At 34.6% G+C, this 72089-nt stretch overlaps 2 protein-coding genes across 4 annotated transcripts in view; both read left to right on the top strand.

Moving 5' to 3' along the window:
- LOC134853024 (WD repeat-containing protein 26-like) overlaps positions 1 to 7270 on the top strand; it is a 14958-nt gene extending 7688 nt beyond the window's left edge. The window contains exons 5-8 of the mRNA XM_063868939.1: positions 1285 to 1472; positions 1992 to 2212; positions 3236 to 3430; positions 5900 to 7270. Of these exons, the coding sequence (XP_063725009.1) occupies positions 1285 to 1472; positions 1992 to 2212; positions 3236 to 3430; positions 5900 to 6562 (1267 nt within the window). The 3' untranslated portion in view covers positions 6563 to 7270. The remainder of the gene's footprint in view (positions 1 to 1284; positions 1473 to 1991; positions 2213 to 3235; positions 3431 to 5899) is intronic.
- Positions 7271 to 13983: 6713 nt separating this feature from the next.
- Positions 13984 to 54007, top strand: LOC134853379 (serine-rich adhesin for platelets-like). Of its 3 annotated transcripts, none has more exons than XM_063869366.1 (10): positions 13984 to 15394; positions 45786 to 46046; positions 46487 to 46619; positions 46924 to 47069; positions 47376 to 47493; positions 47805 to 47955; positions 50344 to 50838; positions 51109 to 51467; positions 52229 to 52503; positions 52588 to 54007. In XM_063869366.1, exons 1-10 carry the CDS (start codon positions 15183 to 15185, stop codon positions 53468 to 53470), a joined length of 3033 nt encoding a protein of 1010 aa, XP_063725436.1. In that variant the 5' UTR covers positions 13984 to 15182; the 3' UTR covers positions 53471 to 54007. The 3 variants fall into 3 exon arrangements, with proteins under 3 accessions (XP_063725436.1, XP_063725437.1, XP_063725438.1); XM_063869367.1 differs by lacking the exon at positions 13984 to 15394 and adding an exon at positions 23612 to 23799; XM_063869368.1 differs by lacking the exon at positions 13984 to 15394 and adding an exon at positions 40624 to 41556.
- Positions 54008 to 72089: the final 18082 nt, after the last annotated feature.

Below are 72089 nucleotides of genomic sequence, written 5' to 3'. Positions count from 1 at the left end.
GATGGTCAGTGGTTGCCTATTGTCAAGCAGGTGTGAGACTTCCATTTAACATGTCGGGCGATTCGAGTTCGGTTCATTGCAAAAGTTTCAATTTCCAAAGATTTTTTAAAAAGATTTCATTGGTGGTTGGTGTTGTCTGTTGTAAAGCGACCTGGGCGCAGATACGAGTAAGTGAAACTCCTTGTCTTCTAGGCACAAAGCAAAAAATTTTCAAGGGTTAAATTTTTTCCTTATTTCAATTTTTACATTTCTTGAGCGACTTCTTGCTTTTTTCTCGCTTGGCTTGTGTGTAAAAAGTGCTGACATTTCGTTACATTTTTGCGACTTAGGTCGCTATCTTTTGTGTTTAATAATATATATATTTTTTGCAGTATATGGTTATAAACCAGCGCTAATGTACAATCGATGCTCAGAGTATCAATTGTTTTTGCTCCAAATTTGGAACAGAGATAATTTTGTTCGATTTGGCTAGTCATCTGCAATTGTTTAACTAACCCTTTTTACTGGGTTTGGTAGAGTGTTGAAATACGCTGTTGATGGTTTTTACGCAAGCGAGCTAGCTAGCATAGCGTTATTTTTTGAATCGACATTTCTCAACCCACCTCGGAAATAAAAAGAGCTGATTAAAGGGCTTTTTTGCTATATAGCATTGACAATTTGATAACATCTGTTCTAGTTTATTGGGAGTGTTTGCCTATTGTCAGGCAGCTATGAGTCTTCCTTTTTACCCATCGGCATTTTCGGTACCGCTACTGTGCAAAAGTGTAACTCTCTCAAGGCTTTATTGGTGCATTCAAATTTATTTGGGGCAGTTTTTTTTAGTTATCAAAAAGATACCCGAGGAGGAAAATGTCTTTTAGCAATTAACGTAAATTTCAATATTGCAAAAAAATCAATATATCAAAAATTACTTAGTTGTCAAATTATAAAGTGATTTGTTCAACGACACAAAGACTCAATTTACTCTAGAATCATCTGTGATAATACTTCTAGCGAAGCGATGTTTTGCTGTTTTGAAATCTTTTTAGAATCCAAATCATGATAGGGGGGTTTAATAGGAGGTAGCTAAAACCATGCGGAAAAAGTTACCTACGCTATCGGGGTTTTCCAATTGTCGGTAGTGGTCGTGGCAGTATGAGACAATAGTAGGGCCATGGGACCCCCCTCTCTCCCAATTGATTGTGAGGTTGAGAAAATTCACTGGGTTTTTATATTATTGCTTGATAATAAATAATTCACTTGGTCGATAGCATTTTGTTCACTAAATCATGCTCTCACTTTAAGGTATCTACTGAGTTGTGGTGCTCGCTCCCCCTCCAAAGCCATCCTGTGGAACATGGTGACCCTGGATCGCATGGTGCGGGTGTCCAACTCCCCGGAGGATTGTCTGACTACCTGTTGCTGGCTACCTGACTCCTCCCACTTTGCAGTGGCTGGCATCCAGGGACACTTCTACCTCTGCGATCTATCCGGTAAACGCAACGGGAGGATTTACATTCTGAATTTAACATGGATTAATTTCCGTTATACCCACGCAAATGATATTATTTAGAGTCCGCAAGCTACGGCAAATAATTAAATTGACAAAGCAAGCACAGGTATACAAGCATGTTTAGGAAAATTCTCTGTAAAAGTATCATTTTATTTTTTTTCTGAATCTAAAGGTTTTGAAAGCTGTCGAGAAGCATTGTTTTTTTTTGTACAAGAAAGCTTGTATAAATATCCATTGGAAATTTTGGGTGTATTTTGAAATTTTTTAACAAATAAGGTAAGACACGCCACTATTAAATACCTTTTTTAAGGCGAAAACGCTTGAGCTGTCTTTTCTTTGAAATCTTAAGCACAATAATGTGATGGTCTTCGAATCAAACAGGGACAAAATCAAGTTTTTTGTCGAATTTAAACTCACGTTTTGGTTAACTGAAAGTTAATCTCAGTTTGAGAGAACAGAGTGAATTAAAGCAGCTCGAGAGAAAAAATCATCGTTTCAGGAAACATCGAGAGTTCTTGGGAGGGCATTCGAGTGATAGCACTGGCCTCATACAAGCGGGAGAACACAGTGCTAGCTGCAGACAACCACAACAGAGTGAGGTCTTACTGTGTGGATAGAGATGCGACCATAATCCAGACAGACAAGGCCATCATGGCCCTCGAAGTGTCCAAGTGCGATCAGTTCTTAGTGTGTACTATGGAGAAGGGAGGAGGAATACAGGTTGGTTCCCTTTTATGTTTAGATTCGAGTTCGGAAGTAGATTGAAAGGCACGATTGCATTTCACAAATTCGATTGATTTTGAATTTGTAGTATTGGAACAGTGTTTTTTTTATCTTGATGTGACTAAATCTCAATATCATGGTAACTCAAGGTAATTTAAGGTTAAGTTGATTTAAGATTAAGTTGAGTTAAAATGGAGAAAAATAGTTTGCGGCGGTCTTTTCAGTTCATTCCTGCTAGGTGCTAAAAAATATTAACCTGTTCCTTTTTTTGCTTGATGACATTATCATCGCTATTTATTCACCAATTTCCGAAAGGTCTATATTTTGAGTTTCTGGTTACTAAAGGTGAACGCTTCATTTGTTCTCTAGTTCTTCCACCTTATTTTCTTGTTGATTAACGCTTTTTCAACTCCTGTTGGTAGCTTATTCCTTCAAAGCTTGTTTTCCTAATTATTTTCTGCCTTCTAAGGCTCCATATTGACGTTTTTTTTTTGCTGTCTGAAATATAACAATACGTGATTCTGTTCCATTTATTTATTGCAGTGTTTTGTACACGTTATACGATATGGGACAACATACAAAAAAAACCCTAATACGGTATTAGATTATGCGATTAACCAGAGATCAGATTTATACACTAAATTGTACGATTATACGAAACCGATAATTGGCCCCTTTTTTGTGAGACGACGATTTTTCATTGAGTACTGCAAGATCGATTAATATTAGGGGCAGCTCAATTCCAACACAAAAAGTTTTCTGAGTGCAATCAGAGATTTTCCGGCAAAAATATAATCAAGCAGCAAAAACAAACTAAAAACCCTTTAGCGGTTGCTAAAATTGAATTAGAATTTTTATCTGAAGTTATACGATTATACGGTTTTTATACGAAAGTCAAGATATGGGATTATACGTTATACGATAGTCGGATTATACGATTATAATTTATACGACTTTTTCATTATGCGTCAATACACTGTTTCACCCCTTCTGTTCAATTTGTATGAATTTGTTGTTTAGATCTTCCACCTGGACAGTGGTACTCTGCTGACCAGACTAGCTGGCCTGAAGGTGGAGCGGGACCTGATCTACTCGAGTGTGGGCGGGAGTGAGGAGGGCTCTCTAGTGGCCAGTGGCAGTGAAGACAAGTGTGTCTACATCTGGCACAGACACAGACACCTCCCCATCGCAGTCCTATCCGGACACACCAAACAGGTCAGTATACTTGAGTTTTAAAGAATAATGATAACTAAAAAGTAGATGATTTCAAGTTGGAGTCTTTTTTTACTTATTCCGCTCAAATCATGAGACCCCGAATGAAAATAGAGCAAAATGCTTGAATCTGGTTGGTTGAGTACGTAGCCGAAACATAGTTTGAAGAAAGTGTTCACTTAGAAAGTATTTAGTCCAAAAGTATGCTCTGAGCGGAAAAATTGAAAGGCCTTCAATTTTGTACTTTTTCAGCAAATCAACTGTGATGTTGCTATATAGGATTCAAATTTATGGAACTTAAGACCAGGTTGCTGCGAAACATTCCTTTGAATAATTTGTCTCAACGTCTTCTCTTTGTTTCGTTACAATTCTCGGTATGCATCATTGTAAGGTCACTCTTAATTTGAGTAACTCAATTTGAGATTTCTGAGAAAAGCGAAAAGATAGCCATAAATTTTTACTTTGTAATGATATGTACGGGGAGATATTCTAAGTGTCAATGAGCACCCTGAAGACACTTAAATAGGTCGTTTTTTTTTTCGTTTTTCTTTCAGGACTTACATTGCTTTGCATTAAAAATTTGTTCAAGCTCAGCTCTAATTTGTTGAGGTTTTTGATTCATTTTTTTAAGAAAAACGGCAAAGTTCGCTCTTTATTTACGAAACTGCGAAACTGAAAATTGCCCAAAAAACTCGAATGACTTCTAGTTGGCGAGTGGATTTTAATTTAGTAGTACAGACTGTTCCGACCATAGTCTTTGACAGCAAACTTAACCTGAAAAAACTCGATACACACTGTCACAATTGCGATCCGGATATTCAACTCACCTCGCCAGCTACCACCACAGGCTAAACAACAATACATCCGACGACTGTCCAAGTTGCTACATAGGACCACACACCACCGACCATCTGTTTAACTGCCGGGTACACCTAACCTCACTTACCATCGAGAGCTTAAGGGAGAATCTCGAAGAAGCTGACAAACATCTGCAGCTTATCACACAACCCCACGTAACCGGAGTTTTTCTCGGCTTTCCTCACTAACAAAAACTGCCCGCTTGAACCGGCAATGGAGTTTCACGCGGTTCCCCGCACCCCGATAAACTTGGCACATAAAACAGGTTTATTAACACATCAAAACCTTCCTCGTGTGTGTGCTATACAGAGGGAAGGTGCCGACACCGCAGCGCAAAGACGCTATCACTAGAAAAGGTGGTTCCCCTTCTACGCCGGTTTTGCCCTTTGAGACCCCGGGGGAACTGCAGTGATAGATTGAACGAGACGAAATCAACATGACCAGACAGGAAAAATATTTCGCTAGCACTCTCTCCCTTGATCTTTCAAACATAAAATACCTCTCTAGTTCAATCAGAAGCTCAAAGCAGAGATCGATGTAGCTACAACAACAACAACCATAGTCTTTAAACAAACTAGAATTTTTTTAATTAGTGTTTCTTCTGCGTGCTGTGATAAAAGGATCTGATGTAAAACTATATTGTAGGCATATTCGATAGCCATAGCAGTATCGGCAAATTGGACAAAAGATTTTGGAGAAAAATAAGACGAACAAAAAAACGATCAAAAACTAATTTTCTTTGCTTAAAGTTAAGTGTTCAGGGCTTAAATTAAGCATAATCAGGCTATTGTAAGTCTGCTCCCTCGCTTTTTTCTTCAATATTGAAATAAAATCATAAATTTTAAACCAGTTTTTGTCGATACTGAGAAAACTTTTTGGAAAAAATTTAATGTCGTTCCAATCACGACTGAAAGGGCTTCAATTTGGTATATCACTCGACCCATTCCAATGATTATATGTAGTACCTGGTTTTGTGCGGAACAATAAAGAACCTTAAAATTGAATGAGACACTGTTAACGGACCTGTTAGTCCAATGGTGCTCTCGCAGTCATTGAAATTGTTGGCGTGGTTTGTTAATTTATTTTGGTAAATTTGGTTTGGTAAATTTGTTAATTTACCTACACGCAAAGTAGCTGCCCGAAAAGAAGTTTTTAATTATCATTTTTATTTTTGTATATATACTCGAAGTTATGTTTTTATTCGGTATCGTTGAGTTCTGTGGCATTTATCCGCCTGTCTTAGGGTACACTGTTTTCGTTTAGTTTCAACGAAGCAGGTAGGCAAGGTTGAGACAGCGTAGAATTGAATAATTTAAATAGAGGTGTCGTAATTGTTTTCCTCAAGATTCTTAATTAAGAATGATCTTTCTTAGTGACCGTACTAGGTTGTATAAAAAGCTTTTGGTCAGAAGCTAGAAGAAAATTAGAGCCTGATTAAATAATTGAACAGGAAATGCTTACAAATTTAGACTTTTGTACTGAACGGAGTTGTAAAGTTGACTATCGAGATACAGTACCAGGAACATCGAAAGTGTTAGCCGTCATTTTGTTAGAATTCATTAGTGTATAATATTCTGATCGTCCGGGTAAGAATGCTTTTTTTTGTAATTTTAGGTGAACGGAGTTGACTGGAATCCAACTATCCACTCCATGTTAGTCTCAGTGTCAGACGACTGCACAATTAAAGTGTGGGGTCCAGCGCCCCCCTCCGAATTCAGTGAACTCACAGGTGCTACTTTAACCAGAGGGGCTCAACACAGACACAACCCTCGAAATAATCCCAGAGGGGGTTCAGGTCCAGGTGGGGACGACCATCGTAATCTGTTTTTTGGAGGAGCCGGCGGCGCTTCAGATGATAACGATGACTCAGATAATGATGACGACGATGAAGGCATGTCGATAGAGGGCGAGAGTTCACAGCAATCAGGCGACAGAGGTAGTGGGCATGTAACAAGTAGGAGCGTGAACTTATTTTCGGCATCGACAGAAGACTCGATATCGTCGCCATCGCGAGGAGCTGAAGACGTTCTTAACCTGGATCCGGTGTCAATGAGTGTCAGCGGGATCCTACGCAGCGCGGGGATTGATATTTCACAACATCATGGTGCTTCTTCTTTGGGTTTGGCCGCAGTAAGCGCGGGTTCGAATCCAGGCGCAGAATTGGGTGCTTTTAATGTACAACAGCAGAATATTTCTTCTTCGTCGCAATTACCCGATGACCGTCAGATGTCGCCGTCTTTAAGCTCGTCGGCTTATTCGTCATTCGGCTGGTTGTAATTACGGTTTCGAAGCATAACAGCAGTTATGAGAATGAAATATAAAACGTATTAGTTGTAGAAATTGCAAATGAAATGATTACGAGAGTTTTAGTCTGTTTCATAAACAGTTATAGCAATAAAAACAAAGGAGAAAGTCTATCTAAAGAAACCGCTAATTACTCGAATGGTGAAATTTTGGTCCAGATTTGAATTTAATTGAATAATGTTCTGCTTTCAAAAAGAGCTTCTATCGAAAAACATTGGAATGGTTTGCGAATTCTGCTAGAAAGTCAGCGAAAAAATTCGTTACCTCACAATTATCGGCCTAAATTTAAATGTGTTTGATAATATTCCTAATTATGTTAATACGATATACATAGCTTTTATATGATTTAGATTCGTTACTTACTTAGTACTTTACCTTACATACGACCACCCTATTACAGCTGTTTTATTAACACTTGTTTCATAATCGTTTGCATAACTGCTTCGGCGAGATGGGGTATTCGGAGAAATGTTACGTAACTTCACAGATGGTATTACGTCACCGGAAACGGAAGTTTTGATCACGTGGCCAGGAAGAGTAACAACTTGTGAAAAAAACGAAGGCATTTTCCTTCAAATGACCTTTTACTAAAGTGCATTCTACTCCAGATTCTATTTGATAAAAATTCTTTTATTTGGTTCATTAGTATTAAATAATACACAGTGCGTAGTTAACATACATAAGTTGAAAATTTAAACTTTTCAAAAGAAAAACTAGTTTTGACAACGATCCGACCTGAATCAAGTTAGAAGTTAATTAAGAATGGTTAGAAATTCTGACGTTATTGTACTGGTCTAGATACGTCATTGTTAGCTTACTTCTTAAAACATAGTCAGATTGTTCATTTTAGCAAATACATGCATGAGTGTGCTAGCTGGAGTTATAACATGCTTTCGCGGTCAATGCTAAGATTTATGATGCTCCAATTGTTAAATCTGAAAAAACGTCATAATGTCAATATTTGACAATATATTTGCCTGTAATTGGTAGGAAAGTAGCAAAATAGACGTTACCATAGTTGCTGCGATTCAACACTTCTCAGACAAGCACTACTACTGAAATGTTTTTTTTACGAGCTTCGTATCGAAAATTTTTTGCCTCATCAATGCCTGACAGAAATTAGTTACATATCGTTAAAAATTTTCCGTAGGCAAGTTAATTGAAATTAGGTTTCCGCAGTATATTTACCAAATATGTATTTTACATTACAAAATTTGTAGTGTTCATGTTGATTTTTTCCAACCGTAGAATACTTCGAAACTATCATTGTTTGAATGTAAAGTTTGTCAGGCCGACAATTCTTTTAAATTGGCTTTTTTAGCGGTTTGTAAAAAGACCAGAGTAGCTCCCTCCTACCACATGTTTGCAAAGAACACAAGTAAAGACAGTTGCTGTGCCCAGAAAGTTGCACCCAGTTAATATAAAATTTTATTTTGCAAAGTTGATGTCGCGCGTAGCACAAAATAGTGCGCTGTGGGATGAGAAGATCGAGACGGGCGCTTATAACATAGATAAGGCATAATCGAGTACCTTAATAACGAAAAAAATTAGTTCTACATTTTCTCCTTTTTTTTACTTGCGAGAGTAGTGAATTAGTATGACTTTATTTTTTTTTCCAAGCTTGCTCGCAAATATAGTGCTCATTTGGTGGCAGTTGTGCTCTAATCACGATTTGTATCTTTGGAATAATAATAGCATCTGTTTTCTGTTTTGTTTGTGATAGTGTTTGTCGATAGTTAAGCTAGTGTTTATCGATTGTTAACCTAGTGTTGTTCGATAGTTAAGCGTCCGTGGCTGAGAGGTAAGGGCGTTCGACTTGTAATCTCGCAGGTAAGAATCCGTAGCATAATTTTTCTAATTCGAGGCTTATTTTTACTTTTTATTTCACTTTATAGAGCCTCATTTTGTGTTCTCGCTACTGTTTTTGAAGACCAGCTTCGCCTCCGAGCAGCATCATAAAAATCTCCTCAGAATTTTTATTGCCGAGGAAGCGCTGTATGGAACTTTTTTAAACTCTTCACTAACTTGAAATTAAGCAAAAATTTTAAACCGGTTTTTCCTCAAAAACTTTTCGGGAAAACTGATGTTTTATGAATCACAACTGAAAATGTTTTAGTATGACATCACTCACTATTTTTGTAATTTATGATTTTGCGTAAAAAAAGTTAAAATAGTTTAAAACACGAAAAAAATCCAAAATTCCGGGAAAATTAATCGTCGGATTTTCGCCTGTCTGTAACATCACGCATTTTCTTGAGCTGTATGAACTTTTCATTATAAATGCAAGTGTTGTTGTTTTACTGCTTCAATGTGTAATTTTATTAGCTCTGAATATGTTTATTTGTACTTGCGAAGCAAAGTGTATTAATTTGAACTTTCTTTTTTTCAACCTAAGTCGCAAATATTGTTGCGATGCATTTGCGACAGAATGTGTTCATTTTCAGAGTGTTCATCTTGATCCAGCTATTAAGTGCAGACATTACCAAGGATTTTAACACAGCTACTTATATTACAAACTGCACGTTAGCCTCAAGGCATCATGGCTCTGTAGCGTAGAGGTAGGGAAGGAGACCAGCAGCAAAATAAGGGGGTTTGAACCTGGGCAGGGGCGGATGTTTTTAATGAAATTTATCATATATATCAATTGAGGCATGTTAGTTTGTATTTTTTTTTTCAAATTGACTGGTACTTCTTATGCATCATAATTGGCTTGCGTCACTTTGCAATTATGTAGGCTCATAATTGGCGTGCGTCACTTAAGAAACTTTGTAGACTCAAAGTTTTACTCATTCAGTTTTCCCAGTAGCGTTGTCGGTCATATTTTTGCTTGTGTATCCCAAGTGCAACTTTGACTCTGTATGAATCATCAAATGAACCGAAAAAAACTATGCAGCGAAACGATTATAAAATGCTCGATTTCAGAAGTTTTCCAAATAAGCTGCGTAATTTTTTTGAAATGCACAATTTATGCATAATTTGGCTTAATAGTTTCCATTTTATTGCACGCAAAATTTGTATTTGGTGCTACTTTTCGTATTTGGTGCTACTTTTGCTGCATTGGATTTGAATTTTTTTTAGCATATGTAGCTTCATTATTGGTGGCTAGTTTTTTTGGGACTCTAAGCATCCGTGGCTGAGTGGTTAGTGCGTAAGACTCAAATTTGCTCAAAGGGTTTAAAGTTTTCAAACTTAATCGCTCTTTTTTCATGACAACATTTTTTGTTTTTTTTTGGCTTAAGGGGATCCAAACAACATTTTGCTGGCCTAGTGGCTGCTCGGTAATGCTTAAAAAGCTTTATTACGGCAGTAGATATCTTTTCCCACAGTTTTTCTGAAACTGAAATTTTTCTTTCCTTTTTTCAATTATTTTGTTCGTTGCTATTTCGGTCTCATTTTCTAATCGCTAGCTTACAACGCTACGCATTCTAAGGTGGAATCCCTCATGCGCGAAGGGCTAAATGCGAGAAAATACAAATCAGCCAATCAGATCTCAGTAATATGAAATTTGGAAAGAAAGTAAACATTTCCAGGGACTTATTGATATTGGCCGATTATAAAAACGGCAGAAATTTGCTAAAATTTCCAAATTGTCCTTGACCGCCGCAAAATTGGGACAAATTTTATATTTCAAGGGTTTTGTAATGAAAGAAGCAAAAAATTGCTTCAATATATTCTTAGAGTAATTTGCAACCTCATCTTTCATTTGATTGCTTTTTACTCCAGCTTTTGTTGGTTTAGCGATTGAGTCTTAAACTGCAGTTTTTGTGGTTTTAGCGATTGATTCATAAACATGGCTGGGGTAATATTACAGGTATCTGCGCGTCATTTTTGACTTAAAAGGTTTTGTTTAGTTTTTGAAGTTATTCTTGAAGTAATTTGCAACCTCATCTTCCATTTGGTTGATTTTCACTCATGTGCGCGAAGTGGAAAATTCAGCTTGAGAATCTAGAGTTTCTGCTGATAAGTATGGCTCCACAAATTGCTGCATTGAGTTGTTAAGGTACCATTAATACTTAAGATTCAAATACAGTTATTCATATGGTAGCATTTAAAAAATTTGTGAAATATTTTCAAGGGCTATTTTGTTCAAATAAGTGTTTTTTTTGTTCTACATGTTTGTGTGAGCTTAGTGACGAAATCATTGATTAATACGCTTCTTGAATTTAAGATTTTTAGTTTTTGCATCGCGAGCTGGCGAAAGTAGTGTTCTATTATGAGTTCACTTTCTAATCCAACTCGCAAATCCAGTTGCTCATTTATGGAACATATGCTGTATTACATAGCATTTATATAGCATCTGCTTTATTGGTAGAGGCCGTGGGTCCAGAGGCTCCTAATAGCAGGTCAGATGTTCAATTTCTGTACATAGCAGAAGTCTTTTCAAGGCCTATTTTTACTTTCTCGTTCTTTATCTTTTTCTTACTGTTCAAAGCTATTTCAACCTTCTCGCTTGTGTTTCCGTAGTGCAGTTTTGCATGTGAGAAGACTTGCGCTCGAAGTCATTACTCATCTAGTAAAGTTTGTGATTTTGTTTTTAGGAGTCGATGAACGTAGTTCAGACTCGAATATAGGTCGTGATTATTTTTTCTTATCTTTCATTTGGTTTCGCTTTACTCATGTGCGGGCAGTGAAAATTTCAGCTGGAGATCTAGAGTTTCTGCTGATTAGTATGGCTCCACTAATTGCTGCTATGAGTTGCTAAGGTACCATTAATGCTTCAAAAACAGTTTTTCATATGGTAGCATTTGGAAAAATTTTGCAAAATATTTTCAAGCGCTATTTTCTGGAAATAACTGTTTTGCTCTTTTTTATTTTTTATGTTGTTCGTGTAAGATTAGTGACAAAACCATTGATTGGTACGTTTCTTGAATTTAAGACCTGAAGTTTTGGCATCGCGAGCTAGCGAAAGTAGTGTTCTATTACGAGTTCGCTTTTTCTAATCCAGTTCGCAAGTCCAGTTGCTCATTTAGTGAAAATTTTGCTGCATAACGTTGGCATTTATATAGCATCTGCTTTATTACTAGAGGTCGTGTGTCGTGAGACTCCTAATTCCAGGTCAAAGGTTCATTTCCTGTACATAACAGAAGTGTTTTCAAGGCTTATTTTAACTTCCGTTATTTATCTCTTTTTTTTCCCCGTTTACAGCTATATCAATCTTCATCATAGATGACAATCTATACACTCAGCTTAAAAATTGTTGAGGTGACACAAAAATAGATATCAACTTGTTGTTTGAGCTAACTGTTATTTTTCAGAACTCTCGGCGTAATCTGGTTAAGTATCATTTAACGTAGTAGAGACACTTATAAAGGTGGTATCGATGTAATTGTTTTTTTTTTCAGAAAAACTCGCCGTTAAATTTGTTCTTGCCGAAACTTTGATTTCTTGCAGTTTGAGCTTCGATTTCTTGTTAAGCTCGGTTCAATTTGATTCGCTAAAAAGAAGGCAAATTTCTCCCAAAAGGAAGGCCAAAAAAGCGTGAGTGACTTTTAGTTTCAAAATTAGATATTACCTTTTAGATTAAATATCCCTGCGGAATAAGATAATGATATTTTGATCCAGTTTTCTCTAATTGGGTTGTGATTATTATTTATTTCGCATGAAGTGAATTTTACGTGCATTTGCAATAGGAAGAAACGGTATGAAAAAACTTAAGTTGAAGAATTTGGTATAAATCAGTAAAGACAAATAACTGAGCGTTTTTAAAACACTGAAGTAAAGACAGTAAAGGAAATTATAGACAGGCAGTTTCAGTTGCGCCAGTGTCGGACCAGCAACAGCTAGTTTTACCGCATTGAATTACTACGGAGAGCTACTGGAGGAGGTAAGACGCAGTCGGCCGAGGGTCCGGGAACGAAGAGCGTGCAGCGGCCATGGAGGCGACCCGCACTGGTTTGTAGCGATCGAGGACCATCCACCGAGAGCTCCGACTAAAAGCGGGATGAAAGAAATGCCGGCTTCACAGAAAGGTCTGTGTTAGGACATTTTCCGGTTGTCGGAGATCTAAAGGGGCTAAACAGCAAAAGTTCCAGCTCGAGAGAATAAAAATGGATGTAGATGTTTTGCTTGCCGTTTTTTTTTTCAATTGCCTAAATAGCGCATTATAGTGCTTACTTCATGTGCGAGTTTTGAGATATCATTCTTCCGGCCCTACTTCCTCCTTACAACCTTTGAGGTGGCTTCCCTGAGGAAGATAGATGTCATCATTTTTGACGTAGCATGTCCCACCTCGGCAAGGCGGATGGCACTGGGACACGTCGGATCTTGACCTTAGTCTGAACCGAACCCGCAACTTTTGTGTTAAAGGCCGTGTGTCTCACGCAAGCTCATGAAATGTCAATAGAATTAATTTAGAAAATTTGGGGGAAATGAATGTAGGCATATCTTCGTTTTAGATGTTTTTCCCATGTATGCGTGTGAAGGGAATTATTTTAAGCGATCTAATTGTATGCGGATTCCCAATTTATCATAAAACCTTCGTTGCGAATCTTTTTGCAAAGGTAGGGCGACATTTCGTTGCAGCGACAACTCATAATAAGCTGTATTTCTAAACAAGGTATTGGCATATAGAATACGCTTGCTCCGCTGGTCTTACATCCGACACGAGAGGAATACTGGGCGTGAATCAGTGTTTTCCGCTTAATCAACTGTCGCCTGTTAAGATTTCTTGTAAAATGAAATTGTCGCCTGTTACGAGTTGTCGCCTCACAGTTTGCTAAGTGAGTGCTTGTAACTTCCATTTTTTGTGAAGGTTAAATGGTTAGCTAGGATTCCGCGAGGCCCCAGGCTTGCTACTATTAAAGAAAGTGAATTTTTGGGAGTGGATTTGACAATGTAATGTACGTTGAATTACTATAAGCTCCTGGGCAGCTATTCAAATTATAGGAAATATTGTTATAGATAGAGTTTTTCACTCTGCCAGAGATAGATTGCAGTCGAATTGAAAAGTTCGATTATAAAAATATTTTATGCTATTTTGAGATGCATTTTGGAGTAATTGCTTTAGGATGTAAATTGATATTGGAATTCTTATAGAGTCAAATTTTGAAAAGGTTCCAACTTTAAAAAAAACTTTTCTTAGGACTTAATTTCCCCATAGTTTGCCTTCCTTTCTATTTTTGAAGGCTGCCTAGACCAGAGAAAAGAGGAAAGTAAGTAGTAAAATGCTGGGAATGATTAGAAGGGACCTTATCATCTTCAATGGTGAAATTTCACTCCCCTTTCATGCTAGGAAACCATAATACATGAAATCTCTATCCAATTTTCTTTTTCTTTTGAAAATACTTCTTTCGTTGGATACATTTAAATAAAGTAGAGCGTCAAATTTTCAGTATACATTTTTTTTTGAAGGAAAACCCGCGTAAGTCTTTATCGCTGGTTTATAATACTAGTCTGTTTTTTTTTGTCAACGAAAAAAGGTAGATTGTATACCGTGGAAGTACAGTTAATACAGCCAGATAACTGGACACTATAGCCTTCGTCCGGAAATCGACAAGAAACTGGGCTAAATTTAAAGGTGTGAGGTCTTAAATGTTGGCCACAACATGAGTTGAGCTGATACACTTGTTCTTTACTTTCTAAATTACATTTGCTTTATGAAATGTTTCCTTTCGCAAGTGAATGGTTACGTGTAATTGCAATTTTGATTGCATTTTGCAACGAAGCTACTTGATTTTACTCAGTTGGTCGCAATAACCTTTTGTTTTTCTTGCTTTAACTTACCCTTCGTGTTCAAATAACTTGAAGATAAAAATCGCTTCGAGTAACAATAGTGATTACTTATGAATATTTCTGTCATTTTGAATTTAAAACAATTGGTTGCATTTTGCATTGTGAATTTGCACTTCAACCTTGGGTTATTTAGAAAAGTGGCACTTAGTTGATTTAATAAGTGTTAGGGTTTTTAGTTCCTAGCTTGCAGATTGTCTCGTGGTGAAATTTACGCCAATGGGTTTTCAGATTTCTTATTTGGATAAAGTTGGCTGTTTAAAAGTCTGCTTCGCAGTTGTATTAAAAGTACAACAAACTGTGAAACTATTTTTTTTCTAATTTTTGGGTGTTTTTTTACGTAACAGTTTATCAAAGAAGGTTGTGACTGAATTTTTTAACATCTTCTGGCAACTGTTGTATTCTTTTTTTTAACTGTGCGAGGCGACAATTCATTCGTTGTTCAAGTTTCGGCTCCATAATTGGAGCTAGATTACCAAACCCTCTAACGCAGCTGTTGAATTAATCCCTCTGCTGTATTGTGAGTCACAACACAATAAGATCCTCGATTGGAAGATTATCCAAAACATCTGCATTTTGAACACGTTTTGTTAACTTGTAAGTAAAAGTACGAATAAATTCAGGAGTGGGGTTTTAATCAGAATGTTCCGGGCTGGTTAATATAAATAGCTGAATCAGTTACTCATTCCGAGAATCAATAAAATTTGTATTTACCTAACTGGATACTCTTTTTATCAATTCATGCTGACAACTCTTCATTTTTATTGACACTTTGTTCTCATTTTAACAATTTTAGTTAACGCTGGGGTTTTAACGCCTCCTTAGTGGTTAAAAAAGCTCGTTATTAACCAAAAAAGAACGAAAAATGGCCTCAAATAAAACATACGTTACTTACGACTCGATTCCACCCGAAGCTATTTCCACAGCCACCAAATCGCGACTCTTGAGGAGCTCAACTATGAGTCACAATCGACCAATAGGAATCGAGCAGCACACAATGCAGAGACCTCTGAGTCTATCGCAGAGCAACTCTCCTCTTAATACGCATAAGTTTGTGAGAGTTCAGTCTCTTGACAGGTAAGGAAGGAATTTCCTATGAAAAAGTATGGAATGTGATATTTAATAAACCTAATATTCCTGAAGGATTTCAAAGAAATCAGTTAGTTTTTTGAATCTTTTTAATTAGTTTATTAACTGGTAAAATCGGAAGCCAGAAGTATCAGTTTGTGGTTTTGTGATTAATTGATCGGGTAACGTAACCTTGGACCTTTTATCCTCGTGGGATGAGCGGATTTGCAAGAGTTTTTGGCTCCTTACTTAAAATGCAAGATGAATTATTGACGCTAATTGAACCTCTTATCTGCCCTATTGAGCACTTTTACTTGCAAACTCAAAGAACTCCCGTTTTTTCCTTGATTTTTTTCTCAATTTTAGAGGTGCCCTTTTTTATGCGACAATCAGTGCGCGCATTGTATGAAACCGCTCAGACGCTAAATTAAATCTGCCACAAGATAATTACCATGAACCTCGATTGAGCTTAGAACAGCGACCTGATTTGGTAGTTCTAATCTACTTCTATCGCAATGATTACCATAATTCAATTATGTTGCTCGTGGTTTTCGACATTTTTTGCGCCATCTGGTGCAGTCGAGCGTTACAGTCTTTGGATGTGCAAAGCATAATTTTTTGGCGTAACATGATAGGATTTCTTTCTTTTTCGCTAAAAAATTTAGACTAATTTTGTCTCCAGCTCGAGATAAAATGAAGTTTTGCTCATTTGATGTGAACGTGTTCGAGCTAAATATTATCGTGAATTTTCAGAAAATGTTACTAATTGTGCTAGTTCATTTTACGTCTAACGTTCATTTTTCCCGCAAAATCTTTTCGCTGTAGGAAAACCAATCTACTTTCCACAAAATTTTTTATGTGAAGTTAAAAAAACATTGTTTTGATTGTTTTTCGAAAAATGGTTTTTTGTATAAGGTTTACTTGGTCGTTTCCATTTTTTGATTCTCTCTGATTTTTTCACGGCATTTTTTGAAATTATGAAAAACTGCTATTCAGATTTTGGATGCTGAATTCTGTTTAAAATTAAAAAATTCGATTTGTTTAACTAAAGGATCCGTTTTTTTGTTTCTTTTCAGGTTTTTGCTGGAACGTTTTCGCTTTCTTAACTTAGCAAACTGCACTTGTTGCAACATTTTTTGTCACATTTTTCTTCATTTAAATTTTTTTCTGGTTTAGCTAAGATATATGTCTTTTTCGAAGTCAGACTAAGCGTGCTGCAAGACTAATTGTTTTCGAATTTTTGTGCTGATATGTAAATAAATGATTTTACTAGTTGTACTCATTGTACAAATAACTGTATGACCAGTGGTGCGAATCTCTGCCCCACCTCTGTGTCACCGTTTTCTTTACTTTTCCTTTTTTCGCTGAAAAGTTCATTAGACTTAAAATGTATCATTTAATCAGAACTTTTCATTCGTGAGATCTCGAAAAAGGATAGTTCAAAAAGGTTGTCACAGTGCAAAATTTTTGCTTTTCGGTTTCAAATCTAGTGTAGAGTGTTGATTTCAATGATTTTCTTTCACATATGATTTTTTGCATGATTTTATGAAGGACGGAATATTATACTATCAGCACCCTAAGGTCTGGTTCGAGTCTTGGACATAATTTTTTTTTCAGTATGTATGCAATTGGAAAAATATATTGCTTAAAGTTGAATCGTCGCACTTTCGTTTGTCTGCTCAAGCTTTGTCGGCTATGTTGCCACATCACGGATTTTGCTTTTGCTGTAAGCAGCTTTCATTGCAGTCACAAGTGTTGTTCATTCTAATTTCATGGCAGACTTGAAAGATTGTGAACACTTTTTTATAATTTTTTTTTCGGCTCCGCTGGTGTCGGCTCAAAGATTGTCGGTTTAGTTGCCACGTTACTGATTTTTCTTCTGATTTAAGCAATTTTCATTGTAGTTGTAAGTGCTAGTGGTGTTCATTGTACTATGAGCTGGGCTTTGAATCGTGAAAGTTTTTTTTGATAAAGTTTGTCAAAGTTTGTCGGCTTTATTTTATCTTCGTAAGTTTTGTTCTGTTGCTAATTTGATATTCAAATGCCAGGCTTGTTTGCCGAGAAAGAACTTCTATAGAGACATTTTGAATTTTGGTAGACCTTTTTTCAACTTTTATGTTTTCGAGGTGTGTTTTGATGTTTGTGATGTATCGCAATGTTTTAATTTTTCTCGTTTTTTGTTTGCTGTGATAACTGGTCGAATCATTATTCTGAACTATTTGCACAGCAGTCGGCTATTTGTGTTTTACGTTGTTAGGCGTTTTTGTTTTTCTCACTAAGCTATATTCCGGAAATTGTTTGAGCAGAGACTACTAGCGTGAAGCCGCAAGTTCCCGAAAATATCGTGTTTACCCTTGCGATCAGCAAGGGTGCTGCAATCGGGTACTAGACTTGTTTTCCAGTATCTAAATTTGGTCACAGAATGATCAATTCAGTAGGAAAGGTAAACATGCTTAATTTCTTGAAAATTTGAATAAAACTACAATAATTAAGATTAGGTAGTCAGTAGGTCGAGTTTGTTTCAAGCAGTAATTATGTTTCAATTAAATTCTGTTGATTCTTTTTCGGATTCGTTCTTTTCGTCGTTGTTCCCTTCGGTTCATATACGTTTTTCTGGGTTGGCTTTCCAGAGCATGAAACTGTGTTTTTTATGTACACAGTTTCAACTATAATTGAAAGTTTATCATTTGTAAATTTACCAAATTTGATTTTGAATAATTTGTTTTACTGTTAAACGGTTTTTGTTCATGTTATGTCGACTTAGTCAACTTATATGACGTAATTTTGAGAAAAAACTATGTTCGTATGCTTTTATGTGTTTCAGTACGGTTGGGCCGTAAAGACGTTCAAATCTGTATAGCTCAAATGTTTTTATGACAACAGTTTTGTCTTCGACTCAATAGGGGTCGACCCAATTTTTGTCGCCTTTGGAGCCGCTCAGTAATTGGTTCGCTATGCTTTCAAGGCTGCTTTTGAAATTCATGTAATACAAAATCTAATTTTTGTCGATATAGTTTTTTTAAGTAATTTTTCAATTCATTGTCTATTTTTCTACTCACTATCTTATAACGCATTATTTTTTGTTGTATCGCAACGGCGGCGAAATTTCTTTTCGCTGCTGTGTAAGTTTTACCCTTCGAAGAATAGACAGATGAACTTAAAATTTGACCAGGAAGGAAACGGTGAGGAAAGCTAAAGAAAAGTACTTGAGTTTTATTTTTTGACACGGAAAAATGGGTTACTTTTGTCGATATATATTGTGCTCTAAACATGTTGTTATTTTGGTTTAAAGTTTCTAACGCTCTGCGTGAAACCATGTCGCCTCCGTTTTCTTGCTCTGAAGTGTTAATTATGCACATTTCGTTCTTATTTGGTTTTCATGCTCATAGAGCTGTCTCAGTCTGTTTTCCTAAGTTATTATCTATTATCTAATTGTATTCCTGGAAATCAAGCTTCGATTGCAAGTTTATGAAGTCAAAATGCAAGCTATATTTGAATTCCCCTTCCAATACCAATGTTGAGTGGATACGAATTTGAAATTATAAAAAATAATGCCCTGTGAAAACAGGTAACCTGTAGTTGTACCCTCGGTACCCTCCATGCATTGTCTATTATGACCACCTACCCAAGTCCAATAATCTGATTTAACTGTTTTGTAACGTTGGTCAATCCTTGGTCAAAAATTGGCTTTGTTCAGATTGAAGTATAGTTCAACGAGTCGACATTGAAAGGACTTTTAATACTTTTAAATTCAGTAATTTCTTTTTCAGTCACTATATGTAAAAAAAATATTGTGATTTCAGTGTAATTTTTCTTTTGTTCAGATTTTGAAATGATTATTTAGTTTGAACATATATATATTTTTTAAATTTTGCCGTTTGATTGTTTTTTTTCAGATGGCCGGAGAACTTCAAAGTCACGTCAACTTCCTCGAAATGTTTCTGTTCTTTGATCTTGTACATTTTGTTTTTCTCAGATCTCTTTAGTAATTTTGATGCATTATTTGTCTGTATTGATTCCGGTTGCGTTACATTCGTTCAAATGAATAGTTGGTCAAGAACTAGTACCAACAGGATAGTATTAATGTAACTCAGGGATGCATTTCTGAACCAAATCCGAAATGAAGCTACTTTTCGAACCAGGTGCGCCTTTACTTTGAAATCACTAAGCTATATTCCGGAAATTGTTTGAGCAGAGACTACTAGCGTGAAGCCGCAAGTTCCCGAAAATATCGTGTTTACCCTTGCGATCAGCAAGGGTGCTGCAATCGGGTACTAGACTTGTTTTCCAGTATCTAAATTTGGTCACAGAATGATCAATTCAGTAGGAAAGGTAAACATGCTTAATTTCTTGAAAATTTGAATAAAACTACAATAATTAAGATTAGGTAGTCAGTAGGTCGAGTTTGTTTCAAGCAGTAATTATGTTTCAATTAAATTCTGTTGATTCTTTTTCGGATTCGTTCTTTTCGTCGTTGTTCCCTTCGGTTCATATACGTTTTTCTGGGTTGGCTTTCCAGAGCATGAAACTGTGTTTTTTATGTACACAGTTTCAACTATAATTGAAAGTTTATCATTTGTAAATTTACCAAATTTGATTTTGAATAATTTGTTTTACTGTTAAACGGTTTTTGTTCATGTTATGTCGACTTAGTCAACTTATATGACGTAATTTTGAGAAAAAACTATGTTCGTATGCTTTTATGTGTTTCAGTACGGTTGGGCCGTAAAGACGTTCAAATCTGTATAGCTCAAATGTTTTTATGACAACAGTTTTGTCTTCGACTCAATAGGGGTCGACCCAATTTTTGTCGCCTTTGGAGCCGCTCAGTAATTGGTTCGCTATGCTTTCAAGGCTGCTTTTGAAATTCATGTAATACAAAATCTAATTTTTGTCGATATAGTTTTTTTAAGTAATTTTTCAATTCATTGTCTATTTTTCTACTCACTATCTTATAACGCATTATTTTTTGTTGTATCGCAACGGCGGCGAAATTTCTTTTCGCTGCTGTGTAAGTTTTACCCTTCGAAGAATAGACAGATGAACTTAAAATTTGACCAGGAAGGAAACGGTGAGGAAAGCTAAAGAAAAGTACTTGAGTTTTATTTTTTGACACGGAAAAATGGGTTACTTTTGTCGATATATATTGTGCTCTAAACATGTTGTTATTTTGGTTTAAAGTTTCTAACGCTCTGCGTGAAACCATGTCGCCTCCGTTTTCTTGCTCTGAAGTGTTAATTATGCACATTTCGTTCTTATTTGGTTTTCATGCTCATAGAGCTGTCTCAGTCTGTTTTCCTAAGTTATTATCTATTATCTAATTGTATTCCTGGAAATCAAGCTTCGATTGCAAGTTTATGAAGTCAAAATGCAAGCTATATTTGAATTCCCCTTCCAATACCAATGTTGAGTGGATACGAATTTGAAATTATAAAAAATAATGCCCTGTGAAAACAGGTAACCTGTAGTTGTACCCTCGGTACCCTCCATGCATTGTCTATTATGACCACCTACCCAAGTCCAATAATCTGATTTAACTGTTTTGTAACGTTGGTCAATCCTTGGTCAAAAATTGGCTTTGTTCAGATTGAAGTATAGTTCAACGAGTCGACATTGAAAGGACTTTTAATACTTTTAAATTCAGTAATTTCTTTTTCAGTCACTATATGTAAAAAAAATATTGTGATTTCAGTGTAATTTTTCTTTTGTTCAGATTTTGAAATGATTATTTAGTTTGAACATATATATATTTTTTAAATTTTGCCGTTTGATTGTTTTTTTTCAGATGGCCGGAGAACTTCAAAGTCACGTCAACTTCCTCGAAATGTTTCTGTTCTTTGATCTTGTACATTTTGTTTTTCTCAGATCTCTTTAGTAATTTTGATGCATTATTTGTCTGTATTGATTCCGGTTGCGTTACATTCGTTCAAATGAATAGTTGGTCAAGAACTAGTACCAACAGGATAGTATTAATGTAACTCAGGGATGCATTTCTGAACCAAATCCGAAATGAAGCTACTTTTCGAACCAGGTGCGCCTTTACTTTGAAATCACTGCTCAGTCATTTAGCAGACAAACCGAGGAGCAGAAAACTCAATTTGTTGAGTAGTAACTGAGTTTTTTTTTAACTGGGAGTAAAATGAAATAGTGATAAAAAAAGTTTAAATGAGCAAAATTTCTTTTGAAAAGGGGCGTTTTTGTAAAGAAGCTACCTTAAATTAAACCTTAATTTACCAAATTCAAAATTTTTCCGTTAAATTTGCAGAAAAGGGTCTAGATTTGATTTTGGAGTTTTGGTTATGAGCGGACCAAAACTTACGACGTTCGGTGTAAGTTTGGTAGAAATATTCCGGTGGAAATGGAAAAAGTTTACTTTTAACTTAGTCTGTTTTGATTCTGATTTTGAACACTTCCAAGTTTTGATTCAAATTTAGTTCACCATTTATTGTGTACAGTCCGCTTTGAAACAATATTTTGAATATTTTATACGGTTTAAAAGTAGTACTTGTTCCGTAAGACTATTGCAGTCATACATATTTGGAGTATTAAACATGAATATCCTGTGTGTAGCATACCAGGCAAATGATTTATCTTCGATTATCTTCAAATCTTTTTTTGGTAGAAAGAATTATACCTGATCGCCGGAAATTATTTTGTATAATTACTGCAACTTAATGGTGAGGCCAATTCGTACAATATTTAAGCACACTTTAGGAACTCGTTTTTTATTTTAAAGAAAACGTATTCGTTTTTTTCTCCATTTGTACAAGTGAATCGACATAAAATCAAAAAGTAGTTATTGGTCAAAATCAAAATATAAATTTGTGAGTCAACTTATGCAGATATAAACGAGGATATCTGTAGCTCAGAAGGTTCCGACCACAGTAATAAAACCTATTTTTCAAAGCAAAAATCCTTTCTTAGCTCAAAATAAGCTTAATGATCTCTAATTTCTCAGTTCGAAATTTGACTAAAATGCTAAAAAAATAAAAACCAATTTTTCTTATTTTCGAAATTAAAAGGCCTTGATAATGATATATTTCTTGATTTGTTCTGATTGTTATTTGTGGTACAAATGTTTTAATTTTAAAGTTTTGTTTTTCGCGTCTAGTACGCAAAAAGTTATGGCCCAGGAATAGTTACATATTTGATATTTTGACCGTTATTAAAATCTTTTGTCTTTTTTTGAAAACAGCTATCCCAAGTCTGAAATAGTGTATGGAAAGGAAATCACACATTTTGTGAAGCTCTCTTGAATAATCAACTAAGCCCCCTTTTTTACACAAGAAAAGTTATGACCCTCGAAAAGTCAATACTTTGATTTTTGACCGTTTTTTGAAATTTTGACCTTTTTGAGAACTATCTTCCCAAATCTGAGACTTTGGGTTCAATCGAAGTAGCTGGTTGTTTGAAGCTCCCCTGCGTAATCAATTAGGCACATCTTAAAAGTTATGACCCTCGGAAAAAGCAATATTTTAAAAATCGTTTTATGCAACTAATTGACTTTTCTCAAAAACTACCTTCCCAAATCTGCATCAGCGGCTACGCCCAAACTGTTTTACACAAAAGTATTAATTCTCGAAAAAATCAAATTTTTGATTTGTTGACCATTTTTGAGTGTTCCCGATAACTATCTTATCACATCTGATTTCAATGTTTCAATCGGAACAACAGGTAGTTGAAAGCCTACTGCAATAATTGTATGCGCTCAGTTTATTTAAGAAAGAAGTCATGACCTTCAAAAAGTTTTTGAAACTTCGACAGTTTCAAAGTTTTGAACTTGAGACCGTTTTTTTTCAGAAAATTTTGAACTTTTCTGAAAAACTACCCTTTTAAATCAAAGCCATATATGAAGATAAAACTGGCAGCCTGTGCAAAGTTTTCTTGGAACAAATTTAGATTCCTTGCTATTTAAAATGTACTTGTCTTGTTCGATTAGTTGCTACTTTATGTTATAGTTTGTTTACTAATTTATTGTTTTGATGATCTAATTTACATACATACACCTCATTGTATATCTGATTTGTTACGAATCTAATTTTTCTTTTTTGTTAAAGTTTAAAAGTCATCATTTTTGAACGTGGTGTGCTATCAAGATTAATTTCAAATCATGTAGGTTTTTTTTCGTCTACTTGAATTTCAAAAAATGAACTGACAGTACTTGCCAGAATTGTCTTTTTGACCGGCAATTTTTCAACGGAAGAGACTAAAGAAGGATTTAAAGTATAGATTAAACTCGGGATGTATTTAGCAAAATGGGAGGTAAATTTTAATTGTGTCTTCTCTCAAGTTCACTGGAAACGCCACCCACTTTTTGTTGAATCTTTTAAGCCTCTTAGCTTACTCCTTTCGACTCTCTTTGACGCTCTTTTCCGTACACAAAAATATTCCCTTAAATCGATTTCAAATGAAAGGTAAGTTGGATTTATGTTCTAAAAGCAAGTCTAAACGCAAATAAAAATAGCGGGATTTTGCCTCTAAGATATTCGGGTGGTAATTTGAAGGTCGAAATACAAACACCCAAATGGTAAAATATAACCTTTTGATAGAAACAATCTTTTGAAAGCAATTTTTTTGTTTCATAATGTTCTGATTATCGTCATTGTCTTCTTAGCACGTGAATCTTTTAAGATATAGAACAACAACCGAATATAATCGACATTCTATCGCAATTTTTCCAGATGGATTTTGTAGCATTTATTTTAAACCTCTTTTTAATTTATTCCTAATCTTTTCTCTTCCTGGATTTTTAATAAACCTGTCAGCTGTGCTGCCAATTTTTTCTTTCCCTACAATGTACTCCACTTATGTAATGTACTAATTTTTTTACTTCCGTCCTGGCATATATTACCCTAGTTAAATAATTTAAGCATCATTCAAAGTATTGTTCTAAAATTACGTAGATTTTGTCTAGTTACCTGGAATTTAAGAAAAAATGTACACTTATTCAGACATTAGATTGAGAATTTTTTTTTATAAAAGACAGTTTTTTTCGGTAATTTTGTTCTAAATTAAAATCTTCCAGCATAAACGAATATGTTAATTAAGGAAATTTGAATAACGATTTGAATCAGATCTTGATTATTGTGTGGCTATTTACCAAATTGTAATTTTAGACTCAAATTGTTGTCTGCTAATTGCATTACATCTCAGCATACTATCTCATTTTACCCTGTCCCAAATATATAGGCGTGTATTTTACTGCGTTGAAGTACGTTGGACGCTCTTTTTCATTTCACCTCCAACTGTGCGTGATTGTAACTGACAAGCGACAGAGGAAATTTTTCCCTGCCGCCTTTTTATTTTTGTCAAAAACTGGTTTTTACAAGCCCCATTTTGCTCCATTTTACCACTGAATTTGTGTTAGGGGACTATAAGCGAACTGCGGGGTTAAATATCGGAGATTACAGTGTTCCTGATGATACTTAATAGAGCAGAACTAGAGCAGAGGAAAAAAAGGGTTGTAAATGGGCAGTAGACGCTAAACTGCAAAGCGGATTTGAAGGTAAGATGTTTTGATCAAATTAACTTACATGTCTTATCAAATTTTGAAAAAAGTAGACGCAATGAGTGAAAGGATTAGCCGGTTGCCATGCAACTAGTACATAGAATTTTGACCACTGTTTGACCAAAGAAATTAAGTTAAACGCAAAGAATTTTTTTCAGTTTTTCTACTTTTTTTTCGGTGTAGGAGACGCCAATAGAAGCTTAAAAAACTATTCATAATTTTTTTTACAGTCTAATATAAAAGATGACAAATTCAATTGACCCTAAATATGTTTGAAAGAAAAAATTTCAGTCAGCTTTTTCTCGACACCGAGAGATTTTTTTGTGAAAATGTTCAAAATCCAAATACAAATTTCCTTTTGTGCAAAATCTCCCTGTGAAGTGAGTACAAAGTAAGTTGAAAGCACCACTTGATTTAGTTTGAACTATCAGATCATAATTGGCAATTTACATTTATTCAACTGAGCAGAAGATTTTTGAAATAAGTGTCTCAAAGCCTTGTAATTTTCTAAAATGTTGTCAACCAGAAGTGTTCTCCTAGATTAAAAAGGCTATTAGTTGCCATCCTCTCTAATCATCTTGTTTTGATGCTGAATTCTTAAAGATCAAATATTACTAAAATCTTTGACCACTTTCTGTTGCTTGCAACCTACTCACTGCTGTTCGGCGTGTGATCTGTCGGCGTAAAATTGGGATACTTCAAACTTGTGTGAAGCGTCCAGATACGTCACAAAGGTGCAAGTGGTTGACTTCTGCTGTAAATTTGATGAGGCTTGAACCGATGGCGCAGTACGCGCAAGGTATCTTGCTTATGTGCTTACAACCGAAGGTGTTCACGATAGTTTGATTCTGAAGCGTTACCCAGATGACTTATATTTGGGTAATTTACGCCTGTAAGTTTCGAAATTGTTTATAATTCACACTTATTTTAGTTCTTGCATCTGAAGTGGAATTTATATAGGCTTTACTGAACGAGGTGAGTTTTTCTTTTTTATGACCTGTGACTTCTGCTTTTTCAGGAAATAAAGTTTGTTCACGCAGAAATTTACATTTTGACTTTTTTAAGCTTACATGAAATTTATTCACTAAACGGAAGACAAATGACGGTCTCCCATATCAAAAGTACAAATATCGCGAATAAAAAACTTGAATATCTTTTCTTTTCAAAAGGATGTTAGAATTATAAAATTTGCATTTTAAATTTTGGGTATCCCAGCGGAATTGCGAAAGTAAAAATTGGTCATGTTTTTTCATAATGGGTTAGTTGTTCCAGCTGTTTCTTATTTTTCCATAAAAAATTACCAGGAGCTTCTAGAATCTCCCGTCTTATGGCGCGTGCTGTACACAATCTCCACCCTAAGTAGTAATCAAATTGGAGAAAATTCAATTCTAAAAGGGATACAAATAGTTGATATGCGCGATAGTGTTTATAACAGCAGTTGTTGTTTCTGGCTTAACTATCGCACCACTTTAATTTTAAGGTAAATTATCTCGAGAATTTTTGACCCTATTTTTATTCGAGATTTTTTGACGTGCCAATGATATTCGACTTTTTGTGTATGGGTTCCCTTGATTGGTTACATAAATTGCAAGGAATAATTAACAGTTCTGCGATTGAAATTACGAGTCATGAGCTTATTATAGTTGACTATAATAATTATAGTTGACGTCATTTGGCATTGACCTTTCTCCTTTAGTCGCGGGACTTAGAAGTTATAACTTTTTATTTTCATTAGCAAATGAACGAAATTTTTCGTCGTTTTTTTCGTTTTCGGTGCAAATATTCAAGATACATGGTTGAAATTTTGACAAAATGGAGATGAAGCTAATTAAAAGGACTTAGCCGGTACAAACTTTGAGATTTTTTTCAAGGCGTAAATTAGCCAGTATATCATAACTAGTTTTAAAGGTGTGCCTGATATGGAAACAACCTCAAAACAGTATAAGGCATTTGAATTGATGAGCTCAAATTAGTTCTTTGGCAAGTTGATGAGCTTGACTTGCTCTTTATGTAGCCGAAAGATTTCAGATAACAGCTACTCGGCCCGGCGTGAGAAAACGGCTAAAATTTTTTGAATAATTTCGTGCTGATGATCGAAATAAGTCAACGAAAGAACTGTTCCAGGAAATATTTCAAATAACAAAAACTACAAGAGCTACTGCAACGAATATAACAAGCAACACAAAAAAACAAGCAACAAAAACTACTGCTCCAATCGCTGCATAGGATTCTCATTAGCAGTTATGTTGTGTGTAAATATTGACCAACTTTCTGGTATAAGCATCCAAGAACTTTTAATGCATGTATAGTCAGATTATATATGGCCGTTTCTCGATGCCGGACCCATTTGCCTTTCGGCGGCAAAAAGAGCAAGTCAAGTTCGTCAGCTTCCCAAATAAATTTGAGCCAAGAAATTCAAAATCCTTATAATGTTGCGAGGATGTATCTAGTTATGATACACTGGTTAATTTACGCCTTAAAAGCAAGATTTTTTTTTCAAATTTTGGCCAGTCTCAGCCCTTCCAAAAAGTTTCATCTACTTTTTGGCGAAATTTAAACACTATCTTAAATAGTTGCTGAGAAAACGACAAAAGCATGAAGTAAAAATTCATTCATTTGCTTGTTGAAATCAAAAAGTTGCCACTTCTATGTCCCGTGACGGTACAACGGCTTCATTGATTGGCTCCAAATCTTCGAAATTTCGTCTCTTTAAATCTCTACTTAGCCGATAGCCAGTTAGTACCTTGTGTCAACAATTTCAAAAATGTATATAGTTTTTCTCACTCGGCGCTCGTCTTCGATGATCTTTTGACTTATGTGGGTGCATATTTGGCGCACACTTCTTGTGAATATTTTTTGGCGTTCGTTTTTGAGCAAATCAGTCTTTTTTTTTAATGTTTTGAATGTTCAAAACAAGAATCACACAACGACAGTAAGAAATTATTCCACGTTTTTTTTAATGAAAAAAACGTGGAATAAATGATAGTTGTCTAGTTTTTATGAAAAAAAACGTGGAATAAATGATAGTTTATGAAAAAAACGTGGAATAAATGATAGTTGTCTAGTAGTTGATAGTAGCAGGCTCAAATGATAGTTGTCTAAACAAGGCAATACTCTTACTTTGAAGCTCATTGTTTTGTTGAAATGCTTTTGTGTTGGCTATTTGCTTTTTTATTTACTAAGGAATACGATCTTCGAGCATTTTGAATGGTTTAAAAAGCTCTCTCGAAAATGTAAGAAATACAAACCATATCTTTAGTATGATCTTGGGATCTAGGTGATCCGATTTGAAACTCGAAGACCCTTGCAGTCTTTCAATCAGTCATCTTTTTGTTTTTCTTATGTCTGTTATAATTGTTTCCTATGTTTGCTGGCTATGTTTAGAGTAGCTAGGGTGCAAAGCTACCTATTGGTTCAGCTTTTCTAATTAATTAAGTTTTGATCGATATAGTATCAATTGGATTTTTTTGAAGTTTGCTGAGGTTTAGAATTATGTGATTTACTTCATCAACTCGAAAATTTCACGTTATTGTTCTTTGATAAAGTTATTTTCTGTTAACACTGGTTCACCGTCGATAACCTGGCATTTTTCTGTTTGTCAATTTTTTTTAAATTATTGAGTAGCGACAGCATTGCAGAAAAGTTGACAGTTTTCTCGAAAAATGATTGAATAGGTGTGCTCCGTGGTTTTTCTTAAAAATTTTTAATAATTGTGTTGCGTGCGCGCAAAACTGTCAATTTTCTGTGAATGTGTAGATGGCATCAGCAATGAAGCCTCACAGACAATTGCAGGCTGCGTTTCTGAGAAAAATGATGCTTATCAGTTCTTGCATCTTCAGCCATTTTCAATACTTTCTTATATTTTATCTAGAAATATTAAAACTTGCTTTAACTCTTCTGTCAACTCTCGTCAACGCATTTTTCATTAAACGCAGGTTGTTTTTATTCAGCTCAGCTGAAATTGAAGAAGTTTCTGAGTTAGCATGTGGATTTCGTGGACATGCGAGGCGTCAAGTTAAAGTTTGGAAAGATGTTGAAAATGTTAAGATGTTGTCAGTTTTCATGGTGTGTTTCTAAGGATCTCTTGCTGTGTAGAAACATCCATATTTCTAGCTCAGTTGGTTTATAAAATCCGCCGAACTCCTTATGAAGAAAAAGGTTTAATTTTGCTGATATAAATTCAACAACAAATGTAAATGAGCAAATGTAAATGATGCATTAGAAAGTACAGTGCTGAATCAAATTATCCGGACAAAACGCAATAAACCTAAAAATTAAAATTCGTTTGTCTCAAACTCAGTTGACTTTAGGTCAAATGGTCTTAATAAATTTTCTTATAATTTAAGCATAATTAATATGGTATAATTTGTTTTGCGAAAATCGGACCCAAAATAGTATCCCAAACATGGATCCTTTTTGGCTTTTTTAGTCAATCAAAAATTATGCCAAAACTACCGAGTCAATTAATGTAAAATTTATGTCAATGTGAGCCCCTTACATAACCCAACGAAGTTTAAATAGGGTATAACCCAAAATATTGTATAAGTTAATTTATTTTGGTTTCATACACAAAAAATATCAATTTTACTACAAAACGCTATTTTTTCAGCACAATTTCTGAACAATTTGAGCAGTTTTATGGAGATAATACCCTTCTTAAAGTTCGCTGGGCTACGTAATAGGCTCACTTTGATCTAATTTTGCTATTATTTGACTCAGTAGTTTTGGCTTAATTCTTGCTTGACAAAAAAAGCAAAAAATGATCAATTTTTGGGATAATGTTTTGGGTCCGAATTTCGTACACAAAAATTTCACCATTTTAATTCTGCTAATTGTTTAAGCTAGGTAGATGAATTTTTTGCAAATTGTTTCGGATTGATCTAATTCTAGCGATTTTTGGGAAAATCGATGTAGATTTTTCCCCTAAAGAGCTATTTAAGTTTACTTGGGAAAAGTTTTTTTTGTAGGCTTGCACTTGCTTGATGTGCTACTTTACCACTCAACTTAGTCATCAATGTAATCTTACGCGTCATTCGATCGTAACAAAATCTGGGGCTCCGAAATAATGGCAAACATTGATAGAATTTTAAAGTCCTATTTTTGGTGGGTATTCAATAATACCAAAATAAAAATTATCTGTCCCATTTTACCAAAACAAAAAAATCAGCCGATTTGGTAACATAAATATTCAATTGGACAGAATATAGTCTCTCAACCAATTTGTGGATTGTTCCTGAGCATGGCAATTCAGGGAAGCATCTTATAAAAATTTAAATACACCTACTAAAGTACAGACGTTGAGTTGCTGAAGTGTGGCGAAACTAAATTTAATTTTAGTTTATCTAATCTATATCTATCTATCTATATATCTATATTCTATATATCTATATCTTCATCTATATATCTATATCTATATATCTATATCTATACCTATATACTATATTTAAATACTAGTGACAGCTATCTCCCATGTTGATAATTTTGCATGTTTAACGAAAGAATTTTTTCATGTTTAAGCTATATCATATATTGCAATGCTTAAGAAAATTTTTAATTTAGTTTTCGGCAAGGTCGTTAGTTTTTCAGTAATTTTTTTTCGAGGCCAAATTAAGTCTGTCTGTCTGTCTGTCTGTCTGTATACCTGCTTTTTTTATTTAATTTGATTATGTCTGTCTACCCGTCTCCTAATTTTTTAAATTTTCTTCTGTCAAATTTATTATTTATTATATATTTAAATGCGGGCTTCAGTATCTCGCCATGTTTAAGCTTTTTTAACGTATCTTTTTGCATCTTTAACAACAGCATTTTTTCACCTTTAAGCTATATCGTATATCGCAATGGTTAAGGTTTTTTTCAATTTTCCCGTTTAAATTCAGTTTTTATTTCATCAAGTTTGTAATTAGTAACCCAATAGTTGGATGTTTTCAGAGTTTTCCCTGGTTTTGCGATTCTGGCCTCCAAATATGAATCAGCAAATCCTTGCATATTTCGAGATATGACGTTTTTTATGATTTTTTCAAAAAATTTTCAAAAACTTAGATTTTAAAAAATTCCAATACGTTGAAGATCTTAGTCCTGTTTTGGATTGTGTAGGGGTACTCTCAGGGGTTGCGAATTTTGTCTCTAATTATGGCTGCTCAAATTTTTGTAGTTTTCGAAATATTACGTTTTTTTTAGGATTTGAAAAAAAAAATTTCAAAAAACATAGTTATAAAAAATTTCCAAAGTTTGATGTTCCCATCTCGGTGGTGAGGCTCTGTCAGGGTACGCTCAGAACTTGCAATATTTTTCTACAAATATGACTACTCAAATTCTTATAGTTTTCGAGATATGACGTTTTTTATGATTTTTTCCGAAATTTTCAAAAAAAAATTAGATGTTAAAAAAAATCCAAAGCATTGAAAATCTCAATCCTGTTATTGGAATCTGTGAGGGTACTCTCATGGGGTTGCAAATCTTGCCTCTGAATGTGTCTGCTCAAAATCTTGTATTTTTCGAGATATGACGGTTTTTAGGATTTTCTCAAAATTTTTCAGAGAACTTGGGTATAAATTTTTTTATTATAAAACTTGAAGTTACCATCTCTTTAGTGAGGCGCTTTCAAAGTACTCTCAGGAGTTGTGAATTCTGCCTCCAAATATGACTGCTCAAAACCTTGCAGCTTTCCAGATATGACTTTTCTGTGATTTTTTTTTAAATTTATGAAAATTAAAGTAAATTTCTTTTCAAAGTTTGAAATTCCTAACCTGTTGTTGGGGGCTGTCAGAGTAAGCTCATGAGTTGTAAATTCGGCCTCCAATTAAGAATTCTCAATTCTTTTTATTTTAAGAGATACGACGTTTTTTATGATTTTTTTGGAAATTTTCAGAAAACTCAAATTACAAAATAGTTCACTAAAGTGAAATTCCCAACCCTGTAGTTGTGTACTGTCAGAGTACTTTCAAAGATTGCGATTATTGCCATCCAATAAAACTGCTCAAAGCTTGGTAGTTTTCGAGATGTGAAACTTTTTCTGGTTTTCAAAACAAAATACCTCTTTTTAGGAAACTTAAGGTGAAGTTTCTCAAAATTTGAATTTCTCAACGTTGTAGTTGGGTACTCTAAGATTACTCTCAGGAGTTGTAAATCTTGCGTCCAAATGCGACTGCTCAATTGCTTTTAGCTTCCCAGATATGACGTTTCTTAGTTCATTTTAAATTTTTCGATGAAGTTATATAAAACTTCACAAAATTTTATGGTTCTTCAAAACTTGTATAAAAAACTTGAATAAAATTTTTACAAAATTTGTAATTACGAACCCTGTAATTGGGTGCTGTCATAGCACACTCAAAGAATGCAGATCTTATTTCCAATATATGCGGTTTACCATGAGTACCGGAGATGCGTTTGACGCTAGTTTAGTTTAAAATGTCCTTTACTTGTTGAATATGAAATAATTAAAAATTGTGATGGCTAAATATTTGGCCCAGCAGGATGATGGAAGAAAAATTTGGATTTGTATTTTGTTTTTACACTTGCGAAAACAATTGCGTTGTACTAGGGAACTTTTTTGGGTTGATAGACAAAAAATATCATTTTTTTTAGATGAAACGCTAATTTTTTAAGCACAATTTCCGAACGTATTGCGCAGTTTTATGGGGACTATACCCTTCTTAAACTTCGCTGGGTTACGTAAAGGGCTCACTGTGACGTAATTTAGCTAGTAATTGACTCAGTAGTTTTGGCTTAATTCTTGGTTGACCAAAAAAGCAGAATGATGATCCATTTATGGGATAAAGTTTTCGCACAAAAAGTTGCTCTATAATAATTCTGCTAAAATTCTAAGCAAATTAGACGAACATTTTGCAAAATTAGAAATTTTAGATTTTCCCCCCAAAGGCTATTTAAGTCTACTTCGGAAAAGTTTTTTTTTCAGGCTTGTACTTGCATGATGTGTTACTTCACCGATAAATTTATTCACCAACCTAATCTCACACGTCATTCCAGCGTAACCGAATCTGGGGCTCCGAAATAATGGTAAACATTGATAGAATTTTAAGTTCATATTTTTGGTTGGTATCACTAGTGCCAAAACAAATTTTTGCTGTCCCATTTGTATCAAAACAAAAAATCAGTCGATTTGATACTATGCATTTTCAATTGGGCAGAATATACTCTCTCAACCAATTTGTGGGTAGTGCGTGCGCTTGGCGGTTCCGGGAAGCGTTTCATAAAGAGTCTTACACCTACTAAAGTAAAGCCGTTGGGTTGCTGCTCGGAAATTAGATCTATTTTTTTGTAAACAACGTTTCTTATAAGTTTCGACTTGCTTCTTTGAATCATAACACTTTCAGGTTCGTTCCCAATTGGCCCAGAGGAAACGACGATACCTCGTTGGCCCAGAGGCTTCTGCACCCTAATTTATGTCAATGTGAGCCTCTCACATAGCTCATCGAAGTTTCAGCAGGGCTTTGCCTCCAAAAGATTGTTTAAATTAATTTATTTTGGTTTGATAGACACAAAACATTTGTTTTATTATAGAAAACGTTCATTTTTTTAGCACAATTTCTGAACGTTTTGCGCAGTTTTATGGAGATTATACCTTTCTTAAACTTCGCTGAGCTACGTAAAAGGCTCACTTTGACGTAATTTTGTTAGTAATTGACTCAGTAGTTTTGGCTTAATTCTAGTTTGACCAAAAAAAAGCAAAAAACGATCCACTTTTGGGATAACATTTTGGGTACGATTTTCGCACACAAAAATTGCACCATAATAATTCTGCTAAAATTATATGCAAGTTAGACGAACGTTTTGCAAACTTTTTGTGATTGATCTAATTCTAGGCGATTATTGGATGAATGGATGTATATTTTCCACCTAAAGGCTTTTTAAGTTTACTTCGGAAAAGTTTTCTTTGTTATAGGCTTGCACTTGCATGAGGTGCTACTTCACTGATAATTTCATTCATCAATTGAATCTCACGTTTCTTTCCATGTAACAAAATCTGGGGCTCCGAAATACTGGCAATTATTCATGGAATTTTACGTTCCTATTTTTGTTGGGTATTCATTTGTACCAAAACAAAAAATCTGTCGATTTGGTTCTATAACTTTTCAATTGGACAGAATATAGTACCTCAACAAATTTGTCGGTTGTTCATGTGCAAGGAAATTCTGTGCAGCATTTCATAAAGAGTCTCACACCTACTAAAGTACAGCCGTTGGGTTGCTGGGAGCCGTGCGTGCCTTACTAAATTTAGTTTTAGTTTCTGTCTAATTTGTTTGAATTGTCCTTTACTTGCTGAATCTGAAATAGTTAAAAAGTGCGATGGCTCATTGCTTGGCCGAGAGGATAATGGAAGAAATTTTTGTTTTCGTGTTTTATTTTTATTCTTGCGAAAACAAGTGGGTTGCACTCGGGAACTAGACCTTTTTTTTCCGTAAACAATGTTTCTTACAAATTTCGTCTTGCTTTATTTATTGAATCATAACAACTGTCAGGTTCGTTTTCACTTGTTCCAGAGGTAAAGACGTTAGCTCTGTGGCCGATAGGCCTTTGCGCCCTAAAGTCTGGGATTCGAATCGAATCCCGGCCGGACCTTTGTTTTTCAAGTATGTTTGTAACTGAAAATTTTTTTTCTGGTAAAAATAGATTTTTCGGACTTTCGTTCATTTGCTTAAGTTTTGTCGGCTTCATTGCAGCATGTCATATACTTTTTTGTTTTGTAGGCAAGTTTTAAATCAGTTGCAATTAATGCTTATTGTAGTTTTAAGGGGACTAGAAACATTTAAATGTTTTTCGTAAAATCTTTTTTTTCAGGCTGAACTGTTGGCTGCTCAAAGATGGTCGGCTGTTTCCGCTTCGTAAAGTTTTTTCATTTGATAATTTAATTCTAAATGTTTTGCGTGGCATGCTTGCCTAGATTTTCTGTTTGATCCAAACAGTAACTAGGCAATTGTATGGAATCCGGATTTAAATTTTTTTTTGAGATTCTTGGGAATTTTTTTTCACTTTTTGCTAAAATGTTAGATTTTCTCAAGAAATATTCACCGATTATCAAAAAGGGCATCGATGAAAAGACCTTCAACTCCCCTTTGAGCTGCATACTTCCCTAGTTTTTTTTCAACTGTGTGAATAAAATTCGAAAAAGTTGACCCTTACTAATGTTTTTTTTCGCTTTCTCCAAAACTACTCTTAGTTATCTGAGATTTTGGTTTCATTGAGTAGAACAGGTTTTGAAAATGTTCCTTGCATCAGCGGCTAAGGCCAAACTTTTTTTAACTTAAGATTATGGCCTTCGGAATAGTCAATTTTTTTTGTTGACCGTTTTTTGAATCTAAAAATAACCTGCCAAACCTGGATTTTTAAACAGTTTATCGCTCTCGGTGAAATAAAATTTTTAGTTTAATGATCGTTTTTTTAAGCTTTTTGATTTTGCTCGTAAACTACATTCTCATATATGAGGCTTTGGGTTCAATCCAAAGAACGGGTTGTGGTAAGCTCTTTTCCATACGCGACTGCGTACATTTTTGTACACCAAAAGTTATGGCCCTCGGAAAAGTCAAAACATTGGTTTTTGAACTTTTTTGAAACTTTCGATTTTCTCGAGATCAGTCTTTCTAAATCTGAGTTTTTCGGATCAATCGAAATTAGACATTGCGTGGATCTCTTCTGCATAAGCGGCTACGCCCAATTTTTAAACCAAAAAGCTGTGATTCTCTGAACTGTTAAATTATTGATTTTTTTACCGTTTTTAGTTTTCTTGACTTCTCGAAAACTAATCACCCGAACTTTTGGCATGAACTACATTATCTGATTTTTAGCAGGAATGGTTCATTTCTGAGCTAAATTTATTAATTCTAGAATTTCCGCTTCATTTTGACACTGACTAATATCTTCAATCATCGACCTTCTTCAGTTGTATGAAATTAGGTTCTTGTTTATATCTCAAGTCCCTTGCCACTAATCGACTGATCGATTATCAATCACCATTTATAACTAGAGTTGTTAAATCCTTTCAAGATTCCTTTTTATTTACTCTCAATTCCAACTTGGTTTATTTTATCCAATATGTGACTCATTTTGCCAATGACTTAACGATCTGTTCCTAAAGGATAGACTTCTTAAGATGGTTTAGTTTTGCATATTTCACATACCAGTTGCTCTATTTTTTGTTCACTTTAACTTTCCGTGGAAATTTTTGCAAATAAAAGAGATTTTGAATGGCGTATTTTTTCCATTTCATTGAAACACTTTCATTTGACCTGTCAGTTTAATAGTGGGAAACCGATTGAAAGCTCTGATAGCTCATTTTATTTTTTACACTAAAAACATGCTGCGAGAGATTATATAGTTGGTTTGCTTTAGCTGCTCTTTGTATTTACTTTTGTTGTATTTTTACTACGTTTTACTCTTGAAGCGCAGATTTAGCGTAAAAACAAACCGTGAGTTCTTTTTTGTTCATAATTTATTCATGCTTTTTGGCCATCCGGTTCTAAACTGATTTGAAAAGATCGTACGCAAGTTGTAATTATATATGGTAAGTTACCAAGACTCTAGACAAAATTAGAAAATGAATGAAGATAATACGAAAAATATATCAGTTTACAATCTAAATTTCTAACATGAATAGTGATTTAGCTGTGCGAAAAGCGCAAAACGTTGCGACCCACAGAAGGCAATACAAAAAGCTCGAAAGGCAAGATAAGAAAGCTCGTATTTCGGCAACTTAAGTTTTTGTTCCGACTTTCGATACGAAAGTAACGGAATATTTGTGCTCGGGGTGGGTTTTTTTTTTTCTTCAGACAAATTTCGACTTTTTAACTAGCCATTTTTGACAAAATTTTTTTATATCATTCGAAAGGTATTGTTATCCTGAGCTTAAATTTGAAAAGATATTTCACCTGTGATCTTTTTTCGTAAAGTTATGAGGGTTTAAAGATTGCCATTTTGGCCATTTTGACCAATTTGGGACAATTAACGCGCGATATAATGCGCGCTATTAACGCGTAAGCGGAGATTTAGTCCGTCTTATAAATCGTTCCAAATTGGTTGAACGAAGCTTATTTGCCATAATTGATTTGTTACAAGGAACGAAATCTATCTTTTTGTACTTTATCTGGCGTGTGGGGGGATGATTTTCATAAAAAAATTGCAAATTTTAGAAAAAAAAATTAATACTGCTGCTCCATAAACCTTAAAAGGCAGTCGGAACATTCAGGGCTTCGCCCTGATACGAGCAGTCTTGCTTAAAATTTTGTGGCCGTTTTCTTGAGCTGGGTACACGCGGGGTTGTTTCGAAATTTTTAAGTCGCGATTTGCGAAATCTTAAAGTAATTCTTTTTCGAAATTCGTACCTTTTTTTGGCGACAACTTTGCTCAAATATTTCTTCGGAAATACGACTGGGTTCTTAAATATATATCGCTCTCGATTATTTGAGAAACCTGAAATTAGGCCGAGAAAAAACACCTAGTTCAAAATTTGTGACCACTTCAAGAAACATTTGGAACAATGATAAATGTTGAAATGCATGTACCATGGCCATCTGATTGCATCATTTTTGAAGTGGGTATGCTTCAGTGTCAGCTCTACAAATACATAGTTTCACAGTTTTGAGAAACAGTTTCCCCTATTTTTTTGTGGATCAATATAGAGAGATAAATAGTTTCGAAGTAGGGTTAAATTTTTTTTGCAATTTTTGTCATAAATCATATGCTTCTATTAACAGTTGCGATATTAATCATAGAATGATGGCGCCTATCTTATATTATAAAGAAGGTTCAATCTCAGACAAGTGTACACAGCGCACCGTATCATAATGAAATTTACTGCCTCTCCAAGTAGATCAGTCATAAAGCAAACATTCAGTTTGATTTATTGGTATCGTTGTGAAAAGGTTCCATTTCCGTTCATCAAAACGTGATCTTTATTTGACAACTCGGTCATAGATTCTTATTTTTGGACGTCTCGAAGGGTTTTGACACATACTCATTTGTTGATCGATTGACGTTACTTCAAATCACGTCTGTATATTGAGTATTAGCATAAAATTCATGATTTTTAATCGCAGTTTTGTTATGAAAACGTAAGGGTTATGAGCTTTTGACCAAAAAAGTCTAGCTAGTGGCAATGGTTTCCTTCATATGACAGAAAACCGTTTTTTATGCTTGCTTTCATATAATTGATTTCGTTACTGACTATATAAAATCAAGATATCCAATCGATAATTATTTCACGTTTTCCTCATGCGTGCAATCTACAGGTATGTTCCTAATCTATTATATATTTAAGTGGGGGCTTCGCTATCGCGCCATGTTTAAGCTTTTTCAGCGTATTATTTTTGCATGTTTTACGACAGAATTTTTGCACGTTTAAGCTATATCGTATATTGCAATGCTTAAAAAAATATTCGATTTTCCTGCTCGAATTCAGGTTTTTTGTCACGTTTGAAATTAGCAACCCAAAACTGGGATGCTGTCAGGGTGGCCCTAGGGGCTGATATTTGGGCCTTCGAACTTGAATACCCAAATTCTTTTAGTTTATGAGATACGAAGAGTCTTGTGATTTTTTCGAAAATTTTCATTAAACTTAGATTTAAGTTTTTTTTCAAAAATTGAAATTCTCAGCCCTGTTTTTAGTGCCGTCAGGGTACTATTAGTAATTGCAATTTTTGCTCAAATCCTTTCAGCTTGCAAGATATGACTTAACTTATGATTTTTTCAAAAAAATTCAAAGAATTTGGACATGAAAAACATAACAAAAGTTGAGATTCTCATTTCGATAGTGTGAGGTGCTGGCAGGGGTGCAAATCTTGCATCCATTTATGACTGCTGAAATCTTTTTATGCCGAGATGTGAAATTCATGATTTTTTTTAAAAATGTTCAGAAAGTTTAGATTTAACCTGCTTTTTTCAGAAATGTTCAGTAAATTTAGATTTAAATTGCACAGAAATTTAAATTGCCAACCCTGTAGTCAGTTGCTGTCAAGGTACTCTCAGGAAATGCAAATCTTGCCTCCAAAGGTGACTGCTTAACTGCTTTTGATTTTAGAGATAAGACGTTTTTTCAAGATTTTTCAAAATTAAAAAAAACTAGAATACAAAATTTGCCAATTCTTAAATCCCAACCCTACTATGGGGTGTTCTCTGGCAACTCAGGGGTAACAGTCTTGATGGCTCACTTATCTTAGTTTTTGAGATATGCTGTTGTAGCTTTTTCAAAGTTTTTCTATAAACGTAAGGTCTAAAATAACTTCGAAGTTTGAAATACTCAACATTATGGTGGGATGCTCTCAAAGAACTCTCAAGGTGTTTGTATGGACTCCAATAATGACTGATCAATGCCTTTTTCTTTCTCAGATATGCCGTTTTTTTTTCTTTTGTAAAGTTACAAAAACGTTATGATTCAAATATTTTCCAAAGTTTGTAATTGTCGACCCTTTGGTGGGGCGATGTCAGGTTTCTACCAGCGGATGCATAGGTGGCCTCTCATCCTAATATTATCGCCCAACAATTTTTTCATGAAACTTACAAATGAAATAAGAAAAATTCTGATTTTTTTAAACTGGATTATGAATCCCATTTATGAATTTGGAAATGAAAATTATTCAATTTTTTTTCAGTGGAAAGTACAGTTGTATGCTGTCGGCCATCTTAGTTTTTGCTTGATTTATTGGTGGCTAATGTTTGAAGATCTTCGAGCGAGCTTGGCGCAGATGCTAAGGCCGTGTAACTTTTAATGTCGAGTCAGGGATGCGATTCTGGCACATTGGATATTTTAACATAATTTAACCCATTTCCCCCCATTTTTTCCTTATTGAAACCTTTTAGAGCTATTTTTGCCGTTTTCTCGCTTGTGTTTTTAAATACAAGCTTCAGCTGTGTAAAAATAATTTTGATTTTTATCACCTTTTCAAGTTCAGTTAATTTTGGTTTTTTTTTTCGAGTTCATTTTTTATTTCCATTGCAGTACATACATTTGCTTTTGTGAACTCTACTTTTCTGTACAATCTTTATTTTTTATTTCATCGAAATGTTTAGAACTGAAAGTGAAAGTCGGCTAGTTTTTGGCTTCATTTAAAAAAAGTCGGATGTTCTTTATGCAGTAATATTACTGCATAAAAAGTCCCTTATGCATTAATATGAAGCATTGCAGCCAAGTTGATTTATGACAGAAGTTGCTTCATGAGCTGTTTACTTCGAATCTTTTTTGCAGATTTTTATAAATTAAGAAAAATTGGGTTACGTATTTTTTGTATTTTTTCATTATTTCGGTATCGCAACTGTTTAGAGTAGTTTTTTTTTATTTTTTGCTAGTTTTTTTTTGAATTGAAGTTTTTCTTCTGTATTACATTTTGCTTTATGCGTAGCTTGGCATGTAAACCATAAAAATTGGGCATCAAATTTTAAGCCATATACATTAATGGATATAGTTCGAAGAAAGCCAAATAAATTAAACGCTGAAACCAAGTGGGTCAAACATGGGTTTTATTCAATTACAAGGTTTTTATGTCTTTGTTTTGGACCAAGATACGGGGTTCACGTTGAGAAAGAATATATAGTTGACCCAAATGTTTCCATGTACAATGCAGATTGTTTGGCTTTGCGACTTGTTCTCTGGTTTTTGGTTACACAAAAGCTCTGCGCATTGGTGAAACCAGCAATTAATGCATACTATAAACCGTTTATAGTACCAAACTGTTTAATAGTTCGATGTCAATCAAAATAGCTTTTCTGTAGTAATACCATTTGTCTTTTTAAAGCTACTCAGCTTTAAATACATTTAAAAATCATTCTATGACTGTTCGAGAAACGAAGTCTGCTTAGCTTTGATAAAGTTTGTCCTTAACTGTTAACATTATGTGAACTTAAAATCACTTCCAAAAATTGGCGCAATCAAATATTTATGTGTCGCAATTGTTGCGTTTAATTGAATAATACGAATATTGATCAAACATCTTAACTAAACAATTTGTTGGTTTAAATTTTATTGATGTTTCCGTTATTTCGTCGAACAGAAGCAAAACAAGAGCCATTATCGTGCTTAATTGTTTATTGTTTCTCTACTTTGTTCTAATTGTGTAAATCGGAGAATTGACCCGAATAAAATTAGAGTCCTGAATTGTCAATTGTTTCTTTATTTGACAGCATAATTCACTGACATTGTCAAAAATTGTAGGATTCGGGTATTCAAAAACAAAGTTGAAATTGCAGAAATAATTTTTCTATCAATTTTTGTTTTGATTTTTATCAACTAATAGTCTGCGAGATTGAAAAGTTCTCCTGTTTATGGCTTTGGTCGTCCATGACTTGTGGCAAAGCAAATTCGGTTCATCATTTTGATATCCTAGTCATTTATGATCAAATTTGACAAGTTGTTTCAAAGTTTTATTTGACACTTGTGTTTGGCTTTGACAAATAAAACTCACAATTAAGTACATTGCTAGCGGCAGCTTTACAATCGTCGAAAGGTCAAAAGAATCAGATCTAGAATTTCGGAGGCGATATCGGGAATCGAAACAATTTTCGCTGATAAACTATAGGCTGGCTGTAGTTTTGCTTATCTTTCGTTTGGATTTTGTTATTTGTAATTGTTGGTAATTTTGGAAATTTTGGCTGACAGTAAACACAAGAAGTCACTACCAAAGTTCTTAATGATGAAGCGCAGCAGAAGTCTTCCAAGATCGTAAGTTAAAATCTTCAAATTGTATCAAACTAAATGTACTGCAGCAGATACAGTAAGGTTTTTCGTCATATTTTAATTTATTGTTGATTGGAATGAATTATTGGGAAAATGATTTGTAAAATTAGCTCCAAATCCGATTTTTTAGCTTAAATTTGATGTTAAGAAATCCTACTCTAGATTCTTTGAAAGTGGGACATTTTTTTAAAATAGATTTTCAATTAATCGCCGGCCAAAAATATCTGATAAACGTAAATGTTCACACCAAATTTTGTCGACATCGAGATTCCTTTTTTCACTTCTTTTTGGAATCCGACTAGCGATTGAAAAAGCCCTAATTTGTTACATAATTGGACTCCATCTAGTTTTTATTTGCGGCACCTGATTTTGTATAAAAAAGGCATCCTTTGCAAAAAGTCGAGTCGAGTCGTAATTTTTTAATGATATAATTTTTATGAAATGATAGTTTTTTGTCCTACCACTGAAAATGGGGAGCAATTATATCTTGGTATTTTTTTCAGTTTTTTTCCTCGTTTAATCAAAAACCACAATTAATTATTAGAGTAGTTTGACTGATATATCATATTGAAACCCTTTCAGTCGTGATTTGAATCGAGTCAAGACTTTGGGCGCATTTAGTAATGCGCATGAGGCTAAGGCATTAGTGTACAGAAGGTCGAAATCCGATTCACCGTATCGTATAAATTTTTGATTCGAGGCATCGTTTTTTTTCGTACATGCATTGGGAAATGTTTCCAGTTCAAATGAATTAGAAAAAGTTACAGTTTTACCCTATAAAGGAAGTATCGGGAAGACACGAATGATTGCGCTTGCCATTTCTGTAGATAGTACGAAAGATTTCGTTTTATTAATAACAGCATTCCCGTTGAGACACTGCTTATCTTAGATTTTGCAAAAATTTTGATAATATTTTGCAGATTCTTTAATATCAATCAAAACTACAACTTGTGACTTGCTTTGTTTTCAGTGTTAGGATCTCTTTTGTTTTTGTTCCGACCACCGATAGTGAGGAGGGACTTTGTTTCGGGTGTGTTTTAGTTTTTTTTTCTTTTTTAGTGTTTGTCTCCCAAAATCAGGTACTATAAATAATCATCGGAATAGGTCCAGTGACATATCGTACTAAAGCCCTTTTGATCGTTGTTAAAAATTTGAAGATTTTCAAAAAGTAATCCCATTGTTAAGAAAAAATGGTTAGAATTTTTACTTAAAGTTTTATTTTAGTTACAAGCAATTAATGCGAGCCTGCTGGCGTATAATAGAAGGATAAGCTTTGAATGTTAACTCCTGAAAGTTAAACTTATCTCAGTTAAAAGTAATTTTTAATTTTATAGGGTAATTTTGAGAATAAAAAACTTGAAAAATTCAAAAATTTATTGCAAAAAAATTAAAAACATCTAGAAATTTTTTTAATGTTTTTTGATTTGGTTTTCAGGCGTTTTTATTACTAGGCGTTTTCCAATTTGCTAAGTTTTCTAAGTTTCAGACTAAGTGTAGCTTTTTAAGTAAATTATCGGAGCAATCAACTATCCTCGTTTAAATTCTCAATTGTGAGTTCTCCTTCTTGCAATTTTAATTCAATTAGGGGCGGCTTTTGTAATTTCTCTCGGGGGAGGTTTTTCAAAAACTTGTCGTCGAACATTTTTTTGACTGTTTTTTAGGTCGAGCTAATTGATTTCACGAGCTCTTAAAGCACTAGACCCAGTTTTGGCCAATTTTTCCGTGCCGGAGGCAAAATTTAAACAGACAGAACAGAAAATGAATTTAGGCTTTTTTGAAATTTTTTGCGGCGCGATTTCCCTCAAAGTTAGTAATAACTGGGGCCAAAGGCGCCTTAAGAAAAATTTTAGGGTCCGTCAGCAAAGCATGGGCAGCTAAAAATACTACGGATACCCTTTGATTCGGCATGGGGTGGAATCCCGGAATCCCCCCTAAATCATCTACTGAATCTAATGTAGACTGCTTTTGAAAAAATTGAGCAAAAAATGATAAAGAAATCGATTTTTTTTCGGTTTTTTTTTCTTTGTAGATAAGATTGGCACTCTTTTCGCGATGATACAATTATAATAGACAGTGACTCACTAATATATCTGTAGAAAGTTTTTTCTTAACTTTGATAGAATATATTTTTTCTTTGACTGTCATAATCAATTTTTTGCTCGCATGTTTCGAAGTGCAACTTCGGCTCTGTGTTAAGGTATAACAAAAAGTCAATTTAGTTTTCCTCTGTCTTTGGGTGGATATCTGCAACAGATCGCTTTCTATCACCCTTCTACTACCCCCAATAGTTTTGAGTTTTATTACGCATCATAAAGTACCCTTCGACAATATAATGTTCATGTCTTCGATCAAAAAGTTTTGACTTATAATACGTTGAACAATCTATGAAACTAAAAAAAAAAATAATCGCATTACCTAACGCAAATTAAGCTCTAACAGCAAATGGTTTAAATGATTCATCAATCTCGTGAAATGTTTTCAAATTACTTCTCGTTGAGCTTTAAGTGGTTTTTGAATAGCGTGAACTTTTTTTTTGTTTGTTCAACAAATCATTTTTTGCAGTATTGAGAGAAAAATTATACTTGTCAATTAATTAATTTTGTATTGATATTTTTTTGACGTCTGTCTCTCTTAAGTGCTTTCTGTAAAAAATTAGCGCCAGCTTTAATCGAAATAAGTTTTTTATCCACGAAAAGTTAGTTATCGTTTGGCATAAATGAATATTTGTGGGTTCAAGCCTGATTTGATGAATGCGATCCAAACTCAAGTTGCGTGCTGGAGATCAAATTAAATTAGCTGCTTATCAAACTTGCGCCATTCCTGAAGAGCTATTTGGGCACGTGAAAACATCAGTGACGTAATTGCAGTTTTGATAACTGCTCTTTCAAAATGTGACTATAAATTTGAGACGGCTCAATTAACCGAATAGTGCAAAAATGCTTAGATTGAGAGATGCTTTCATTTTTTCATCAATTTGTGTACTTGGCTGGATGTTTTTTGAAGTCTCCTAAGATTTTTTGACAATACATTTTAAAAGTAGCCTTTCCAGTGTATTTGAATTGTCGTGCAAAAATCTAGCTCGATTTTTCAAATGATGGAAAAATTACATGTGCAACCTTTTCATATCATTCAAAACCCTATCAAGAAAAATCGTATTTTTTTTAAATCTGAGTTTGAACCCTTTAACAAAGGCCTAATTGTCAGAATTCTGTTAAATTGGCATGTCTAAATACTAGCATCTGTTTGAAAGCGAGACTGCTCAATATATTAGCTCCTCTGTGTGTATTCTTCTTTAAGATAGTCAATCAAGAAGCTTATCTGCTCAGCTAAGTTTAAACTTCGCTATTTGGGAGAATTTTCTGGCAGAAGAGTTGAAGCTCGGTAAGCGAAATGTTACCCGAATTTTTCACGCGTTAGTTTTTTCATCTAATATTCATTTTGGTCTTATATAGTTTCAGCTTTCGCTCGAAAACATTACCATATCAAATGTAGTTAACAACTTGAATTGCATTCACTGTCCTTTTTGTTTTAAACTAAGACACTGTTTTTTTTTCGATTTGGTTAGATAATTAACTTTTTTACTGAAATTAACAGCGGAATAACTGCTGAAGTTAGTGAATATACAAAACAGCACCAATTGTTTTTTGCGAATTAAATTTCTTTGTTATAAATTTAGTTTTTGAAGAATTGCTGAATTCCACCAATTTACTAAATTTTTTGTGCATGAGATGTTTTATATCTTCATAATTTTTGTTGGTGCTTAACCTAAGGAGTGGTCTAAATTTTGAAGCGACCAAAACAAAAGTATCTGTTGTATATTTAAGACGCCGTCGAAGTATTCGCACCATTAACTTGCTAATTTATCGCCAAAAATGGTAAAAACAATAAAATGAATGTTACGAACGTGAATAAGTTTTAAATATTCCATCTCTTTTAAATTAAATGCAGTTTTCATTTCACGTGATTTAAAAATAGAACTGTTTATGCTTGCACCGATAAAAATGGTAAGTTAGAAAAATCTTTCTTGAGAATTTTTCTACCCATTACAAAAATTTCGCTTCGTTTTTTACACAATTACGACGTTTTGAAGATTTTTTGCACCTTGTAATAACTTTTAATAATTTTCTCCATCATTCGATTTCGTTTTTTTAGCTTTGAAAGAAAATTATTATGGAAAACTAAAAAAAAATTATAAAAATATAATTTTCTTTCAGAAAAGTGAGTAGCACCGGAACATCTGAGCTCGATCGACAAGCCCAGCAGAACCAGGTCCGAATCCAGTCTATTCTATCCAACCCAATTCCAAACAACAACAGCAATAACCCAAACAGCAGTCCCTACCCCCAGAACAAGACCAGTGTATCGGGTGATTCTCCGGCATCTCAGTTGTACAATTTTCCCTCCTCGGGTTCCAGTGGTATTTCGACGACATTCGCCACCTGCCCGGCCAGTGTACCGCCACTGATGTTTCCGAGGTAAGTTGGAAGTCAGAGTCGAATTATGATCATATCAGAAATGTCTGAAAACGTACAATTTTAAAGCGGTGCAATCAAACACTGGATTATTTGATTAGTTTCATATTGTTATAGCTTTAATTATTATGTCAACTTATTGTAATTTTTTGGTATCTATCATGTTGTTTACATTCGAGTGGTTTTTCTTTGAATCTTTAAACTATTCTTTTTGAATTAGAATGCGAGCGAAGCATCGATGAATCTAATGTCACTATATGCGACCACAAGATGACCCAACGTGTGCCGATAGCCGGAATCTTCTGAAATTAATCGATAAATAAACAAAGCACCCAGAAGATTGCAACTACCTAAACGCACTGGATCACCTTGTGATCAGATGTAATAACAATGTACTGTAATTTCAATCCAGACTCTGGTTATGATTGTGATTTGATTGGCAGGTGTTCGAATGAGGGTGACGTGGGGGTGGTTGAGTTGGCGAGGAGGGAGTCGCAGCACTTTCTCCACAACACAGACATCATTGTCAGTCAGAGGGATGAGATGCGACAGCTGTCCAAGGATCTAGTCAGCCAGGTCAGCTAATCAGTTAATTTACGCGGAGCAGAGAATACCAAATATACACATAAAGGAGCAGCCTGCGATTACAAAACGCGTTTTTATTAATTTAGAACAACAAAAGTCCTCAGAAAAAATTAAAATGAAAGTATTTGATAAAAACAAACATTTTTTGGGGGTAGTTAAAATGTTTTTGACAAATTTTTGTAGATATCATTCTTGCTGCATCGACATTACATATTTTTGCTGCAGCTTTTTCGTTTTAATCTTGCTTCTACTGTTTCCAAAAAACTAATTAATGTTGCTTACTGTTTCCTTTTAGGCCAAAGACGCGGCAGAAAAACTGGAGAAGACGCAGGCTTCCTTGCGCACTTTCTACTCCACCCTGGGCAAGATGGCAGACCACTTTGGCAGGTCATACACTGGCAACAGAGAGATAGGCCAGGAACTCATTCGGCTTACTGCCAGGTAAAAGAGAGAGAAACAGAACTTAATCACTGAGAATTTGACTGGAACAGTTGAATTGTTCCACAAAATTAGATTTTTGAACGGTTTTTTTGAGTTTTTTTTCAAAATTTCAACTGGCGAAAAAATACCACCGAATTTCATCTCATATATAGGTTTTTTGCTTAACGGCCATCGCCTCTCAAAAGTTTTAGTTAAAACCATTGGTAAAATTTTAGTTTCAAATCGTAATTATGAAGCCATTATCAGAGGATGATCATTTCTTTTCGTTCTACAAGTTCTCCATAAACGAAGTAGCTGTTTTTACAGACACAAAGAGGCATGTGACATTCTGAATGACGTCACCACAGCCTTCAGACGCTTCTCCGGACACACAGCCGCCTCATCATCCAGATCCGGAAGTCCCGCGGATTCCTCTGGACATAATGTAAGTGTACTTAAAACGACACTGCGTTCTATGGACGATTTTTTGAAAATGAAAATCGATCAGAACGTGAATTTGATTTGCAAGCTTCATAACTGAGGATTTGAGGAATTTCGGAAATGCTGCAAAAAAAATTAGATATGAATTGTCTGAGATTTTATCGAAAAAAGCGAATTAATCAACACAGTGAATTCTTTTTTATAGTGCATCTGTCAATATAATGTCATTTAAAATATTTTACAAATTATCGAATGATTGTGAAATATTTTTAAAAAAAATAGTGCTGTACCGTGTCGAGATGTTCTTCTTTTCAGGCCAGTGTGATAGACCGGGTGTCTAAGCAGTTCCAGAAGGAGTGTGAGAGTGCGCGGAAGGAGAATGAGGAGCTGAAGAAGAGTATGGAGGACATGGGACATAAGTATGGAAGCAGCATCCAGAGTGGCAGGAAACTCAGCACTGGCAAAGGTCAGAGAAACACTATTTTGAATCTTAAATATTTTTTTTTTTGAAAAAAAAAATAGCCGGTTGTTGTGCAAGTAGCATAATGTTCCCTCCACATTGATTTAATATAAGAAATTCAAAAACAAATCGATAAGTTTGAAATCCAAAAAAAAAGTTTTTAAAGAAATTTTTTGCCGAATGTTTTTGTTATTTTCTTAGACAGAGTTCTTAGGTAAAAAGTGATCGAATGAGTGGCAAAGAGCAATAACCAAAATAATAATAAAATAGTGAAATGAAATATGGAGGTCAGCCTCTGATCACATTCTTCTGTCATCCTTTGTTTAATTTAGCTCTTGCAAAACGACAAAAACTGAGTCCAGCTTTTCCCAACACCGAGGTAATTTTTAAATGCCGATGAACGTAGTTCAGACTATTATATAGGTCGTGATGATTTGTCGTTTTTTTTCAGCAAAAATCTTAAAATTTGTTATGGCTCAATTTTATTATTTTTTTTTGCGGTTTGACTTCAAGTTTATTTTTAAGTTAAGTGCCTTTCAATTGTTAAGAGGAAGGCAAACTCCACTTGTGAACAGCGAAAGTGTAAAGGTCAAGACGTGATTGAGTTCTAGTTTCGAAAGTGGAATTTAGTTTTCAGTTTTACCTGCGAAATTTACTTATTTATCTAATTTTCTCAAATTGGGTTAATTTTTCAAAAATTAACTACAAATTCAAAGAGCCTTAAGGCATCTATTTTTTCTTTGAATTTCGAAAGTTGAGTTTTTTCAAAAAAAAAACAAGTCAGTATATTCTGTTTACTTGCGTTCATTGCCTCTTTTCCGACTGTCTGTTGGCTATGTTTTTTTTCGAATCCGAACAACAACAACTAATAGGATCTTAAAATGATACCGCACTTGACACTCTTCACACAAGCCAGCTTTAGCGACCGTAGTATAAAAGTACGATTATTCTTCTTCCCCATGTTAAGTTACCTATATTGGTGCCACTTTTGGTGGCACCTCTAAGGCTTGTGATAGTATGTGCTTTGACATTCGATTAGTAAATGTTAAAACAGTTGATGCAATTTCAATTCAGCAAATGAACCGAAAAAAGTTTTTAGTTTCAAACAACAATGCAATAAAAAATTCCATTTCAGAAAAATTCCAACTTTATATATCTCGGAATTTGAAATGCATAATTAAGACATAAGTTGGCTCAGTGACTTCTAATTTATTACATGCAAAGATAGTGTGAAGACGTCTTCAAGTTATTATATTTATTACATGAAAATTCTATGTCTATTTGTATTTTGTGGCACATCTGAAGAGTCGACGAAGGTAGTTCATACTCTTGTATAGGTCGCAATGGTTTTTTTTTTACTTTTTCGCGGTTTGATTTTTGATTTGTTTGAAGTTCAGTTCATTGCTTTTCTTAAAGCCAACAAAAAAGGGCACAAAAAACGTGATTACGTGATTAACTTCTAATTTCGAAAATGGAATTTAATTATCAAATTTCCCAGCGAAACAAAAATTTTAACTTATGATCCACTTTTCGCAAATTGGGTTAGTTTTATCGAAAATTGTCACTCAAAAATTATTTTACTAATTCAAAGAAATTTAAAACCATCTATTTTTTCTTGGAAATTTTTATTTTGAGATTTTTGTGGTGCAGATGCGAGAACGTGCGTTGCCAAATCTTCTGTTTGTATGATCGAGTCCACCGCCGCAAAAGTTTTAATTTTAAAGGCTTTTTGCCAATCTTCTGAGCCGGATTATTTCGCTGCCGACGCTACACATTGATAGAAAATTGCCAAGAAGTTATTATGCGGAATAGGCATTTTTACAGTCCTTTGGAGTTAAAGTATCTGTTCATCTTTGAGCTCAATGGATCAATATGTTTTTAGACTGTCTAAATAAATCCGTCAAAAAGTGTTAGTTGAAAAGTCGAAATTTGTCTGGAGAAACTAGAAGTTTTTGAAAAAAAAACGAGCGCAAGCATACATGTTCATCATTTTTTTTCCCCAAAAAATAGAACAAAAAAACTTAAAAAATATATTCAGAACTAGCAAAGGTGAGAGAAGTTTAACTCGAGTTTTCGTAAAATTATAAATGAAAAAAAGATATGAAATCAGTGAGCATTTCCTCGAAAACACTGTTTTTTGGCCGAACATTGTCTATGAAAGGGCTTCAATCAGGCGGAGAATTGGCTCAAACTTTCAAAAATATTCTGCATATGTTAGTTCGGATGTGTTTCTTCTCTCGCATATCGTAGCGCGTAAAAGGCTTTAAAGTCATCATGTCTTAATTGAAAAAGAAAAGAAAGCTAGAAGTTTTTAAGTGTAAAATTTGTTTGTTATATAATTTAAAATATAATTTTTTGTCTAAATTTTTGATAAGTTTTACCAATTTGTTTTAGTGAAACGAATGGATGCCAACGAAACCAACAAATACCTCAACAAAGCCTCGCGGTCCAAAGAACTCTTCATCTCTTCACTTATGCAACAGCGCAAATTCATGTGTGTATTCTGCGCTTCAGTCTGCGGAATTGTAGATCACGAGTTACGAATGGCCGAAAAGTTGTCGGGATGCGAGTCAATTTATTGCAACCTTGTTAAAAACATTACACACATAGACAGATTACCAGAAAATGCGATAAACGATATTAAAGTTGCGGGACAAGTCAGTAGTACAGATGTCGTGTTCAAGTCGGCATCAGCAGTTCCGGGGGTGAATGGCGTTGTCGGGTCGACGAGCGCGGCGTCGGCGACAGATCCAAATGGTGTTCCGGCGACAGTGACGCAATATGATTCGATCAGTCAGACGAGTTCGCTCGGGTCGAGTAGCACCAGTCTGTCTACCAATGGAAGCACAGATTCGCCTAACGGAACGTCGGCTTCGTTGACTGACTCAGGTAATTCAAGAGCTTTGCAAAGCCCGTTTTTCATGAAATCATCAAACATTAAACGTACACGTGTTTTTGAAGACTTTTCATGTATTCATTATTAATATAGATAGTTTTTTCTCATGAAAATGGAAACACTGAACTAGAATGCCGTCGAATTTTGAGCAGAGATTCAAAAAGTTTGTTCAGCGAAACTAATATCATTTAAATCAGCCTTTTTTGAGAATTGTCGAAAACGATAATGAAAAATTTTTGATATGTTTTTTTTGTGAATTTCAGGTTTCCCATCTTCCCGAGAAAGTTCTCACGACGATCCAGACTACCGGGACCCTTCTGCATACTTCCCCACCACGCGCTCCTCAGCCACCGGAAACAACCAAACTGGAACTATGAGAGCATCCGGCACAGCTGCGATGCAAAATATCCACCCTTCCATGACTCTAAACGTCCAGATGGGATCTCAACTTAGTACTAGTCAGTCGAAGTTGTTTAATGTCCCAGCACCCCCACCCAGAAGGGGGTCAGTTTGCCAACCCCAGTTTGGAATTCAGTCAAATGGGGGAGGGGCGAGGGGGAGCGCAGAGAGGATTGCATCAGGAGTTCAGCCGGGGTCAAATGGCGAAATTGACAGTCAACAGGTACAAGCGCTTGAAATTGATGACCATTTTGTTTAAAAATTTTCGAAATGGCGATCTCAACAACGTTGTTTTAAACGTGAATTAGTTTAAAATGTTTTAACTTTAAAGTCTTTGAAAACAATTTTAGCTTTCGTTTTTTACAGGTTGTTAACAATCATTTGATTTTTAAGAGTAATGAACACAGTGAAGACTCTTTTATAGGTCTTGCTCAGTAGTCTTAAAACATTGATGCACTTAGATATAATGCACTTTTTGAGTTCAATTGAAATTCATCTGCTGAAATGACGTAAATAGCACTCTCCAAATACGAACGTGGAAATGGCGCAAAAAAACGCGACCGATTTCTAGTTTCGAAAGTGGAATTAATTTTCAAGATTTCCCAGCGGAATAAAAACTTTACCTATTGATCCAGTTTTCTCAAAATGAGTTCATGTTATCAAAAAAGCGCCAGTCATAAATTGTTTTAGAAATTCAAAGAGCTTATAGGGCATCTATTTTTTTTTGAAGTTCGAAGGTCAGATTTTTTCAAGAAAGTCAGTGTTTTTTAATGTTTACTTGCGTTCATTACTCTTTTCCAATCTTCAATTGGCTATTTTTTTTCTATCTTAACAAATTAAAAACCTCTAAATTACTAAATTTATAGCTTTGCAACGAAAAGTTTTCTTCTTTTTTAGAGTTCTCATTGAATAAAAATGTTTTACGATAACTATATCAAAAAATGAACTTCTGAACTGGTTGTAAAAGTTCCGTTTTTTATTCAGTTCGACGCAGTCCAAAGATCCTCGTGTCATTTCCAAAATGCCAGCAAACCAAACTTCACTCCGGAATCCAACCATACGACCAATACTAGCACCACCAATAACAGCTCGTGTTCCTCCAGTATAATGAGACCCTACTCAACCTCTTCATCTTCTCTTGGGGTCAGTGGGGGGATTGGCAGCAGTGTGTGTTCTGTGAGTCAACATCAACAGCAGAGAATGAGTCATCCCGTGTTGCCGTCTAATATGACGTCATCGAACAACTGCAGCAGAATGGGGTATGAGCAAGATACCAAAGTAAAATTTTTTGTTTAGACCACGATTTCAAAGCATTTTTTCTAATTTTGACTGATACTGTTTAGCTCTTCCTCCCCTAGATCACCCGGATCAGAATCTGTCCCTGGATACCACTCGTACTCCTCTTCGTCCGGGGACTCCACCACCGGATGTAGTTCCGAAGACATCTGGGTGCCACGGGAAGACCTCAATGTCGCCCGCAATGAGTCGCCCCAATCTTGCATCAGCAAGTCTCAAAGCAGTTCGACTGATACCTTAGAAGCAACGGACTCCCCCTCTCAAGGTCGAAGACACCGCATGTCAAGTGACCAAATCGGTGTTAGCGACTCGTTGAGTTCCTCCACCGATACCCTCGACGACCCGACTTCCTCGCCGAACAAATTCGTATCCTCTTCGTCAAACGCATTCGGCCCCACGATGTTATGTAACTACACTAGATCGCCGGGTCGAAGTGTCCCTCACTCGAACACGACTCACAACTTCGGCACTCCAATTCACGAATCGTCGGTATCCAACCCGATTTATGAACGAGGTGTTTCGGCTGACCCTACAACAATGTCTAGTCTATCTGAACCATCGTCATCACATTTTGTTCAACATCCACAGAAAGAGTTCGTTTCCGACGTCTGCTTGAAGAGCGGAAATAGCTCGGATAACGAGCAAAATTATACAACGATAAAACGAAGTCCGAAATCTTCGGCTTCGGTCGAAAGTTCCGAGCTAGAGTTAATTGAAAAACCGAAAAACGAAGTGAAAATGAATGATGAGCAAGGTAGATCGGGAGAATCGAATGTTAAACACTTCGAAGATAGTTTTACGGACGCAGAAGCTAGTGATTTTATGAAGCAGCTTAGAATGAGAAGACAGAATCTGAACGCAGTTGATAAAGATAGTCTTCCATTCTGGGATAAAGATGGGGAAAAAGAAGAAACGTCAGCTGAAAAATGACATCTAAACCGGTGTAGATCAAACAATTTCTCTAAGATTGGTTTACGCTAAATGTTATTTTTCTTTGTCTAATAGTTTCTGGAATTTTTTCATTCTACTTTGTTCAAGTTGTTAATTAATATTCGAAATTGATTAAACAAATTTTAGGTTACAAGTTTAAGTTTTTTATAATGTTAGCTTATATCGATTTAAATTTATGATGCTATCTTTCTTGTTGAAAAGTTCAAATTTTGTCTCCATTAACATGTCGTTAATGTACGAGATTTATTCTTGCCAATTTTATGGGAAGGAAATTTTCCTGACAGTTCTTCCCGTGACATTGGGAAGCGATTTGATATTTAAAAAATGTCGTGATCTGATGTAGATTTTAATGATAATAATTTGCCCAATAATATTTTTTGCACAAAAAATATTTATCGCCGACTGTAATTTCCTTAGATTGCTGAGAAAGTTCTCAAAGTGATGTTTGTAATTGAAAATTGGGACGGCTTTTGCTCAAAGGTCTTCAAAGCGAAATAATTAAATTTTTATGGTTTTCTCTTTGTTATTAATAAGGATCCGCAGAGTTCGTTTCTCTAATTTCCAGACAGTTGTTATGTTGAGCGAAGGTTCTTTTTGTGACTCAAGGCCGTTTTTTTGCACCTAGAAGTTCCATGAACGCCCTACCACTATTCAAATGCCTCCATTAGGAATTTTATCGAGCACCTGTATCCTTGTTTCCATTCGTTTTGACACTCAGGGGTGGATCAAGATTTTCTCGAGAGGAGGGGAGTGTCAAAATATTTCAAAACTTACTTCGAGTAAATTGATTTTCCGAGCTCTCCCAAGTCACTACAAAGACCCGATTTTGACCAAATTGTTGGCGCCGCGAGCGAGTTATTAAAAAAAAACAGGCCAAAAAAGTTGTTTTAGACACATTTTAGACGTAGTTGACCGAATTTAGCTTTTTTTGGCGCCCCACGCCCTGGACCGTAGTTTATGGTGCCAAAGGCGCCTTAAGAAAAATTTTAGGATTGGTCGGCCAAATTTAGATGTCCTAAAATAGTGTCGTCTGGGTCCAATCCTTAGCGGAGGATGGCGGGGAGAGAGATGGAAGAAATCAATGCCTCGAGACGCCATCCTAAAGCTATTTAAGTTTTGCTTCGGATTTCAACAAAAAACTTTAAAAAATTTAACCCGAGAATGATTACTCTATGACAATTTTAAAAAGATTGAAACTTATTCACACTCATAATATTTTGACAAAATTAAGAGCGAAAATGTTACAAAACTTGAACTTTGACTTGACAAATTGATTTTAGTTTATAGATTTTCTATGGAGTTAAAGTTTAGCAATTGATCCTCTTTTGGCACAAATGCTTTTTTGGGACCTTTTAGCAAACAATCCTCAATCATTCAAAATATGAAAATAAAAGTGCGCTAAGCTGTTTTTGTAAACGCTTAAAAATTGTCAGCGGTTTTCCGTTTTTAATGTGTATTTTTGTCTCTTCTAGAACTCAATGTTTTCACTGAATATTTGCTAATCTGATTTGTTATTTATTCAATTTCAGCGTCTGAATTTAATCATTTGGAGCCGAGATGACGCCGTTGCCCGGGACTACGAATGTCCCGGGTTCGAATTCGGCCAATAACAACTTTTTGAAATTTTTCCACTGAAAATATATTTTTTTCGAACTTGAGAATGGCTGCTTGAATTTTACGTCTTAGTTACCACAGCAGGGAAAATTCTTGTACTAAAGGACTTTTTCACTAAATCCTCCTGATTTTTTAAATACTGGTGCGGCTAAATGATTTCCAATAAATTGTGCTGATTCATTTTTAAAGGTTAAATGCTATGATTCATTGTTTTCACACATTCGAGCTTTGGGAAGGTATGGTATTATTATGACTCTAATTTTTTCACAACCTATCTGGAAAGTTAAAGAGTTCATTAGGTGACATTTTTTTGTAATCAGTAGCTATATCCCTGAAAGTTTCGTAGCATTTTTCTGCTGTATTGGTGGCTGCCGGTTAGCCTTAAGCGAGCGTTTGTGGTCAGAGGGAATGACATGAGAATCCCAAGCTAATTGTCGGAGTTTCGACGCCACGCTTGCCCCTAGCTTTTAACAATTAAACTAGATTATTTATACTTAATATTTATTGACAATTTTGTCAATTGATTAGCATCTATAGTTGCATCATTGATAACTAGTGTTGAAAAAGAAAAAGAAGTAATCAATAAAGAACGGTTTTAAATTTTACTTTTGCTGTTATCAACTTTTGAAATTTTTGGTTATAACTGACTGAAAAATTTATTAAATTTTTGCCAGGTAAAAGTTGGTCATTTTTATTCGCAAAAAAATCTAAAACAAACTCAAACCTCAACAAGTAGTTTTTGTTTTGATAAGAAATTTGCAGCTTTCCCCGTCATTGTAATAAGTGAATACCTCAAATGGAAGCGAATGGCGATTCATATTGATGACGTGGTGAGGCTACGCATCGAGTTCTTTCTTGGCAGAAAAGTGATGCATTAAAAAAAAGCAAATCAAAGCAATCTTTCGCTTTTATAATTTTTTTTACTGGAATTCAATTTAAAAGCTTCCTCACGCTTTAGTTTTGCGGCCAGATATTTTGTCTTCATTTGTTCACGATGCAAAACCATCTTTTCGGGTTTCCACTATCTTTAAAATTCCGATAACTTGGTTCTCGAGTTTACCTCAGTAGAGTTTTAGACTGAATTTTAACTGCATTTTAAATATACTTATCTTGAACTATTGTAAAAGAAAAGTTGATATTTTCATCGTAACATCTGTTAAAACTTGGGAATGGTAAGTGTACAGGAATAAAGTGTAAAAATTTAATTTTCCAGAAATTTTCTGAACAAAAAACCAATTGACTTTGTTGTAAGCATCTATTTTTAATTAGAACTAAACGGAACGTTTCTAGCAATTCTTAGATATCGTCTTTGGCTCCAGATATGAAATGTACGAAAAATGATTTTAAATTCAGCTAAGTAATTTGACTGAAAATCAGGAATAACTAGAAAAGGATAAAACTTGATATTATGAATCGATGTGTTAATTGAAAACGTCAACTGGAAGCGATTGACTCGTTCTCGTTGAGGATTCAATTTGCTGATGTGACGAGACAGATGGTCAGCAAGGAAGTTGAGGTGTGTGGTTCTCTTTTCCTCAGAAATCAATTTTGAATCGAATTGTGACCTTAATTGAGAGGCTTTGATCTATCTGCTCAGCAATCTGAAATGCGTACCTTGTTGCAGTTATACGAACCTTCAACCAAAGTATTTGACAAAATTGTATTGTTCTGTGATGTTGATCCACCTTGCTGCAGAATCGACTGAAAATTTCATTCTGTTCGGTTAAGATGTTTTTGTCTTTGTTCACGATGCATTTGTTCACGATGCAAAACCATTTTTTTTGGGTTCCACATTATCTACAAAATTCTGATAACTTCTTTCTCGAGTTTGTCTCTGATTTAGGTGTCTTTGGTTTTTCCATTTTATTCATCTCAGTGGAATCCGTAATGATTTATGGTTATTTAAAACTAACAATTTTAAACTGAAATTTAAATTGCCGTATTGATAATTTTGTTCAAGCAGTTATTGTGCAACATATTGAGTTAGGACTGGAGTGTATAACTCATAGAGTAATTTCGGATAGGGTACACCGTCTGCTCGTCACGCTATCTTATTTTCGGCCGGATAGATTCGTGCAACTTCTTAGTCTAATACCGATCCTAATCTTACTCTTATACTATCTAGTCTCAGGTTGTTTAACTAGTCTCTGCTAGGCTCAATAGATCTAGGGTATACTGGTTTATTGCGGCTGCTGAAGTGCTCGGGAGAGTCCAACTAATTTCTAAGTTAAATTCAAATCTCTCTGGTGCTGAAATTACAAGTAACTTCAGCACTTACAAATAAGTGGGTTGTTAGTTAGATGGATCATGATTGGTTAATATTAAATACTTTACATTGGTAAAATATCTAATTTATCCAATCATAAAATGTAGTTTAGATCAGGTTCCACCCATCCGGGTTTTACAGAGTTTTTTTAGAATAGTTCTTCTGCAATTTGAAGGATGGATGATGGACGTTGGTTTTTGGCGAACATCATTTTCTTCCGTTTCCTCTTTGTTAAAGAAGTTCCAGGAAGCTGGAGTTAGAGACATAAGACGTTGTGTCTTCTAGTGACAACGATTAAGTCTTTGCAACAAACTCAAATCTGATTTCAGAATGGTTGGCTATGTCAGGTTTTTCTGTTCTGCGTGGAGAACTTCTTTTGTGTCTGATCTAGTTTGGGAATGGCGTGGAGATTGTGCGTGGAGGGGATGCCTGGTTACTCGGATCTGTACGTATACTTGAACATCGAGGTGGTCATTGGTCTAGTTCAATGAAGTCCTTTTCTGCGAAGTCAAGTCGTACTCTAAATCCTTTGAGTTGTGATTGTGAGTGGCATATCGATTGTGGTTGGTCATTCTCTCTCGAGTGTAGTGGGGTCGTTTTGTCTTTAGATGTTCGTCCTTGGTGTTGTATTCTGATCTATGTATTGCATAATGTAATTTACATTTTATAAAACATTTATTAGTTTAATATTTTTTAATTATGATTTTAGTTAGTTGTTTTCACAAAAGCTTTTTGTTTTAGTTCGGTTATTTTGAAGAGTTACTCACCCTTGAGTAGCTCTTATTAAAAATAGAGGTGTGGTCACAAAGCGTGGATGTAGCGCGGTGGGTTAGGCCGGCTATAGAGCATGCTCAGGACGTCCTTCCTGGTGGGTTAGGCCAGGAGTGGGAGTATGATTTCATGCGGTTTTTGTGAGGGGTCCTGTTATGTGACAACGTTTTATGTTGGGTTTGTTGTGGTTTTTCTTATGTCTTGTTGGTTATGTCCTTTTTCCAAAAAGCAAATTGTTCGTGGTATGGGTTTGTCTTTCGACTTTTTTGTGTTTTATTATTTCTTTCTTAGACTTTATAATAGTCTTCAAAAGAATAAATTATCCAGTTTTAAACTGGGTTAATCCGGTTTGGGTACCGTTGGTTTCCTTTTCTTAGTCATGCTGTTATTCTATGATTTGTGGTATTTAGTAAGCTGCGTTGGTTAGTTTTGTTTAGTAAATGATTCCTTTCCAACCGGGTTAAAGGAAGGTTTGAAACATGTTATTATATGTTAGAGTTGTTGAGTGTGAAAACTTGAAACTGAAATTCATTATTTTAAACAATTCTTCGTGGGCGAGCTGTGCGAGTGTGGATAGAATTTCTGTGCGAATGAATGAAAATATCAAAAGGTTAGTACTGCATTTGCATTTTATTAATTTACTGCATAGAATTTGGAAATTTACTGCTAGTTATGGGGGAATTTTAAGTTACAAATTTTCATCATAATTAGATTTACTGCTTGTGGGGAAAATTTTAGAAATGAATTTACTGCATTGGTATTAAATTTATAAATTTATAAGTGTAAGAGATTAATAGAATTTTTGAAATCTGTTTGATGAAATTTGCGATTTTTATTTGTCTTTTGTGGTTTTTGTAGGTGATTGTCGGATGAAGGCTAAAAATCTAAAGAAAACATGGATAAAGTATGGTGAGTTTTTTAATATTTTAATTAGTTAGTAATATTCATTTAATTCATACTTACCTGTTTAGTCGTCGGGGAAAAAACCGTGGGGGAAGATGTCGTGGATGAGATCGGAAGTTGTTAGTAGTTTAGCTAAGATGCGGATGATATTTTTAGTCTGAAGCAGTGGCCAAAGCAATTGAAGTGCCTTAATAGTGGTTAGTTCTTCAGTGCCAACTGCAAACTCATAAGGTGTGTTTTGGATTAGATTATATAATTTGTGATTGAATTTAGTGTTGTGGATGAATTCTAAAATTGGGATTTCTATAGGTTGTACAAACTCGTGCGGGATAAGGAAGGGTCGGGATTCTTCGGCGTTGAAGGTCTTGGTGATGGGACAGAAGATGTACATTTGGGTTATGGGATCATAATTGCGAAGAATACCATGAAGGTTAGTATCTTTAATGCAATATGTGAAATTTAGGAAAAATGGTGAAGTGTATTTGGAATTAATGAATTGAAAACGATGGTGTGGTTGTCTAGAGGGTGTGTGTAGGTCAAAGTGATTTTGGATGAAGCGATAATAACTATATGTGTGGGTTTGTTTAGTGCGCAACATAATATCGTGTGAGCAGTGTTAATCTCTTTCGTGTGGTGCAAGGAAATGAAAGGTTAGTGAAAATATTTGGAAGCGTTCTTTAAAACTTTCGTATGCTTGTGTGTCTGTTAGTGCTTCTGAAATAATGTGATCAAACTTTCGGTCGAAGATGTTTAGTGTAAATATATATGGTGTCTTGATGAAAAATTTTTCGGTAATTTGTAGATTAGCGAAGCGATCGTCGTCTAAGAATTGATCTTGGCTAGCTCTGATGATGTTGTGATCATAGTATTCTAGTGTATATTCGTTAGCTCTAGGTGCAGTGTGTGTTTTTAGTGATTTTTTATATCCAACGTAAGTAAATTGTCTAGCGGTTAGTGGTGTAGTGAGTCGATATAGCATGTCCGTGTTTCGCTCTATATCGATGTGAGTGTTAGATAAAGGTAAGCAAAGAGGGTTAGTAAAATGATAATATGATGTCCAAGAGAGAGTGGGCATTAAAACGTATTCATCTACAAAGTTGCGTGTTTCGTTAGTGTCGTGGGGGGTGTTTAAGGTGTATTGTGGGAATGAGGGTAAGGTGATGGCTAAAAATTCTTTTGTGTTAGTATGCTTGGGGTGGTTGATGTATTCACGGGCTGTTCCTGGTTTTGCTGGGAAAGGATGGTTGGGGAACTTTCTTTTAAAAGTGCGGTAAGCTCTATTAGTGTTGAGTGAAGATTCAGTTGATGTGGATGATGGTGCTAATGATTCAGTGTAATTTGAAGAGGGTGTAGGGGTAGGGGGGTTGGATGAATTTATTCTGGAGGAGATTTGGTTTATTGTTGGGGTATGGAGGTGGTAGGGTTGTTGTTGAAGGGTAATAAAATTATCTAGCTCTGGGGAGATTCGGGGGGTGTCTGGAGAATGAGATGATTGGTCAGAATGAAGTGAGGAGTAGGTTGGGGTAACTTGGGAAGCATAAGAGGGTGTGGAAGTGATTGGGTCAGGGTTATTGGATAATATGGGTTGAAAAGGGGGTTGAGAAAAATTAGAAGAGTTATGAAAATTATTGGATGGGGATGGTTCTGAGTCGGCAAATTCATCGGGGGTTTCAATATTCGGGTTATTGAGTGGTGAGATGGAATATAAAACTGAGATGTGTGAATTAGTGTCGGAATTCATGCCTGATGTTACATTACTAGATGGAAAATCGGGTGGCGGAAAAGCAAAAAGTGGTATTATTGGGATTGGAGAGGTAAGATTGGTTGGGTGGGAATTTGATCGGTGTAGTGATCCAAGTTGGCGGCTCATCGTGGGCTAAAAAAATGATTATTTTGAGACTGAAAAGCGGTGGTATGGGGTTGTTCAATAATTTGTTCATAAGTATTATCATCTTGTGACTGGTGTGTCATTATATGTTGGATGGGACTTTGTGATGTGGTGAGTCGAAAATTTGGATTATGTGTGATGGCTAAATTTCGAAAATTTCGTGGGACTAGGGATAGTGGATGGTTATTTGGTAGGGGTGGTAATTGTGGTGCCGTTGGCGTTATGTCTACATTGTTATGTTCTTCGTCGTATGTATTTTGTCGTGTTGCTGTTTTTGTGTTATATTCTTTTATTTGTGCGTCTAAAAGAATTTTGTTTATAGATGTAGAAAAGATTCCAAAAAATCCTGCAAAGAGTATGCGTGCTACGCTTGCTTGTCTGTTTACTTGTGTGTGTATAGCACATGTGTTGTAATTCCTTTTAAAAGTGAGAAAAGAAATCCAATAAAGTTAAACATTGCGTATAAAATAGTCAATTTTTCTTAGATGTAGTAGGGCCATCCTAGAAAATCGAGGATCTCATTTTTGAGTGTAACAAAGCTAAAAATGTTAATTGGTGATATATCTTGGGGACGGTATTTTTCACCGTTTAGATATATATAATCTTTAATGTCTTTAAAATATCCGCTATAGTCTTGCGTGTAGATATCGGCAAATCCTGCGGTTTCTGCAAGTTTGCGTAAATTTTGGTCTATTGATTGTCTTTGTATAGTGTCCATTTGTGTTAATAATTCTTGGAATTGTTGTGTTCTAATGTGATGTTGAATATCTGATTTTGAATAGATTCCTATTGATTGTAAGTCTATATTTGGGTTTCGAGCAATAGCGCGAATGCTTTCTGGTGAAAATTTTTTGAGTGATTGCATTAATGTGGGATATGGAGTGAGAAGATAATATTTATTTTCATCAGGGTTTAGTTGTACTACATTGTGGCTGTTTTCTGATCCACATGGGACTGCGGTATCCCAGAAATAGGTTCTTCGTGAAAGTGTATCCACGAAATGTACTTTATTCTTATAAAAGATAGGGATTCTTTTATAACATCGTTTATCTTCAAAAACGTATAGTGGTGATACTTTTTTAGTACAAGTATAAAACCATAAGATGTTTCCTTCATAGTCTAAAAAATTTGATCTATTTCCAGATAATAAGTATCCTGCATAGGGTATTTTTAATACTGCTAGTGCGAGTGATTGTAATATTTGTGTTCGTTCTAATTCGCATAGTTGGTGTAGTGTTTCTAATTCGGAGAGTGACATTTCTTGAAAAATTCGGCTAATTGTATAATCTAGTTTCATATCTAAATGAATATCATAGTGGATATTACCGAAATATGTAGTATTCATTAGTGATAATTCTTGTAAGCGTGTGCTTCTGGTGTCATGGGGTTTTAGATGTCCACCAGGTTGTCCGTTGCTTTTTTCAAAATTAACTGGTATATAGGATGTTCCTTCGTTTGGAGGATGACCTGTGGCATATGGGTCAATTTTTATTTTTCCAGTGGTCATGTCGAATCCTTTTTCGTATTCAACTAATATTTCAGAGTATTGTGTTTTATGGAGTGGATTTCTATATTTACATGCAAGTTCTGTTTCTTGATATATTTGAAAACGTGTCAATTTATTTTCTATATTGTGTATGTTTCTAAAATTAGTACTTTGTTTTCGTGATGGATGTACTTGTTCATATGGAACTGATTGTATAAAGTATTTTTCGTGAAATTTTATCATACGAGCGTGTATTCTTGCTACTTGAAATGTTGTACATGTATCTTCGGGGAACCAAACAATTGTTGCTTGTGTTCTCGTTGTAGGGTCGCAATAACCTTGATCATTTTTACAAGGTAATCGGATTCCTTGATAGATCATTGTATTATCTGATAAATCTCGTGTTAGTTGTATTTTTTCGAGTTGTATTTTCCAATCGAAAAACATTATTTCTTGGTATCCTTTATTTTTTGTGTCTGCTTTGCAGTTTGATGGGTTATTTATACCAATGTGTGGTATCCAATGTTTATCGTGTAGGTCATAGGTTAATCGTCCGTGTGCGCCGTTATACGGGTATTTGTCGTCTAGTTTTATATGTCCTTGGTGTCTTTCAAGTTGTGATTGATGTACAGAGTCTGAAAAAACTTGAAAGTTAACTAACTTTCTTGCGGAGTTTTTATTTTGTGTGATGTTTAGTCTAAGTAATTCATTTTTACAATCGTCGGGATTGAGATGTAAAAGACGTTCTATATTACTCTGATAGAATGATTCATGGTCAAGTCGGTTTTTGTTTCCGTTCGAGACTTGTGAACAATGTACTTTCTTTTCGGAAAATGTTGCTGTGAATTTATAACCTGTAACTGTTGTTGCTCGGGCTTTTGAATAGAGTGTTGCTATTACATTTGTGGTTTCTATAGCTTGTGGTTCTGTTTCACATTGTGATACTTGATTTATTGCATATTTGTGTAGTGTTTTTTGTTCATTTTCTTCACAATCGTAATGTGTTACTAATAAATCTTGTGGTCCTGTACGAGGGGAAGGGTTTATGTTTTGATTTGAGATTACTAGAAAAAGGAGTTGGAGAAAAATTAATAATTTTAGAATATACATGTGTATGATAATCCTGAGTATGGATTATAAAATGTAATGTAGCCAATTGTGTTTTTGGTATATCTGTCGTATTTGTATATTACTTCAGTAGTTATAAACGGTGGTGGTAGTGATTGAGCTGTTATGTTAGGTGGGTTTAATGGGTAGGGATGTTGGGTAATATTGTTTAACTTAACTGTGATTTCAAACTTTAATTGTAAACTGTTTTGTTGGAGTATTTGAATATTGTGATCACGGATATCGTTGTGAATATCTTGGCGATATTGTAATCTATTAAGTGCCCAGTTATGAAGGCGGTTACTTTCTTGATGTTGTCCAAATAATGGTGGAGGTGCTGTAAATGTATTCCAATCTAATCTTAAAGGAATATTTATTGATGATTGTTCTCGATATCTGGCGTCGAGATTATTTGGAAAATTTAAGTTAAAAGGTGGTGTTGAAATCTGGCTTATTGATGGTGTTGATGGTAGTGATAATGTTTCTGGTAGTGATGAGGATGTTATTGTATCCGTAGAAATATCTATTGGATCATTGACTAAATTTAGTTCACCTTGTGTAAATGAATGTGTTGTCCAATATGGTAGTCGTGATGCCTGGTTTGGGGGGTTAAAGGGATTTTCACGTACTTGTTCAGATGTTGGTGTTGAACCTAAGTAATCTGATGGTAGGCTTGAGGTGCTACGTTGTGAAAGAAGCGTAGGGGTTTCTGGTAATATACCAATGGGGTTTTCTGGAGTGTTTTGTGATGGGGATTGAGGTATTTCAAAATGAACTCGGGGAGTTTGAAAATTTCTGTTTCGTCGAGGATGTATAATTTGTCTATTTATTTCGACTGTATTTTGGTTTTGACTAGGATTTCTTATTCTACTTAGTTCTTGTGGTAGTGTTGGGTATAGGTTATATGTTGGTTCGCTTAGAGGTGCCTGTCGTTGAACTGGTTCTAATGGTTCTGATAAACGAGCATGTCGTTTTTCAAAAGTGTATGGATTGTCTTGAAAAGAAATTCGTGTAGATGTTTGAGAATTTTGAGTAATTGAAGGTGGTGTTGGGTTATCTTGGGATGATGTCGGTGAAGACTGACTTTGTGACTGTTGGGTAGCAATTTTTGATAGAGTTTTGAATTATTACTTTAGTGAGAAAATTTGTGTTTATTATAATATTCTTCCAAAAAAAGAATTAGAAGGATTGTTGCTAGGGCAAATGTGAAGATTGCTTTCTTTATACATTTACATATGGTCAAAATGAGGGATGATAAGAATGCTATGAAAATTACAAACAATAAAAAAATATCAGTTCTACTGAAAATTGTTCGTATCATTTAGACAAGTTGTATAAATCGTACCTGTGGATATAATCAAGGGTTTTGGAAAGTTGGAGGAATAGTTCGAGAATAGTGTAGAAAATTAAAAAAATGTTACAAAAAATGATTAGGATTATTAGAAAAGATTCGAGTATATCAAAAAGAAATATTATAAAGGTTTCAAGTATTGTAAAAAAATGTTTAAGATTTATGAGTATTTGAGTAACTGATTGAGAGAAGAGCATTTAAGAAATGATCTCTTGGTCGAATATTTTTTGCTGTTTGAGGCGATTTTCTAGTGTGGTCGGATTATTTATTAGTTTTTTGACAAGTGGGTTGAGTTTTGTAAAAAATTGTTGGGGACAATTTTCATGGTGATCGGGAGGTCGTCTTTTTCTTTATTTTTGTTTGTCAAATGATCCGGGGTATGGTGAGATTTTTATACTTTAGGCTAATTGAAATGTTCATTTTGTTACTTTAGGCTAAGTTAACAAATTTGTTTTGGGGGTATTCGTGGTCTGAGTTGGGGAAATATTGTTGATCTTTGGGTTATTAGATAAGGGAGGGGTACGGTATTATGGTGATATTTATTTTAGTTGTCAAGTTGGAGTGGTTTGCTTATTTTTGACCTGGAGGTCGTAAAGTTATAGTTATAGATGTGCCTGGAGTTCTATATGATTCGTCTAATTGGTCTTAGTTTGAGTTAGAGAAAGTGACGGATTGGATGAATCCTATTGGTCTATTTTGAACTAGAATTATTGCGTACTTGTCAGCATGTTATTTTGAAAAATGTAAATGAAAAATGTTTCGGAGGTTTCAAGATTGTGAAGTATAATGTTAAAATTACTTTTGAAATTCCACTTTCTTTAAAATTTTAGATTGGGGGATGAATATTTTATAGTTTTTACGTGGTTGATTTCGGAGTCTTGTTGTTTTTCTATTTTCTGATTTGTCGATTTGTTCTTGGGGTATTATTTGTTCGGTCATTTTTCTATTTTTTATTTGTTTTGGGGATTCTTTATGGTTTTGTGTATTGTTTTTGGTGGCGGTTGGTTTTGTGTTTTGATTTTCGGTGGGGTTATCATTTTGTTCTGTGTTTTTCAGATGTGGTTCATTTTGAATGATTTTTAATCCTGTGAAAGAATATAATTGAGTTAATTCGCGGAGTGCGTATTCCTTTGGGTAATAAGGTAATAGGTTGTTTCGATGTTGAACGATTTCTTTTTTGTTTGAGTCGGTAATTTTATATGTGACATCAGTGGGTTTTGCAATTATTTGGTATGGTCCTTTTCGAAGGGGTTGTAATTTTTTAGAAATTCCTTTTTGAGTATTAAAATTAGGTATTAAAACAAATGTTCCAATTTTTAATTCGGAGGCTGGTGTAAAACGTGAATTGATTTGTTCATTAATGTTTTGTCTTTGTAATAACTTTTTTGTTATTTTTTGATAAATTTCATTGTGTTTTTTATCTCTATTTAGAATCCATTCGGTGTGTGTACCGGAGGCTAGTTTAAGAATTTGTGGGTGATGAAAATGATCTTCATCGTGTGTATGTAAAGGTAGGTTATAACAAATTGAGTCTTTATTTGGTTGACAATAACCTTGTGCGTTTTTATGAGAATTTGCTGTAAACATTATTGGTTTGCGTGGCTTTTGGTTAAAAACCATTTCGTATGGTGACATTCCTAAAGTTGTCGTAATTTGTGAATTATACGCTAAGGGAAATAATTTTACATCTGCTGACCATTCGGTATATTTTGTATCATTTCCGTTGATGATACATCTGAGATATTCTTGTAATGAACGGTTCATACCTTCGACTAAGCCGTTTGTCCAAGGTGCATGAGATGTACGTGGTTTGTGTTTGATGTTATATAAATGACATAGTGTGATAATTTCATTATTTATGAATTCTGTACCGTTGTCTGTAACTAAAATTTCTGGTAGTCCGAATTTTGCTATCCAGTGTTCATAGAGTGTTGTGTAAGCGTAATAAGCGTTACAATGTGGTACTGGGTTAAGTGCTACATAATGTGTAAATGCGTCAACAATTACCATAATGTAGGAGTTTCCTTCGGATGAGGGTGAAATTGGTCCTTTAGTATCAAATGAGATACGATTGTTAAAGTACAAGCTTTGTCCTTTAAAATCTTGTTTTTGTGCTATTTGTTTTTGATTTGGGTAAGGTTTATTTAGTTGACATACTATACAGTCATTGCATAGTACTTTTATCCAAATTGGTGCATTTGGGAAATAAAAGTTTTGTATAAAATTTGAATATGTTTTTTCTGATCCGGAGTGTCCTTTAATATTTTGTGTATGTGAGATATTAAAAGCTATAAGAATCATACTTAAAGGGAGACAGGGAACTGTAGATTCATTCAGTTTATACTCTAAAAGGTCTGTATTTTCGTTAATTGTTGTGTTGTTAAATTTGCGAAAGTATCGGAGGAGTGTTTTGTTTCCTAGAATGGTTGAATCTGCTTTGACAGGTTTAGTTTTATATTTGTGCCATGATTTTAGTTGTCTAATTATCGGGTCAAGATTTTGATATTGTTTCAGTGTTGAAATTGTAATCGTTTCTGTTGGAGGGAGAAAAATGTTTTCAATTTCGAATTTAGATAAGGGTATTGTATCAAGTGGGTCGTGAAGGTCAAAAACTTGATTTATTGTGTATTTTGAATCATTTGTTTGTGGTCCTGATAAATTTATTTTATCAGTTAAATCTTCTTTTTCAATTAGTGGAAAATGGTCTTTCTTAGGCGGGTGTTGTTTTGTTCGTTTTTGTTGGGTGTTATTTTTTATCCATTGAGAATATGGGATTGGTTTGAAAGTTGATGTTCCAAGTAGATCAACTTCATAATGATTATTTTGACAATCTAAATAAAGTGGGAAATGTTGTAAACTATTTATTTGTGATTGTTCAATATCAGTTTTTACTGCATATTTGCATTCCAATCGGGGTGATGTTTCGTTTTCTGCAAGGTAGAATTTTATGTTTTTGGGTATTTCAACTGTTGTTTTTCGTGTAAGTAATTCAGGTGGTGTATTTCGACTTAAGGTGTCTGGTAATGCAAGATTTTTTCCTGCAGTCCAAACTATATGTAAGTTTGGAAATTTCATTAGAATTAGTTGAAATCTGTAAACTCGGTGGTTTGGATTAGACTTTTGTGTAAAAAGAAAGATGATTGGTTTATGGTCTGTGAATAGAACTGTGGGGTGTTTTGATCCAAGTATCAGAAATTCATATTCTGTCAGTGTATATATTATGGCTGTACATTCTCTCATTAGAGTTGAGAGTCGTAGCTCTGCTTGAGTGAATAATCGAGAATTTGCTGATATGAGGTTCATTTTATTTGTACCATTATGTGATTGTAATAGTGCTGCACCGATGCCAAAGTTCGAAGCATCGCACATTGCATAAAATGGTTGATTTGAATCTGGAATTGTGTTTGAAATTTGTTCAGTTAAAAGTTTCTTTATTTCTTCAAATCGTGTTTGATGTTCTGTGTTCCATTCAAAATTATTTTGTTGTCTAAGGATGTTATAAAATGGTCGTAGATATAATTGCATTTTATAAACATATTTACTTAAAAAGTTTAACATTCCAAGAAATTCTTGGATTTTCTTTTTATTTGTTGGTGGTTGAAGTTTTTGAATAGCGTCAATGCGTGATTTCAATGGAGTGATTGTTTTTCTTTCTATATTATGTCCTAAGAATTTAACTCTTGTCAAAAAGAAGTGTGATTTATCGGGGGCGGCCTTCAGATTTTCGTTCTGAAGTATTTGGTGATATTTTTCTAAAACATTGAACATCTCGTCTTTTGTTTGTGATTGCATAAAAATATCGTCTAAATAGGTGATTGCGTTTTTCTTGAGTATTAGTGGTCTAAAAATTTTGCTCATAAAAGCTGAAAATGCTGCTGGTCCTATGGATATTCCATAGAATAAGCGGTTGAATTCATATTGTTGGTTTCCGATAACAAATTGTGTTAAACGTCGTGATTGTTCATCTAGTGGCATTTGATTGTATGCACTATTCATATCGGCGGTTGTAAAGTATTTGCCGTTATTTTTTGTTAAAATAACTTGTATTGGTTCAATGGGCCAATTACATTTTGATTCATCTATAAGTGAATTGAGGTATCTAGCATCGAGAACGATTTTTAATGATTCTCCTTTAGCTAGAATGATAACGGGGTTGATAAATGTGTTCCCTTTTGGTTGTTCTTCTTTATTAACTGGTGATATAATGTTGTATTGTTCTAAAATATCGAGTAATCTGTTCACTTTATCATGTAAGTGAATTGGTACTTTACTTGCTCTCTGTTTTTTGAAAACTGCGTCTGGTTTTAACGGGAGATGTAGTGATGAACTGATTTTTCCAACATCGAATTTTGATGTTGCATAGACTGATGAATATTTAATTAGCTGTTTGGCTAACTTTTCGAATTCGTCTTGTGTTATTTGTGAATGTTGGAAATTAAACATTGTTAAAAATTTCTGTTGGTCCTCTGTGTAGGTACTTATGTTGAATGTAGGTTTGAAATATGGAGTTTTTGTGAAATAATCCGTATTTCTGTTTTCGTTACTTATTATATTATTTATAGATAATTCTTCATTAAGAATTGTAGATTGGCAAATATCTAGTAATTGGAGTATATTATTTACGCGATAAGCTTTTTCGTGTATTGGTGATATTGTAGCGTTGGTTTCACAATATCCTAAAAGTCCTAAAGGTAATGTTACTTGGTAAGGTGTGTTGTTATAGACATGTAAGGAAATGATATCTGAATTAGAATTTTTCAAATATTTTATGGATGAGATTGTGATTTTGAAAAATTTGTGAATAGGTTTGAATTCAAAATCTGACATATAAAATTTTTGTTTGTTTTGTTCTTTATCATATTGGTGAACTTGTTTGATTGAAAAATTATAGATGTTTCCTGATAGTGGTTTCAAGTGTTTTCTTTGTTGGTTAAATATCGGGTAGAATTTTGAAAAGAATGGTGGTTGTTTATTTAATCTTTGAAAAAATGTTAAGGATGTTTCTTTTGTTTTTGTATATTTATCTTTGATTAATATTTTACTATTTAGTATGTTAATTGTTGGTATATACTTCGAAATAAATGGTATTCCAATGATATTATATTTAATGTCAGTGATATGGAATATTTGTTTAAATGGCTTATTTAAAATTTTGCTTTGCTCCATTGTTCTGGTGGGGAGGAGAAATAATTGGATTTTTCCGTAGTTTATCAATGTTGATCCTTGTGCTGTTGCTAACTTACTGGAGGTTTCAAGAGGTGTTAGCTTTGGGTGTAAAGTTTTTATTTCATTCCATGTGGGGATGTTTATTATGTTTGATTCTGCTCCTGAATCAATTAAAAAATCTATTTCAAGGTCTGGTGGTTGAAATTCTTTATTTCTTGGGCTTTCTAAGAGAAATGGTATTGTCCAAATTTTTTCTTTGGGTTGTTCTTTTTGTATATTTTGATAAATGTGGTTTGTATTCAAGCATTTTGTTTTGATATTTTTATTGGTTTGATTTGTAGTGTTAATCTCATTTGTTTCTTGCTTCGTTGGTGTGGAATTTATGGGTGTAGTGTAATAATTTTGAAGAAATTCTGATTGATTTTCATATATGTGTGATGAAAAAGGTTGTTCATATATGACAGATTCATAGTCATTTTCGATTTTTATCATATTGACAGAAAGAGTGTTTTCTGTATCACTTTCTGAATCTGATGATGTACAGTTTATTTGATTGAGTTGTAACGTATCAGTTACTGTGTCATCAATACCTGGAGGGTCTGATGTTGTTTCTGGATTAGATTGTACTTGATTAATATGTCTTTGATGTTTAGGTGTACTACTTCTGTGGCGATTATTAGAATTATTATAGTTATTATTATTCCGGTGTGGTGATTGGGAATAATTTCTATAACGATTATTATAACTTGAGTGTCGATTTTGTGAATTATTTCGCGATCTGTTTTGGTAATTATTGTTTGGTCTGTTATAGTTCGATCTATTATATGAGTTATTCCTTGATTGATTGTTCGGGTAATTCTGGTTTCGGTTGTTTGAATAACAATAACTTCTATTTCGATTATAGGAGTAGTTTCTATTCCTATTGTATGATGAATTTCGTGATTGGTTGCTTGGATAGTAGTTATTTCTTGATTGGGAATTAGATCTAGAAACAAATCGTTGTGTATTTGAATGTGATCTGGAGTAGTTATTTCGACTATTTGGTCTATTGTAGTGATTTTGTGATGAATTATGCGTGTTTCTTCGTTCTGGCGATCTTCCTCTATAACTTGAGTTATATGGTGATTGATTTCCTGTATAATTTGTATTGTTCGGGAGTGGTTTTCCTGAACTGTTGTTGCTGTAGACTGTTTTGTTCGGTAGATTTTGATCTTTTTTCATGTATTGATAGAATGATTTATTTGGTTCTTTATATTTTTGAGGTTTATTTTGATTGTCTTGCTGTTTTTGTCTACATTCGGAAATACTATGTCCGTATCGTCGGCAATAATTACACCATTTTTTGAAAGATGGTTTGCCTTTAAAGTTTGGGTTCTTTTCGTAAATATTGAGTATTTCAGTGATTTTTTCAACGAGGTCTGTCTCTGATTCCTGTATATTATTAATATTAGTGGGAGTCGTTTCAATTCTGTTAACGTATTGTAATTTCAGATTTTCCGTTTCTTCTAGTTTCATCGTGATTTCTGCTTGTTCTAATTTGTCTACTAGTTTTCGAAAATCTAAATCGGGTTCTCGAATTGAAGAAGGATGGGATGCTCTCTTTTTTATTGCTATTTTCCTTAATTGTGGTGTTAAGGTCATCATTAAGATTTCTGTCATCTTTGTGTTTTTATAGTCGTGTGTATTTAGTGAATATGCTTTTCGAACTAGTGTTTCGATTCGTACTGCTAATTGCTTGATGGTTTCGTTTGGTAATCTGCGAATTTCATTACATAAAACTCTTTGTTGTTGTTTGTTTCTTTCGGAGTCAAACATTTTTGAAAATTCCTGTGTAAACCTTTTCCAATTTGATTTTATTTCTATAGGCAATACTGAAAACCATTTTTGGGCTGCGCCATCTAGAGTTGTTTGTATTAACGCTGTGCGTCGATGTATCCAGTTTTGATGTAGTGGCGTATTAATTGGTTCAGGTCCAATATTTAAAATCAGGTTTGCTGTTACTGCATTTAAATAATCTTCTACAGAGTATTCAGGGTCTGTTCCTGT

The sequence above is a fragment of the Symsagittifera roscoffensis genome, chromosome 8, assembly GCF_963678635.1.
Source record: "Symsagittifera roscoffensis chromosome 8, txSymRosc1.1, whole genome shotgun sequence".
NCBI classification, from domain to species: domain Eukaryota; kingdom Metazoa; phylum Xenacoelomorpha; order Acoela; family Convolutidae; genus Symsagittifera; species Symsagittifera roscoffensis.
This window is presented reverse-complemented; position numbering and strand designations above follow the sequence as displayed.

Coding starts and splice junctions, on each gene's coding strand:
- LOC134853379 (XM_063869366.1), top strand. CDS start 15,183: ATGGCCTCAAATAAAACATACGTTACTTACGACTCGATTCCACCCGAA. Junction 47,956..50,343: donor GAAACTCAGCACTGGCAAAG/GTCAGAGAAACA, acceptor AATTTGTTTTAG/TGAAACGAATGGATGCCAAC. Junction 51,468..52,228: donor GCGAAATTGACAGTCAACAG/GTACAAGCGCTT, acceptor TTTTTTATTCAG/TTCGACGCAGTCCAAAGATC.